At 40.2% G+C, this 54,213-nt stretch overlaps 2 protein-coding genes and 1 pseudogene across 2 annotated transcripts; 2 read left to right on the forward strand and 1 right to left on the reverse strand.

Annotated features, from left to right (window-relative positions):
• Window positions 1-29,050: 29,050 nt before the first annotated feature.
• Window positions 29,051-29,395, reverse strand: LOC131221789 (acid phosphatase 1-like). The gene has a single exon (XM_058217092.1). It carries the CDS (start codon window positions 29,393-29,395, stop codon window positions 29,051-29,053), a length of 345 nt encoding a protein of 114 aa, XP_058073075.1.
• A 1,777-nt stretch (window positions 29,396-31,172) lies between these two features.
• LOC131219900 (probable beta-D-xylosidase 5) lies at window positions 31,173-36,003 on the forward strand (annotated as a pseudogene).
• Window positions 36,004-42,819: 6,816 nt separating this feature from the next.
• Window positions 42,820-47,807, forward strand: LOC131219901 (probable beta-D-xylosidase 5). The gene is made up of 6 exons (XM_058214894.1): window positions 42,820-43,507; window positions 44,271-44,576; window positions 44,824-44,993; window positions 45,493-45,593; window positions 45,700-46,041; window positions 46,478-47,807. Exons 1-6 carry the CDS (start codon window positions 42,893-42,895, stop codon window positions 47,506-47,508), a joined length of 2,565 nt encoding a protein of 854 aa, XP_058070877.1. The 5' UTR covers window positions 42,820-42,892; the 3' UTR covers window positions 47,509-47,807.
• The last annotated feature ends 6,406 nt before the right edge of the window (window positions 47,808-54,213 follow it).

The raw sequence follows: 54,213 nt of genomic DNA on the forward strand, positions 1-54,213 counted from the left end.
GTGTGTTGATGTCACCAAATTTTGTGGGTCCCAACGTGAGGTATGAGCTATATCCAAACCGTCCGTCCACTTGGTGAGCTCGTCGTAAGGAAACGGATTGGCTACTCCCCCTGCCACCGACTAATGGCTGGTGGTCGGTGCTTCGTGAGCCCTACCATGATGTATGTGTTTCATCCATGCTGTTCGTCTATTTTTCTAGATCATTTTATGGTATAAGAACAAAAATGAGGTATATCCCAATCTCAAGTGGACCACATTATAGGAAAAAGCGTTGAATGAATTTCGGCCATTAAAAACTTTTTGGGGGCCATAAAAGTTTTGGATCAAGCTGGTATTTGTTTTTTGCCTTCATATAGCTCTTTATAGAGAAATTTTGCAACTGTACGACCCATTTGCCTTTTTAAGCCCACTTCTTTTTTACCTCTCCAGAATAAGCCCCATAAATACAGATGGCTTCCTAAAGGTTGAAAATGCCCCTGCTTTAACTTCCACAAGAGGATCGGCCAGTGCTCGAAGACGAGTGCTAATGCTCCTCGAACTCCAAGTTGTTCGAATGGTTTAAAAGAGATCAAAGTTACATGAGCCCCACAGTTATGTATTTATTATATCCACAACGTTCATCTATATTTCGAGATCATTTCAGAGCATTATATATATAAACGAATCATATCCAAAGATCAACTGGACCACACCACAAAGAGCAGCAGGAAGATTGATTTTCACCGTTAAAAATTTTGTAGAGCCCACCATAACATTTATTTTCCATCTAATCTATTCATAAGGTCACAAAGACCTGGATGAAGAGGAAAAACAAATTTCATAATGACACAAAACTTTTGTGACCCCTAAAAGGGTTTCAATGGTAGCCGTTCAATCCTCCACTGCCTTTTACAGTGTGGTCCACTTGATAGCTAGATCTGTCTTATTTTTCATCTCAAGCCTTAATACGAGTTGGCCAAATAGATGGACGGTTTGAATATAACACATACCTCATAATAGGACCCACAAAAAGCGGTGGGGATTACAACAGAAAAAAAAAACCAGAAACCTATGGCTACGGGATTTTCTATGGCTACGGATTACAACCGTAGCCATAACTGTAGCCCCAGCTTTTTTGATATGTCCTTTGATATGTATCGAAGGTCTTTCGATATGATCAAAAAAGGTCCAAAACTGTCCAGCGAGTTTGCCTCAAAAATCCTGCAATTTTTTATACATATCGAATATTATTCAATATGTATCGAAGGTGGATTATTCGATATGTATCGAAGGTGGATTTGCCTATGGCTACGGATTATAACTGTAGCTATAACTGTAGTCTGTTACAGTCTGTGCATTTTTTTTAAATATATATTACATGGAGAACTTTATTCTACCTATATTTTTCTCTAATACATATTTATATAAATGTGTATATGCATATAAAAAAAATTTCTCTCTCTGTTTTTTTTTTTTTTCATTTCTTTCTTTATTCATTTAACAAGAATATCTTCTAAACCAAAATTAGTTACTTGACGTACCATATATGATTTTGGGGTAGGAGAAGCTACTTTAGCCAGCCAACTTGGTCATTTTCATAGATTCCATCAGGTCGATGGTTGAAAATCCATTTCATTTACTTTGTGGTAAATTTCAATCAGTTCGTGGTCAATTTCATTCATTTCATTCACTTCGCGATCAATTTCATTCACTTCATGGTCAATTTCAATCAGTTCATGGTGAATTTCATTAACTTTGTGATCAATTTCATTCACCTCGCGATCAATTTCAGTCACTTCACGGTCAGTTCCCTTCATTTCATGGTCAATTCCATGCATTTCACGGTCAATCCCGACAATTCTCCTTCACTTCACGGTCAATTCTATGCATTTCACAGTCAATTCCCTTCATTCATGGCCAATTCCATGCATTTCATGGTCAATTCCGGCGATTCCCATTCACTTCACTGTCAATTCAATTCATTTCACGGTCAATTCCCTTCATTTCACGGTCAATTCAATTCATTTCACGGTCAATTCCGTTCACTTCATGGTCAATTCCATGCATTTCACGGTCAATTCCGGTGATTCTCCTTCACTTCACAGTCAATTCAATTCATTTCATGGTCAATTCCCTTCACTTCACGATTAATTCCATGCATTTCACGGTCAATTCTGGCGATTCCCCTTCACTTCATGGTCAATTCAATTCATTTCGCAGTCAATTCCCTTCACTTCACGATCAATTCCATGCATTTCACTCCATTCACTCCCTTACAATCAAATACACATCCGAACTCATCTCTGCCATCCCCATGGAGATTTAATGAAGAAAATGGGTGAAAAGAAAGAATAAGGATGGTAGAGATGAGTTTGGACGTGTATTGGAGTGAATGGTATGAAATTGATAAAGCACCGACATTTTTTACCTGTGAAAAGCTGTCTGGGAGTGGATGCGTCGCAGAGAAAGAAGGAAATGGAGTGAATGAAGTGAAGTGGACGTGTTGTGCTATAAATACACGCATTTCTTCGACCGTGGAGTAAGGGGAATTGACCGGGTCGACCGGGTCCAGATGGGGTCAATCCCATTCCCCCTCAAAGCTCTTTGGGTCATACCTGAGTTATAGATTTATCCTGTGATTTTGGTTTCCACCCAAACTTGTTGAGGAAACTATAGATTCTTAATATACGGCGATTCCAAGAATTTAACATTAGACATTCCGAAATTATCTCACATACATCTTCTGCATTAACCTTCATGCCAATTGCTTTTAATGGGTCCCGGTATAAAGAAGAAGTGGAGCCAAAATAGCTTTCAGCCAAATAGGGTCGACCCCATCTAGACCCGGTCGACCCCGTGAAATGCATGGAATTGACCATGAAGTGAAGCGAATTGACCGTGAAATGCATTGAAATGACCATGAAGTAAAGGGAATTGACCATGAAATGCATTGAATTGACCGTGAAGTAAAGGGAATTAACTATGAAATGCATGGATTTGACCGTGAAGTGAAGGAGAATCATCGGAATTGACCGTGAAATGCATGGAAATGACCGTGAAGTGAAGGGAATTGACCGTGAAATGCATGGAATTGACCGTAAAGTGAAGGGGAATCACCGGAATTGACTGTGAAATGCATGGAATTGACCGTGAAATGAAGGGAATTGACCGTGAAATGCATGGAATGACCGTGAAGTGAAGCGAATTGACCATGAAATGCATGGAAATGACCGTGAAGTAAAGGGAATTGACTGTAAAGTAAACGGAATTGACTGTGAAATGCATGGAATTGACCATCAAGTGAAGGGGAATCGCCGGAATTGACTGTGAAATGCATGGAAATGACCGCGAAGTCAAGGGAATTGACCGTGAAATGCATGGAATTGACCGTGAAGTGAAGGGAAATCGCCGGAATTGACTGTAAAATGCATGGAATTGACCGTGAATTGAAGGGAATTGACTGTGAAATGCATGGAATTGACTGTGAAGTGAAGGGAATTAACCGTGAAATGCATAAAATGACCATGAAGTAAAGCAAATTGACCGTGAAATGCATGGAAATGATCGTGAAGTGAATCGAATTGACCGTGAAATGCATGGAAATGATCGTGAAGGGAAGCGAATTGACCGCGAAATGCATTGAAATGAGTATGAAGTAAAGGGAATTGACTGTGAAATGCATTGAATTGACTATGAAGTAAAGGGAATTGACCGTGAAGTGAAGGGGAATCATTGAAATTAACCGTGAAATGCATTGCATTAGTTGTGAAGTAAAGGGAATTGACCGTGAAATGCATGGAATTGATCGTGAAGTGAAGGGGAATCGCCGGAATTGACCGTGAAACGCATGGAATTGACCATGAAATGAAGAGAATTGACCGTGTAGTAAAGGGAATTGAACGTGAAATGCATGAAATTGACCGTGAAGTGAAGGGGAATTGCCGGAATTGACCGTGAAATTTATGGAAATGACTATGAAGTGAAGGGAATTGACTGTGAAATGCATTGAATTGATCATGAAGTAAAGGGAATTGACCGTGAAATGAAGAGAATTGACTGTGAAATGCATTGAATTGACCATGAAGTAAAGGGAATTGACTGTGAAATGCATGGAATTGACCGTGAAGTGAAGGGGAATCGCCGGAATTGACCGTGAAATGAATGGAATTGACCGTGAAGTGAAGGGAATTGACCATGAAATGCATGGAATTGACCGTGAATTGAAGGGGAATCATCGGGATTGACCATGAAATGCATAGAATTGATCACAAAGTAAATGAAATGAATGAAATTGACCGCAAAGTGAATGAAATTGATTTTCGACCATCGACTTGATCGAATCGTGGAAAATAACTAGGTTGGTTGGCTAAAGTAGCTTCTCTTACCCCAAAATCATATAGGGTACGTTAAGTAACTAATTTTGGTTTAGAAGATATTCTTATTAAATGAATAAAGAAAGAAATGAAAAAAAGAGAGAAAAAATTTTATATGCTTATATATACATATTTATGTAAATATGTATTAGAGAAAATTGTAGGTAGAATAAAGTTCTCCATGTAAAATTTAAATAATTAAAAAAAGATTTGCACAGACTGTCACGAACTACAGTTATGGCTACGGTTATAATCCATAGCCATAGGGAAAAATACCTTCGATACATATCAATGCTCTTCGATATGTATCGAAAATTGCAGAATTTTTGAGACAAACTCGCTGGACAGTTCTAACCTTTTTCGATCATATTGAAAGACCTTTGATACATATAGAAGGACATATCGAAAAATCAAGGGTTATGATTATAGCTATAGTTATAATCGGTAGCCATAGGCAACCTGACTTTCAGAAATCACATTTCTAAGAAAGTAGGGTCATTTTCAACCTTTGGCAAGTTGTACGTATACATATGGGGGTTATTCTCGCGAGCTAAAAAGAAGTGGGCTTAAAAATGTATATGGGCCATAAATGGGACGTACGGTTGTAAAATTCTCATCTTTATGACCTAATCAACAAATTGGATGTCAAATAAGTAGTTTAGTGAACCTTAGGAGGATTTTAATGGTGGATATCCAATTACTATTATTTTCTTATGGTGTGGTCCACCCGATATTTATATCCCTATAATTTTTGGGAACAATCCCTAAAATGATCTTTAAAAAATGGATGAAGTGCGTGGATGAAACACATACCAAAAATGATCATGGTGGGGCGCACAGAGCAGCGACCAATCCGTTCCCACTCAAGCCTTACGACGAGGAAACGGATTGGCTACTCCCCTGCCACCGGACCCGTGGCTGGTGGTCGGTGCTCTGTGGGCCCCACCATGATGTATGTTTTTCTTCCATTCCGATCATCTAGTTTTACAGATCATTTTAGGACTTACTACCAAAAATCAGAAGGATATAAATCTCAGGTGGACCACACCACAGGAAAACATTAGTGATTGGATATCCACCGTTAAAATCCTCCTAAGGCCCACTGTACTGTTTATTTGACATCCAATCTATTGATTAGGTCGTACAGGCCCAGATGAAGGGAAAAAACAAAGATCAGCTTGATCCAAAACTTTTATGGCCCTCAAAAAGTTTTTAATGGTCGATGCTGATTCAACACTGTTTCCTGTAATGTGGTCCACTTGAGATTCAGATATACCTCGTTTTTGGTCTCATACTATAAAATAATTTGAAAAAATAGATGGACAGCATGGATGAAACACATACATCACAGTCGGTCCCACTGAGCACCGGCTGGTGGCCGGGGAAGTAGCCAATCCGCTCCCGGCTTAAGAAGGAAAATAAGACAAAATTCCAGTATACTACACTGTAAAAAGCAGTGGAGGATTGTACGCCTGCAATTAAAACCCTTCTGGGTCACAGAAATTTTGCATCACTATGATATTTGATTTTTCTATTCATCCATGTCTTATGAACAGATTGTACAGAAAGTAAATGACGTTACGGTGGGCCTACGAATGTTTTAACGGTGAAAATTATAGTCCTATGGCAATTTTTGGTGTGGTCCCTCAAACCTTGAAAATTACTCATTTTTGGTTTCAAGATCTAAAATGATCTCACCAATTGGATGAACGGTGTAGATATGATAAATATATTATCATGGGGCCCATATAACTTTGATCTCCTTTGAATCGTTCGTACAACTCGAGCTCGAGGAGCGTCAGCGCTCGTCTTCGCACGACACGTACTCAGGCCAGCCAGGTTGCTGGTGTATGGTACACCAGCTAATCCGCTTGCGAGCCAGGTACTGGAGGAGTCACTGCGCTCCTGCATTCCGTCAGAGCTCTTTTCCGGCACGTGTATCCGCCGCGACAAACGGCGTTCTCAGTCTGCTGCCACCGTAATAAGAAAAGGACGGAAATGCCCTCCCTTAAAAGACAACGATCTGAATTTCCTCCGCTGTCATATTCACAAGGGCATTTTCGGAATAAAAATGAAAAAGCTGTCGATTGTATCACAGACTCGGTGACAAAGTAATGATGGGAAGAACTTAGGCCTTCATCATTTCATTGGTATCCACCCCCACCTTATACCGCAATTACAGAAGTACCCTCAACTTTATGGACAAAAATACCCTTCTACGGTATGTAAATCTTATTCACACGCAATTTCATTTCGATGAGTTATTTAACACTCTAGCTGCATATGAGACTTGATACGCAGGTGAGCGGTCACTCATGTGAGGGAGCTAAAAACATGTCAGAGATCCAAGCTTACATCATAGATGTTAGAGATCCTGGCCATTCATTAAGTAGCACACACTGAAAACTTTCAATGTGAAAATTATTCCCACTCATCTATGGACGGTTAAACTTTGGTTTCTGACCGCTCATTTTTCTCATACAAGTTTGATCTGCCTGACCCAAGAAGAATATTAGCTTTTGGTCCATGGAGTGTTCCATTTGTAAGTTGCCTAATGAATGGCCTAGATCTCTTAATATATACCCATGCCTTGATGATAATCCGTTCAAGCAGGGCTACATGGGCCCACTGTTATATATGAGTTTTATCCATGGGATTCTTCCGTTTTGAAATAAGCTGATATTACTACAAAGAGGTGGGATGGAAAATAAACATCATCATGTCCCTTATGAACAGGTGGGATGACAAATAAACATAGTCATGACCCTTGGGAAGGTTCCATCGGTGGGTGTCATTCTTACATTGCTTCCTATGGTGTGGTCCACTTAAACTTTTAACCTATCATATTTTTTTACTCATATCTTAAAATGATTTGAAAAGAATGAATAAACAATGTAGATAAAACCCATACATCACAATTGCCCTATAGATGACACCCTGGTCAATAGCTCAAGTGGTTGACTAAGTGAAAGACACCTGGCTTCAAGAGCTAGGTCTTGGTATCGTTCCCTAGTGGGGTGGGCTAATAGTGAAGTGTGAACTAACAGTTTTTTTTTATTTTTTTCTTTTTTATAAACCCACTCACACACGCCGTGGGATTTCACCATTGATGGGTACTCGAACCCTTGACCTGGTATTGAAACTCCTAAGAGTCTACCACCCGAGTAAGAGTAAGGACCTGGGGTTAGCTTGTTAGTACACACCCATGTGTACACACACTCCATGTTAGACACCCCCACTAGGGATCGATGCCATGACCTTGAGTGTTGAAATGAGGTTTCTCCACTCAGTCTGCCAGTTGAGCTATGGATTTGGGTGTAACTGACAGTGTTGTATACTAACAACCTAACAAAAAAAAAAAAAAATTTGCCCTCCATATAAGAAGGTTTCACAGGTGGGTGTCATTATTACCATTGCTTCCTATGGTGTGGTCTACTTAAACTTTTAACCTATCACATTATTTTTACTCATGTCTTAAAATGATTTTAAAAAAAATGAATGAACGATGTGGATAAAACCTATACATTACATAGCTCTGCCCAAACAGATTACCGTTTAAGCAAGGATAAACACCTTCATGTCAAACCACGACCTTTCAATCTCTAAGCCATTAAGTTAGAAATGTAATGTTCCTGATAAATGTGCCTGCACATGTATCACAATTTTATCACACATTCTCGTGCGTATTAGGTAAGGCATTGTCATACTTATTAGGTAAGGTTGTACATCTATAGCGCGCCCTAGGTCAAAAGTAAGGTTGAATGCTGATAAGTTAGGTTGTACTTGCATGAGAAAAGCCAAAAATGAATGGTTCCAAGAAAAGTTCAATGGTCCAAATACAGTGGGTTGTTTGTGTTTGATGAGCATTATTTTTTAATTTAAATATATTATTTATTTATTAGAATTGAATTATTAATTAGGCAGGTCAAACTTATATGAGAAAAAAATAGTTAAAAAAAAAAATAAAATCTTACGCCAATTATTGGTGGATGACATGTTCACCATGCAACTTAGAACCCATTCATTTGATGAATGGCCTGGATCTCTAACACTTCAATATGTGTTATGGCTCACATAAGAAAGGCCCCACTAAGATGGGTAATGAATGCTTGCCAAAAATATGAAGGAGAAAGAAAATGAAGTTCATGGCAAGTCGCCATAAATCATAATTTTACTAAGACTAGTTAAAAGTCAACATAAATTTTTGGCTCTGAGCCTAATGTGGATTATTCATATGTGATTAGAGTGGAATTTACATAAATATTATGATAGGCCCAGCAAAAAATCAAGGGTGGATATCCATATCCCAGCTCTTAGGAAACACAGATTTATATTAGAAAAGGAAAACTTGCTCTTGACTTTTCATGGGGCCTACCACGATGTGTACCAAAGATCCACTCGAACTATTAGATATTAATCCTAACTAGGTTTAAAAAATAGAAGGCTAACCTGTAATTTAGGTGGGGGACACCAAAGGAAATTCTATCCGTGATTTTTACAAAGTCCATCGTGATAGTTATATAAAATTCGTTTTAACTATTAGGTGACACACCAAAATTTAGACATTGGGCTAAAAAATAATACTCCTTGCATGATTCAAATGAGCCACAAATAGTAGCAGTTTGGAAAGTAAGTGCTACCTTTCTTAGGGTTTTTAATTAGTTAATCCACTTAAATCACCCTATGGGGCTAAGTTTTCGATTTCAGGCCTAATACGAGGTGAAGTGCATGATGGTTGGGGTTGATTTCACATAAACATCAAATTAGAGTCTATTTGAACCATAGGATGGGACATTAAAAGACCTAATGGCTTGGATGATAATTACATAGTGAGGCATAGAATGTATATTCCATATTAATTAGGTCTTTTTTATATATAGAATTTTCTTGTTTTTACATTGTGGCGCACTGGATGACTAAATATTCATAGTTTTTTGTTTTGTTTTGTTTTTTTAAAATAAAATTTAATTATCATGTTATGGTTGTTGATAGATGTCTTAAATCTATAATTCAATAATTTGTCGATGACAGGTTCAATGCCATCGAAAAATTTCAAAATAAATCGATTTAGTTGTTGAACACTTTGGTGCCATTTTTGATGCAATTGAAGACTGTTCGAGGTCATCAAGGGTTGTGCGATGCTATTGAAGGCCTAATTGATGTTATCGGTAATATTCGAATTTTCATGCCTAGTTACTAGAACGTTTTGGTATTTTTTCGATGCCATCGAATGTTAAGTTTCGATGACATCGAAGTGTGTTTGATGCCATCGAACGACTCTCTGCAGATTTTCATAGATTTGCGAATTTGCGGAATTTATTTTCAATTTTGATTGAAATTCTCTTATAAGCTATATATATTTAGGTGTAATTAGGATTGTGAGGTATCTAAGGCTTTTTAATTCGTTTCTAGGATTTCAACGGCTTGTAAAAGAAGATTTAAGGCTTGAAATTCTCCTATATACTATATATTTGGGTGTAATTGGAATTGTGAGGTGTCTAAGGCTTTTTAATTCATTTCTAAGGTTTCAAGGGCTCATAAAAGAAAATTTAAGGCTTGTTCGAATCGGATATTCTATATCTCTTATAATTTCTCGCTTTTATAGTGATATTTGTCGTTTTGTGACATAATTTTTTTCCGCAGGTGGTTTTTCACATTAAATTTGAAATATTTGCATAGTACTTGTTTGGTGTTATTGGATTAGCCAACTTGATTCATCTTCATATACTTCCGCGGTTCCCTAGCAGTGGTCACTGATTATATGAATGGATTGATTGAATATCATAGGCATACCAGGTCCTACCACTGAAAAAAAACAAAAGCAAGAAGTCCCACGGTACTCGGCCCTACCACTGAAAAGAAAAAAAAGTGGGTGAGGTGTTTTGGTCTTATTACCCTGGCGTGAAAAACGTGGCATATATTAATTGAATTGACTGGACCAACCGTGGATAAGCCATCAGCTAGAATTTGCATTGATCGAAACGATCTTAACCTCGGATTAATGACCGTTGATTTCTTGAAATTTGAACCATTGACTGTTTTCGTATTCATCAGTCAGACATTAATGACTTCTATAAGTGTAATTTTAGAGCCGTCCAATATGTGGCCTACCAAATGGACCCTCTTTTCGTACTTCCCTGCATGTACCGGCTGGGGTCCTGAGGATCCACCGTGATGTATGCGTTTTATCCACACCGTCTATTCATTTTTTCATAGCATTTTAGGCTATAAGCTCAAAAATTGAACAGATCCAAGTTCAAGTGGACCCACAAAGTGGGGATTAAATTTATACCGTTGAAAACTTCTTGTGGGCTACAAAAGTTTTGGATCATTCTAATATTTGAGTTTTCATTTCATCCAGGTCAATATGAACGTATGAGCATGTTGGATGGAGAATAAACATCATGACGTGCATCATTAGCACATGTACTTCATGTGGTGTGGTCCACTTAAGCTTTGGATCCGCCTCATTTTTTATACTTAAAATGAGAGGAAAAAATGGATGAACGGTGTGGATAATCCCTATGCATTATGATGATCCGTTAGAGCCCTGCACGCACTCTAGGAATTCCTATGGTTAAAACCTAAGCAGGCCCACCACGATCTCTTTGACCAATCCGCACCGTACATTTAGTTTGCTAGCTCATACTAGATTAAGGTGGGGCCCACGAGAAATCCACCCGGAGCATCTATTTTGCCACAGGAAAAAGTGGGGAGGGAAATACATACGGTGGAAATACATACGACTTGAAGTACAAAGAATCCACGCCGTCCATCGTGTCCGCCACCATTTGTTGGGCGTTGATCCCAAAAGGCAAGATGTTTCAAAATTCAAGTGGGCCAAAACAAAAATTTCTACCTGAAACCTCTATCTTCTCATGGCATGGCCCACCGGAGTTTTAAAATACCCTAATGGTGGTGGTTCCATCCCAACCGTTTCTTTTGGTGTGGCCTACCTGACTCTCGGGTGATCTTGAGTTTTGGATTATACGGTTAAAATTAGGCATCATAACCGATGGACGGAGTTGATCTCGTTTAAAGTAATCCCAGTACGTACCTGTGTGTAAATTTTCCAACGGAGGGTGTTATGGTAATTTCGATGGATAGGATGGCTAGTGTCTGAGCGTTTTTCCATTGGGACCAAGGAAAACGAAAGGCACTCGCGCGAGTAAGCCGTAGAGAACGACTCCTCCTAAAAAGCTGAAAAATCGATATTGACGAGAAGATCAGAGCCATCCATCACGATACCACATTATTCCCCAAAAATAATATTTGTTCTCCCATATGGGACTAATATTTTTACGTTGGACGTGGACCGTTCGTCATTTTCTAAACTATCTGGGCTGCTTATAGGAGTGTACCATCCTGATTTTCCGCATAAACTTCGTGAAAATTTGGTCCCATCTTGATGAACGGCTGATCTTGCAAAAATGTGCCACAATGGCATGTGTACGGCGTGATTTCATATCTATCTCAGTCGCGCGAAGAGCATTATTAGGGGCTCAATTGAAGATCTGTTGAGTAACTGCCAGCCGTACGATGAGGACGGGACAGTCCGGCATGTGTTGACGCACTGTCTCCCGATTTCCCGTCCGTTGGATAATTTTTTAAGACGGGGAGCTGTGGTGGGGGGTTTTTGGACCTTTTCGGTTTAGGGGATCGAGGAATTTCTGGTGGGCCCCACATGGTCATTTGGCTGGGAATGGATTAGGTGCGGCCCCGGCCTAACCAAATACGGTACATCCCTTACCGTGGGGCCCACCTGTCTATGTTTATCCTATATCAACGCCGTTCATCCGTTTTTCCAGATCATTTTAGGGCATGAACTAAAAAAATGAATTAGTTCCAAATCTCAGGTGGACAATGCTATGGAAGTAGTGGTTATTGAACTCTACGACATTAAAAGCTTCCTCTGGCAATGTTAAGGTAATGGTTATGTTCCATCCAACCTGTTGAAAAGGTCACGTAAACCTAGATGAAGGGAAAATAATAAATATCAGCTTCATTCAAAACTTTTGTGTCCCACAAAAACTATTTAATGGTCAACCACTACTGTTTTCTATGTTATGGTCCACCTGAGATTTGGATCTGCTTTATTTTTGGGCTCATGTACTAAAATGATCTTAAAAAACAGATCGACGGTGTGGATATAGAATACATACATCAAGGTAGGCCCCACGTTAAGGGCCGCACCTAATCCGCCCCACATTTTGCTGATACGCGTCAGCATGGGGTGCTGTGTACGGCGCGGGGGTGGGCCCCTGGGTTGGCTGTTTGGACGACGCGAATTCCGTTATGGAAAGTCCAGTACACGTCAGCATCTAGGAGTCCGTTTTCCAGAGAATACGTCCAGAGAAGCCGAGTTGATGCATCCGTGACTGTGGGGCCCACCGTGACGTGTATACATGCTGTCCATCCGTTTTACTAGCTCATTCTAGGGCATCAGATTAAAAATAAAGCAGGTCCACATATTAGGTGGACCATACTATCAAAAACAGTGGGTATAACAATGACTTATATCTTTGAAACCTTACTGGGCCCACAATAAGTGGCCCTTAATAAATTTTTAATCGTAGCCGTTGAATTCACATTCTTTCTTATGGTGTGGTTCACTTATCTTTTGATGTGATTCAATTTGGGCTTGTACCCTAAAATAATATGGTAAGATGGATGTACAGGTGGACATGACACATACATCATAGTGGGCCCCACAGAGTTTATGCACTAAGCTCCGCATGTACTTTGATTGGTTACGTTGGCAGTCCACCCGAGTAAAAAAAAGGTCCCATACTCGTGCTAGTTCCACCACTGTACTCTACAGCTAAAAAACATGAGTTTTGAATCTGGTTGATATAATTTAGTTTTTACCTTCACCTTGGTGGGACTCACCTTATCAACGGTTTAGATGGCTTCACAATATTGCGGAGGAGGTTTCAATGCTAGGTGTTCTCATTCCTGCTTTTCTTGTGTTGTGAGTCACTTGGGTTTTGGATGGACTTCTCATTCAAAGCACAAGTGAGAGAGCATATCAATCAGGTTTATTTGGTTTCACCAAATTTTATTAAAGAATTTTGCATCAAGGTCCAAGTTAGATGGGTTAATCATGAAATATAAGGGATTTGGTATAACCATTTGTAGATACATTAAATTTTAGTTGAGCTTTAATAAAATTATTTCTGAGTAATTTGAGGGCAGTTGAAAATTTAATCAGTCAAATATTTAGAACTGTCGGCACATCACAGGAACAATTGATGGATATGATCGGTAGATTTAAAACTTGAAAAATCAAACCCTAGCTAATCCTCCAATTATCTAGGAAATTTTGTTTACGCTTTATTTTGATAAAAATTGTCTCTATCCATCCTGCAAAGCATAAAAAGTCTAAATTAATCACATATCAAAAGTCCATGGCATCTCTCGGAAGCAACCTATGAACCCGATTGACAAAATAAAAAAGTAGACTCACGACAGACGAATAATGATATCTTCATCCCTAATTTCATTTTTCTCTCTCATAGGTGTTAAAGAACCTATTTCGTTGAATAAAATGGTGCCACATAGACTGCTGACATGTACCAAGCCGATGACCACCATGCATGCTTTTGACTTAACTAAGATCTCGACCCCCTCTCCTAAATGCAAAATTCACTAGGAGGGGACAAGTACCCATCGTCGGCCCACCACGAGATGACAGTCCCATTCTATAAATCCAACACCATAAATGTCATTTCAAGAACGGAGGGAGCGAGTGGAGGCCCAAAGATAGAGAATGAGAGGTTAGGGCGGGTCTTGCTCTTCGAAGATTTTAAAGAATTTTTTATTCACACCAATACCTTGTTCGACTCGAGAGGCTAGCTCTGGGGAAAAATAATTTAACTCCGGTGAAATGTAATTTACTAAAGAAGTCAATAATGTTAAGGGCATGGTTAGAATTGGGGATATTTGACATCCCTTTAAGCAAAAAAGATATCTGATCTCCAATTTTCTTTCTTACATCTCAATTGTGTACGGGTTGTATTCCATTCCACACATTCTTGATATATTTACATAATTAACTTACATTTTTATTCTTTTTTTCGCATACTTTTGTTATTATTATTATTATATTTGCCCACTTAGTGTTATTTGACTTTGTGAAACAACATTATGATCCTTTTATTTTTACTTGCCTGACCCCTTATATATTATGTGAAATATTGTTAGATATATAATGCTAAATTTTGTGCATGAACCTACCGTCATATATCAACAACGGGAGTTACTTGAGTTGGAAAATTTTATAATCAATTCCTGAGTTCATAAAGGATTTTATAATTTCTACCCAGTCATAAATTCTAATATTTATTGAACTAGTGACAACTCCAAAATTAAAACACATTTTGTACATTTGAGTCAATTCCACGCTTCATTTATGCAATTAATAAGCAAAAGTTAAAGCGACCACTTAGGTGGCGGTAGCACTCACATCAATTTCACCTTTAATTCATTTAGAGTTGACTAAATGCTCTCTGTGAGTAATATTAGGGAATCCAACTGTTGATCTACACCGTCCATTTGATTAAACAACATTTCATGGGCTACCATGCAAACATCACACCATTCTGGCAAATACTAACCATTTGATCAACCACCTTCGATACAAATGGTCGAGATTGTTTACATAAAAGATTTGATAGGTCTAGCTGTTAGGGAAAATCAATGGCTTAGAAAAGGGAGGGCTATAGATTACAATACCAAATTAAAAATGACTGAACCATCTCATTGGTAAGAAAAATATATGAATTTATTGTATATCCCTAAGCTTACATGGTCCCACCATTTAACCATGATTTGGACAGTTTAATAAAAAAGAGTTGCATGTATGCTACCTGTATAAGATATGGCTTGTGTATGAACCATCACCCTCCGCCAGAGTATCAAATAAGTTCCTATGCATGAGCTTTGGAAGCTTGTGCTGCTTTGCTTAAAGAGGCATTGGAAGATGGGAGTTCAAAGAAAACCATGTTAGTGCAATGATTTCTTTTGGAGCTTTAGAGCTCGTAACAGTCATGTGCAATGCACGTGACATGATATGATGAAAACATGACTGAATAGGTCTCTTTGTCTGTGAGATTTGGTCCATTCGTCAGGTGGGCCAAACCATATATGTTCCTTAGCCAGAAAATCAAGCCAGCTCAGCCCAAAAATGGGCTCACCCAATAATAATGGGGGTCATATCTGGCGGTTGGAAAGGGACCGATGGTCCACATCCAACCTAGGCATGTGCCTACGACCAGGTTGGCAGCTTGGTTTTTTAGGCCATAACCGATTCCTGGGTGGCTGACCTGATGAACGGTCTGGATCGTACACATGCAACATTGGCAAGCGTGACAGGAAGAAACGGTTAGAGTGGGAGGGATTGTCCACATCTAACCTACATGTATGACCATTTGACGACCACACAATAGTGCCTTTATCACTATCTGATGAGTGGACCAGTCGTGGTCGATTAACTGGTGGGCCACTTGATGAACGGTTCAGATCTCACAGCAAACATGATACGTGCCATTGATATGGGTGGCGATACTCTTCACAAAACCCATGTGGACCAAACCATGGAAAGGATGGTTAGATCCTTGGATGGGACTGATAGGCAGGCCCATGATGTGAATGGTCCAGATTGATTATTTGACCTACATTTCATTAAATTATTCTGACCGTTCATTTTGAAGGCCTATAAATCTGATGACTGAAATTATTCAACTGCTGTGATTTTTTTCCAGAATGGATGGACGGTTAGCTAGGGACCTGAATTTTCCTATTGATTGGTTCAATCAGCCAGGGACCCAGATCTTGGGAACCCAAATTCCAAGGGACTTCATTTCAGTGCTTGCACTGGATCATATCTAGGCTATACATATGATGATCTGAACCGTTCAATTGTTGATTGGACAATCCATTTTGTAGGCTATAGATCTACTGATTTGAATCGTCTAATCACTGTAGTTCTTTTGCAGCGTGGCCTTTGAAAGGGACTCAAAATGGACGACCTGTCATCGATGGCTTGAAATTTTCTGTCATTGGTCAAATCAGCCAGAGATCCACGTTTCCAACGGAGCATACGTTGGTCCCAACCCGAATTTTCAACGGTGAACATGTCAACTGATTCAATGAGGTGGGCCATTATAGAAATTAACAATGAAATACAGATAAATCCTCATCCTTGAAAGGTTTTCTGTGAAGAAATACATACAAGGTCACATAGTTAGGACTTTGGGCTGGAGATGGACGGCCAGGATTTGATTAAAGCTGGACTCATCCAGTTAGGTCTATTAAAAAACGAGGAGAGTGGGCCCTAGTTTTCAAATGGCTAAAACCCAATGAATGCAATAAGCAAAAAGAAAGGCAAGTGGGCTATGCATTTCTCACAAAAGAACAAACATCCAATCAATGGAATGATCAGAACCGTTGATTTATGTCAATCAAAACCGTTGATAGTGGATGTTGCTGTATTTTCTTCCTAACCGTCTCTTTGCTGGATACGAATTGAAGGGCTGGAATTTTCCCAAAGATTTCAGGTGCTTGGCTATGCAGGGTGGGGCCCATAATATCAATGGTTGGTTTCTGATCAATTGGCCCCACTTGTTCAAACTTATTTTTGGGCTTCATGACCAGGCTCAATCCAAATCAAATGCCTTTGATTGCAAGTGCAGGGATGGACAGAGAGATCATGAGTACTTCACATGGGTATTTAGCCGCATGTAAAAGAAAATCAGGCGATTTGCAAGGGAAATGGTTCATCCTTTCAATAAATTATTCTTACCTTTAAGCTATTAATTAATTAATTAATTAATTAATTAATTAATTATTATTATTTTTTTACGAAAGATAATCTTTAGCATTTTAGTGAGGTAGATGAGTGAAGATCTTTTTTAATTTAATGAATTGTGCATGGATGAAGGGAATAACGATACAAAGAACAAAGAAAAATGTCTTTCTCATCCAACGACTTGGGCTCATAAACAATTGGAATTACAATGTAAAGTAAAAGAAAGAAAAAAAATGCCATATTTAATTCAACGATTTAGGCATATAGATAAAGGGAATTACAATACAAAAACAATAAAAATAAAAATACATTTCTTAATTCAATGACTTGGGTGAATGGAATTACACTATTTGTAAAGTAAGTCAGTCCAAAAAAGCAGTGTAGACCAACTGGATTACACTACTCTTAGGATAAAGCCGGTCAAATGTATCAGTATAGACCGACTGTATTAGACTAAACTAAGCTAAATCAGTATAGACCGACTGTATTTGAGTGAATCAACTTTAATTCAAAAATACCTATACATGGTATATTTACGGGGGTTTGAATTTAATTACTTAATCAACTTTAATATCCCCAATTAGTGAGATATATAATTTTTGACACTATGGTTGTGATAAGCTCGCTAAAATTAAATTTTCAGAATGGTGGTCATCCCATCTTCCATTTTGACGTCATGCTTTTGATCTTTTTTAACTTGGGATTCCTCTGAATGGTTCAGATCATCGAACCGATCAAGGATGGTGGATCACAACTCCTTGCAACTCCTGGATGCATCCGGACACCATGGGGATTTGAAGCCCCCTCTAATCCTCTCCAATCCCCTCCAATCCAAGGTGCCAAACGACCCCGTATTGTACTTGGTTGATGAGGATTTGGAGCTCTTTGATCTTTCTTCCGTATATAACTTTGAGACAGTAGGTGGAGAGCTATATTAATGGCCATTCTTCACATATATTGGTGTGAAAATAATGTTCAAGCTCATAGTTGATAATTAAATTTATTTTTTTCGAAATACACATGACTTCTTAAATTCTAATTATATTCAATTATTATAATTATCAAAAAGATTTTCCATTTATTTCATATTGAGATCTCACCATCATGTCATGTGACACCATTTAAGTTATTAGATTTGATGTGATCACGTTAGCCTTAAACACCGCCCAAACGGAAGTAAAAGGTGGTTAGACCTAATTATAATCAACCATCACAACCATTGAAGGGATCTTTCATTTATTTCAGACTGAGATCTCACCGTCATGTCATCTGACATCATTTAAGTCGTTAGATTTATTTGACGTGATCACATTAGCATCGAACACCACCAATACTTAAGTAAAAGATGGTTGGACGTGTATCATTGAGAGGTCCCATCAACCAATTACATCCATTGATCGTCCATTTTCTACTTTGGGTATCAAAACATGTGCCACCATGGGTCATGATGACCAGATGGGCCAGTCCCGGTGCCACAAAATATCCTGGATCAGATGATCTAACTTTCCCATAGTTGGAATTATGAACCGTCAGTTTGAAAGCCACCGACTGAACGGCTAGGATATTATATTCTAGAAAGCCTTTTTTGGGGGCATCACCCATCCATAATGGGCCCATTATATCTACGGTTTGGATCATCAAACTATGACCCCGCATGTACGGATCCAGCAGGATTTCTTCAGATTTATAACATTTATTCCATAAATGCCCCTCTTCCCATAATACCCCTACCCATTGGATGGATGGCCACTTTTTATAGGTCTGCTTGAGACTTCATGAGGTGGGCCTTAGCTTTTGGGTCCTATCTCTAAATCTAGGGTTGATGCAATGGTCATGAGGTTGATCCAAACCGTTCATCTGATGGACCCTACCATGGATGGATGATTCCCCGGAAACCTCCGAGACTGGTAGATCCTAGCCCTTCAATCTGAGATCTCTTTTCTGTGACCATATCTTTGGTTATTCTCATAACACTCTATTTGTAGGCAACCGGTTGGATGGTTGAGATCTTCTAAAATCAGAGATTTCATGGGCATCCACCGTTAATTGCGGCGCGCATCAGATGAACGGTTAGGATCTCTGAACCACGTGGCTCAAATGTACCAAATCCCGAGGAGCGACAAACTATAGGTTTGATCATGAGCAGGACCTATGATTCCTCTTCTTTTTATCGGCATCGATGCTGCCTGATACGGTGGGCCCCACATCCATCATCTTACCTTTGCATCACATGCTATTTGTGGTATTTGCATTTTGCAGCTCATGTTTGTGCCATGATTGCTTTCAGCTTTATGCGACCAAGTAATTGGCACGTGATATGCACGTGATTGAAGGTGGCCCACTTGGGTTGAGAAATTTGTGATCTGATCACTGGGGTTTTATAGAATTCAATCTCAACCGTCGGTTAGGTCCAGCCAAATACTAGATGAGCCACCATCCAAAAATCTTTACAAAAAGATGGCTTTGCTACAGTGGACCACTTTCCAAGTTACAATAATAGATGACTGCACCTATGATCTATAAACATCCATGGCCGTTCATTTTATAACCTATTGCTTGAATGGTTAAGATCTCTTGATCAAAATGAGTTTTGGCCAATGACATATAAAATTCAAATAAAATTTAATTTTTCTAATCATTTTAGGTGTGGACGACCTAAAAGATATTATCTTTGTACAGGACATGTGGGCCATGTTGGAATTAGTGGGCTTTAGAAGATGAAAAGGAAAGAAAAGAGAAGACAGAGAATAAAGTTTGGTTGGAAGTGTGGTTGTCAATGTCATGAAAGTAAGTCCTTATGATAGAATTTGGATGCGTGAATGGGGTCCAAAGAGCTAAAAAGCAATAGAAAAGTATATGAAAAGATATAAAGAAGAAAAAAGTGGACCAAAATGTTTAAAAGGGTGTGGAATTCTAAGAGAACTTATCTTCTATAAAGGAAAGGAAAACAAGATATGAAAAAAAAGAAAGAAATCCACTAATGTGACCATCTATGGTTATGGGGGATGTGCATTCAATTACATGAGCATAAGATTTGGTGGATGTAACTTAAATCCACACCGTCCATCTATTTTTACAGATCATTTTGATTCATGGTCCCAAAAATGAAATATATCCACATATTAGGAAGACCACACCATAGGAAACAATGGTTATTGACTATTAAAAACTTCTTGTGGGCCGGAAAAGTTTTGGATCAAGCTGATATTTATTTGGTCCCTTCATCCAGGCCTTTTTGAGCGTATCAATAGGTTGGATGGAAAATAAAAATTCTGGTGGTCTCCAAGAAGATCTTAATGATAGGTAGCCAATCATCACTAGTTCCTGTGGTGTGTCCGCTGAGATGTGAATCTTCTTCTTTTTTCAAACCATATTCTAAAATAATCTTTAAAAACCGATGTACAGTGTGGATTTAAGATAAATACATCCCGGTGGGCCTCACAGTACAGGATCCACCCACCTTGTGGGATCTATGGGGATCCACCGAAGCGGCGCCCAATAAGCACCATGTCGGGGTAGGGCTGTCAACGGGCCGGGCCTGGGGTAGTTTTCAGCCTGGATTTTGAACTGTTTTGGCCGGCAGGTTAGCAAATAGTCATGCCTGCTTACAAGATTATGCATGCTTACTCAAGCATTTCAAAGGTTAATCTTTAAGGCCATTTGATGGAATTAAGGACTACATGGTGTAAAGCTTGCTACATTATTCATTGAGCTGTGGAACCATATATATACAGTAGAATAGGATTAACATACATATTTACAAGATACATTAAGATATTATTTGATTAAGCTATTGTCCAAGAAACCGAAAAAATAAGGTCAGAAAATTAAGTTATTTGTCGAGAAACTAAAGTGTTGAATTGTAGTTTTGGAATAATTTTGGGATATTCTAATCAAACGTGAAAAGAAATTTTAATGCACAACCACTTTTAGCATTCAGCCTTAAACATGATATGAAGGGAGGGGAGCTTAAAAAAACCCATATTTTCAATGAAAATTAATTGAAGTACTTGATAATTTAGATTTGTCAAAGGATCTGTATCATATAAAATCATTAAAAATATTAAATTTTGATGATGAGTGCTGAAAATAAGTTTGATCAAATCACCTTAAGACTATCTTGATCTAATCAAGATTATACTAATATATTCCAACTCAATTCACACAAGATCGATGCATGAAGCGCTACTAAAATGCTTAAAAATTTCCATTCTAGTTAGGGATTTTGGTAAGCCTACATGCCCATGTGAGATTTGAGCTTTTCATTAGGTGGGGCACATTTTTTAGATCTTGTGGCATAAAAATAAGGCTGCCTCACTCTCTAAATGGTTCACAATGTACAAAAGAAATAGATGGCTTTAGAAAGTATGTTAGCTGTCCATTTCTATGGCGCATGTCGGCCTACACGAGGAGTAAAAAGGCCTGATTTTTACAATAGGTGATCTAACCCATAGAGACTAGTTTATGGAGAACTTGGATCTAGTGGACATTTGCAGTATTTGCATATGAGCCTGCATGAGGATGGAAGGCTTTCACAGGTATGTGGGCCTTTGATGGGCCTGAGAGATTGATAAACGCTCTAAGCGAAATCTCACGCCAGTCTGAAGATCGAGCCCAATGAAAACCCAGCCCATGAACAGATGGTTAATGTGGGCGCAGTCTGGGCTCGGGCGAGGATTTTCTGTTACAGGTCGAGTTGTCGAAGCCCATCTTAATTGAAAAATATATAATTTAATATAATATAGTTAATATAATAACATACGTATTGTAAAAATGATCATTGACAGACTTAGAATACTGTTAATGTTGTATATGGACAGCCGAAATTGAAAGTTGACTTGTGGGCCAGTCATCGTGGCCCAGTCTAGCTGGGAGCGGTTTGGAGTGCTCGGCTCAACAAAAATGGAAAATTTTAAGGCCCCAACTCCAATCATGACTGGGAAAAAAGGATTTCAAATTGATCTTAGTATCATGTCTTACCAAAGGTTAAAAAATGACCATTTTTTAACCCTTCAGGGCCGGGTGAAAGCTTGAAATCTAGGCCTTGTGTCCAGGTTGGGCTGGGCCAGGGCTAATGCAGTATATATCCAAAATTGTGACAATGAGTCTATCCGTACTTATCATCTTATTGAAACTAAAACTACTTCAGATTTTGAATTAGTTCATTTTGATGTATGCAGTCCGGCCTTTTTGGTTTATGTTTTTGGTTATATATATTTCATTTCCTCTATAGATGGTTGTTTGAAGCTACTGTTGCTATATTTGATGACAATGTTTTAAGGGTTGGCCTGCTGAAGCGGGCCCCATTATGATGTTTAAGTGAAATTCACCTCGATCACTAGGTGTGTCACCCCATTTGATCCGTAAGGTCCAAAAATTAGCCTAATTTGTGATTTAGGTGGGCCATATGAAGAAAAATAATTGGGAGAGAAACGCCTATCCCTGATTTTTATATGGCATAGTGAGATGTTTAATAGAAATCGACTTTGAGCATTAGATGTGTCATCCTGAATTAGGTCTAGTGCCAACAAATTAGGCTAAAATGTGATTAAGGGCCATGCCAAAGGAAATAGTTGAAGGAGTGATGTCCACCCTTGATTTTTTCACGGCCCACCATGATGATTATCTGAAATCCACTCCAATCATTACATGCTAAACTAATATTTAGGCTCATGGCCGAAAAATCAACCCTATTTTTTTTAGTGAGCCAAAAGAAGGGAGATAGTTTGGAGTGTGGGCGTCCCCCTTCAACACTTTTTTCAGGGAGTGGATTTCAAATAAATATTACGGTGGGGCCCACCTATTCTGATAAATGCACAAGACCTTAAATTGCTTCTTATATACTTACAGTTCGCCGGAGACCGGAAGGCTAAACACACACATGTAGGCCTAAAATGGGGTGACCCATATGTTGGTCGGAGTGAATAATAGATGCACATTAAAGTGGGTCCCACCCGAACTCATTGTTAAGTCCGGGGGGAGAGAGATAAGCTCACACACAACATTGATTCAAGATTCGGGTGGTCATTGATCCCAATCCAATCATTTTCATTATTTCACAATTTGGTCTTTTTTCCAGACACATCCAGAGTAAGAGATCTCTTGTCTAATGCTTCTGTTTGATTTATGAACTTATTTATCAAGTTGTGCCTTTTTCTTTCATTGGTATAAACCCTAGGAGGCTATGATTACTCAATAGTCCAAACAGTATTTTGTAGGGTTTGTATTTATGAAAAATCCTATGTTATGCCTTTCTATCCGTTTCTTGAGGTTGTACTCTACCCAAGTGTTGAATCATTTAAGTTTCCTATCATCTTTCTTCATTCAAGGCTTTCTCTCTTGATAAAGAGTGGCTTAAACATAAAGAGCTATACATGTGCCATGTGGCCCACGCCTCTCTTTGTAGTCTCTGTCTATCTCTCAATCTCCTGAGATGGGTTTTGTGATCATCAGAGATTTGCATGTGATATTGGCTTTATCCATCTTAGTGGGCCATGGGTAGGCTCAAGTCCACCACATGGTGGGAGGTGACCGTGGGTGGGACCCATCTTCCAAAGTTGGTGAATTGGTGGTCTGGGAAGGTCTTCAGGGTTGGAGATCGATGACATCTAGTTCACGTAATTGGCTGCATAGAGGGGATTGCAGAAGTGAAAATCAAGGAGGATTTCGAATCCTGTGACATTAGAAACCCGATAAGGATGTACACGGACGGCTTAGATAGGGTGGCCCTCAACAGCGTAGGGCTGCGCTACTTCACTAGCAGCAGGTCTGATAGCTGCAAGAAGGGTCTGAAATTAGGTGCAACCACAAGCCGGCTTCAATAATCAGACAACAACATCAGCATGGACGACGACCGTGACCTTTCATGCCTTGGTCGCAGGGCCCGCCACCCCATCTGGATCATCCACCGTATCAGTGTTATCAGTGATGATATGGTCTGGGCTAGCTCTTCTATGTTTTATATATGGGATTTGGAAGGGTTTAGAGAAGAGTGCCTGTTAAGCTTCTTAGCTTAGGAATCTTTTTAAAAGTCTTTGATGTTGGTGTGGGAATTGGATGCTTTGATTTAGATATGCTCGCTGCAATGGGTTAGTTGAATTAATGAACACAAATGGTTAGGATGAAAAAAAAATAAAAAATACTATACATGCGTTATGGATTTATGCAATGCAACACTTGTATAAGAGATTCATTCTGTTCATTGTGTAGGTTACATTGTAATAATGTAAAATAGAGTAAAAAGATTATCATATATTAATAAATAATGCTAAACTTTTTATGTGAAAATTTGGCAGTAAGAAAATACATCAATGGTTTAGATTTAATGCACATGTGTTGCTCCCCTAGCTAGTGAGTATGATTTAATGATTTTTTTTCCATAGGACATCTACTTAGTGAGCCCTAGCTAATGAATAGCCTAGGATTTTGAAACTTCTTCTCATGACACAAATAATATATGTTTTAAAATATTTCATACAGGAGTCATTTACATGAGAGAGAGAGAGAGAGAGAGAGAGAGAGAGAGAGAGGGAGAGAGAGATTTTTCACATTAAGTGTACTACTAGTTGGACAAAAATGCTATGTACAAGTAGTGCACCTCGAGATCCAAAAGCTACATACTTTTTATTTATAAAGATATCTCATCTCATTTGGAAGAGTAATCCGAAAAAATCTACGTTCTCTTTGATTTTTCTCAGAGTTGTCTCTAGAGAAGTCAGTTCAAGCTTTTTTGAGGTTATATGGTTATGATTGAGAATACACCAGATCTAAGCCGTTTATCTTGGAGGAAAGCTATTGTATCCTTGTGTAAACTTATTGGGAGCTAATGCATTATGGATTATCTTTCTATGGGGACAAATCTATCTTTAAGATGGCGACAGTAACATGCCTCGCGACTCTCTAAATTCTTCTATTATTATTTCTTATTTATTATATTTTAAAGATTTTTGCTATATCCCTATATTTTAAAGTCAACATTTTCATTCACATTAGTGCCATATTTTAAAATCAACTTTAAACCCATGCATGGGCTAAATCACCCAAGCATGGGTCCTCATGCATACTAATAAAACAAAACATGGTCTGTGTGGTGATTTTAAAACTTAAACTCAAGTGGAGTTGGAGCGTCCCATCAAACGAGATATATATTGGGCCCACCATTATGTCATTTTGATTCTTATGTGGCCCACCATTGCATCATGCCATTCTCATGTGGCCCACGGTTCCATAAAATTTTAATGAGAATTCAGCTGCTGAATAGTACGGGGATATTATTCAAGGTTTGCGCACCATATTCAGGTGAGTTGGATGATGGGACAAGCTAAATTTAAAAAGACACGGACAGTTATAAAACTGTTAGAATAGTATGATCGAGCCATATATTTGGGGCAGACAGGTAATGTTCATGACGGGCCCACTCTAAGAACCGTGCAGATCACGTTTAAGGTGGGTAAGTAGGATTAGCTTAATCAAATAAAGGAAAGACCTCCTCACCCACATGTGTGTACTCGTTCCGCTAAGAGCCACACCCAGATCCATAGCTCAACTGGCAGACTGAGTGGAGATACCTCGTTTCAACACTAGAGGTCTTGGTATCGATCCCTAGTGGGGGTGGCTAACATGGAGCGTGTGTACTGACATCGGTGTGTACTAACAAGCTAATCCAAAAAAGCAAAAAAAAAAGAAAAGAAAAGAAAGAAGAAAAAAGTTCCTTGGTAATGTACTAACAAGCTAACCCAAATTTTATTTTTATTTTTATTTTTTAAAATCTTATAAATAGTATTGATTCATACAAAGACTTATTATAAGATGCTCAATTTTGTCGGACCCACCAATGGCAGATGCAAGACCAACCTTGGTAATGTAAAATGTTGATGCAGTGAGTTTGAAATGTGATAAAATCTTTATTTTTTACTTGGTTGTTCTTAATCTATCCGTCGATCAAGTGGGTCACACATGCACAAAGTAACAGACATCTTAGAGGCATGAAACCAATGCTCTACATTGAAGATGGATCGATTGCCTAAGAATTGGTAACATGTACACATAACGCTAGGTTGGGTTAGGCACAGCCAGGCCATGTTGGGCTAAAATGACTTGAGCCCAAGCCTAATCCAAAAATTGATCGGGTCATGCATCCTTTCATGGAGATTTTCCCCGTCTCCCATCACTTATGAACTGTTTGGATAACTAGAAAGTGGGTCCTACATGTACAGTTTGTTGGGCTGAACAAAAGCTAGATAGAGCACTATATATTTCATGAAATACAAAATAATGAATATTTCCCAAATAAGCTACCGGAGTTCTTATGGTAATGATATTGTTCTTCTTTCCTTGCATATTGAAGGTTGTTTCTACAGAGGTAAGGGCCATGTACAATCTAGGGTTAGCTGGATTGACATTCTGGAGTCCTATAACATCATAGTTGTTAGGGACCCCAGATGGGGTAGGATCACAGAGACCCCAGGTGAAGATCCACTCATTGTGGGCCGCTATGCTGTGAATTACGTTAGGGGCTTACAAGACGTTGAGGGCAGCAAAAATCCCAAGGACTTGAACTCTAGGTCACTCAAAGTTGCTGCATTTAAGTGGGCAACTTGGGCTCGATCCGGTAGATCCGACCCGACCAGACCCCACTCGGTACCGTTCCGAACAGAACCGACGGTCTGATCGATTCTGATCTGCCAGATCCGATTTAATTTTGAGTCAAGTTCGGATAGCATTGTACTCGGATAGATCCGATCTAAATACCCGGATCGAATGGGTTCGCACTGACCCGAACAGACCCGACCCGGAGGGGTATACCTATAAATATCCTTTTTTCCCCAAAACTCTCCCGCCCATAGAGAGAGAGATTTTTTTCCCCAAAACTCTCCCGCCAGAGAGAGAGAGAGAGAGAGAGAGAGAGAGAGAGAGAGAGAGAGATTTCTTAACTGTACTGAGGATTGAACCAAAAAAAAGAAGGGCAGAAGAGCGAGAAAGATTGGGGATTTTGGGGATTCTAGGAAATTCTTCAAAATGCAGGTTAGAAATATTGGCATTTTCCAGATTTGGCTGGAGAGAGAGAGGGTTGAGATTGGGAGAGGGAGATCGAAAGAGAGGGAGATTGAGAGAGTGAGAGGGAGAGGGAGAGGGAGAGGGAGAGGGAGATTAAGAGAGGGAGACGGAAATGGACGCAAAGTAGGGGTTTGGGAGCTTTTGGCGTAAGAAAAGGCTGAAAACGAATCGGTAATCCGCAGCAGATATTTACCAATGTGACTCTCGGGCTTTGTGGGTTCCACTCAGAGGTTCCTATTCGAATCCATTCCATTCATCTGTTTCAAAATCAAATAATAAAACAATAATAAAAAAATAAGAAGATACAACACTCAATTGGGACACACCAACAAAATAGTGGAAATACGGTATAATAGCAAGGAATTTGAGTACGGTTCATTACCGTTTAGAATCAGGAACGACTTAAAACCGTTTCTGAACCAAAATCCTAACCGTTCCAAATAAGCCATTTTGGTGTAGTACATTAGCACTAGCATTGGCGTTGGCGCCTATGAGGGCCCTGACTTCAAAGTTAACGTTTGCGATTGAGCGCTGGGCTGTTGATGTGAGTGGGCCCACTAGATCAGCGGTGCCCAACAAGTGCTGGGCTGCATGGCACACATCATGGCTCAGGAAAGCCATGACAAGGAGCACCCAAAAGAGGAAACGGGCCAATTGAAGCCAGGCTTGAACCAAAATCATGAGAAAGATGTGGAGAGGAGTGGGCTTTTTATTGTGGTGGGATGGTGGGCTTTTTTCAATGCGGCCCACTATGTAATAAATACTGACCTTTCATTTGGCATGCCTTAAACTCAAAAGTCAAACTGGATTGAAGGGGAGTTTCACTACTATGGATATAATCATCTAATTGGTGAGGCTTTTGGCATATGGCCTATCCACGGAAGGGCCCATTAAATAAACGTATATGAAGATTGATTACTTGATAACGTAGCACTGAATGCTTTATCAAACAAAATGATGTTTAAAGAGAACCATTCACACATCCTATATTGCATGGGAAGTCTAGCATAAAGAGCTATTTTTGAAGGTAACGTGCTACTTGTTTATAACATCCAAGCCATGCAGATGGTGGCAAGCTTTATGAAGAGCATCTTGGGCGGAAACCATGATGTTTAACTGTACAGATGGGCTGCACCGTCAAAATCAATGGAAAGCCTACAATCCAACTCAATGTACTTTTGTCGTCTAGATAATCAATAGATTACTCCAATTTTTGCATAAGTGATCTCCATGGTAGGATCCACTACTTTCATGGTTCTGATATTCCAACGAAATGTCAAATTCACAGAAAATAAAAACCTTATACGAGAACACTTTTCATACCCCTACGCATCAGGGAAAGAAAACAAAAAGGCCTGGGTGGGGATTTCTAAAGTGGTCCACTGGTGCAGCATCAAGAAGAGGTATTTGTCTCCTTATTCCATTGCATGTGATGTGATCAATCTAAACCAGCCATCCAGTAGATCCTCGGTGGGGATGCCCGACAGGTGAAAATTACTCCAACTGTTATTCAATTTTCAAAAAATAATAATTCAAATGAAATACTTTTATTATCAATTAAATCATTTGCACCCAAAATGTAAATCATGTGGCATGATCATTAGATTGGTCAGATAGAGCCCGCTAGCTAGGTGGACGGTTCAAATTTATATCGGAATTTTCCTTCTAGCTTGGCATGCTTCCAATTTTATTTTATTTTATTTTCCTTTGTTCCTCACCATGAAAATTAGACACCTTTAGAATTAGCTAGGTTTATCTAACCATCACGTAGTTCACCAGTTGAATTAATAGCTCAAGGATATTGTTTTATGTGTTAGGGTTATAAGATTATTTTTTAGACCATCCCACCATCATCACCATTATCATGGAATAAGGAATTATCGTATGGCTCTGCCCCAAATCCTTGTTGAGCATAGTACAGTACGTTAGAGAGCATGGTTTCATCAACGTCGAATACCCATATCTCCTTTCCATCACCTCCCAGCATAAGATTAACAGCGTAGGTCGCTGGGGTGTCAGCAACCACGTTGGAGTCCCCATGGTATAGATGACCCAACATGTAGTGGCCCACGAAGTCCTTACAAGATTGCGGGACCGTTATCCAATGGCCGATATTGTTAGTCTCCACCGCTAGCCTCCAGCTCGTGCATGAGATCCCATGGACACGGAGATTCCCCATCTGGTGAGTGGACGGTGGAGATGAATTGGGTGGGCTAGTCCACCCCTTCCCACGTCTGAAGCGTGGGAAGTTGCTAGGAAGGTTATTTAAATCCACAATTGGTAGACATTTAATCTACAGTAAAAATTGAAAATAGTCAATCATCCCATTAAAAAATCAATGTTATATTGGATGATCGCCATAGCAATTTGGGTAGTTTAATTTAGGAAACGGATTGGCTACTGCCCTTGCCACAGCCCATGGCTGGTGGTGGGTGCTCCGTGGGCCCCACCATGATGTATGCGTTTCATCCATGCTAATCATATATTTTTCCATATCATTTTATGGTACAAGACCAAAAAGGAGGTGTATTCTAGTCGCATCTGAACCGCATTACAGGAAACACTTTTTAATGAGCGTCAACCATTAAAAACCTTTTGGGGGCCATAAAAGTTTTAGATCAAGCTGATTTTTGTTTTTGCCCTTCATATGGGCCTTTATGACCTAATCAACTGATTGGATGTCAAATAAACAGTACATTGGGCCTTATGAGGTTTTTAATGGTGGATATCCAATAACTATTGTTTTCCTGTGGTGTGGTCCACCTGAGATTTAAATCCCTCTCAATTTTGGGACAAAGCCCTAAAATGATTTTCAATAATGGATGAATGAAATGGATGAAACACATATATCATGTTAGAGCCCACAGAGCACCGACCACTAGCCACTCGGTTGGCAGCATCGGGAGTAGCCAATCTGTTTCCTTTAATTTATACTCATATGTACAATGGGTACAGTTTCCGAGGGGCATGTCTATCAGCATCATGATAAGCCAGTGTATCAAATAACTCACGTGGATTTTTCTCCGCATTTTCATCCACATGGGTTTTGTCATTTTAAAAGGCTAAATCACCCGAGCATGGTTCCCTTGTGCACACCATTAAAACAAAACATGGCCAGCCTGGTGTTATTAAAACTAGAAACTCAAGTGGAAGTGGAACGTTCCATCAAAAGAGATATTGGGGCCCACCATCACGTCATTTTGATTCTTGTGTGGCCCACTGTTGCATCATGCCATTCTCATGGGGCCCACAATTTCAGGAAATTTTAGTGAGAATTCAATGGTATGAGGATATTATTCAAGGATTGCCCATGATATTCAGGTGAGTTGGATGATGAGACAAGCTAAATTTAAAAAGACAGACAGCTAGAAAACCATTAGAATAGAATGTATGATCGAGCCAGATATTTGGGGTAGCCTGAGAATGTTCATGGTGGGCCCACTTTAAGAACCGTGCAGATCGCATTTAAGGTGGGTAATTATGATTAGCTTGATAAAATAAAGGAGACCTCTCCTCACCTGCACGTGCGTACTCGCTCCTGCAAGTGCCAGCATGGTGGCCCACCTATCATGGGTAGTTATTCCCAATGTCATATATGAACCATCCATATTGTTTTGGTTGCATGAGCCAAAAAAAGGTACTTACACCGAGTGCTATTTATGTATAGGATTGAAAAGAAAATTTTCGATGGATCACATTCAACTCCAAAAATCATTGGTCTAAAACATCCCATTGGTTTTAGTGGAGAATCAGACTAATAACATGGGTGGTTCTGATCAACGGACCATCTCTGCTTGTGGGGTTCATTGAGCAGTAAGTGAATTAAGCTTTTGACTGGGATCTGTTGGAGTCGTTTGTTTTGGACCATGTCTACATTAATCTCTTATCACCGTTTTTTTTTTTTTTTAAAGACAGAGGCCGTTTTTCTGGTTTGTGTTCGTATAGTAAATTGTTATTGTAGGTAAGCATGAGATTTATTTTTAGAGAAAAAGCAGGTAGAAAAAGTGGCATGTCCATGCATGCATGCATGCTTATAAATACATGAACTTACTCCTTGTAAAGCCATATCGAATTCTCTCTTTCTCCTCTCACTTGCTCCACATGAAAATGGCAGCCATTACTCTCTTTTCTCTTCTTCTTTCTGTTTTAATCATCTCTACAAATTCTAGAAACATACCTCCAATCCATTCTCATTCTCTAGCACCATCAGATTCTCTTTCTCCTCCACAAGACTGGACGACCACCGAGGCCCATCGTCATCATCATAACCCTCATCGTGACCTTGCTAGCAGTAATTTCACCCATGTTTGTGACTCTTCAAGATTCGCTTCTTTAGGTCTTCACATGGCCGAATTTGCATATTGTGATAAATCACTTCCATATAGTATCAGAGCAAAGGACTTGGTTGATAGCATGACAATTTCGGAGAAGGTGGCTCAACTAGGGAACAAGGCATATGGGGTGGCTAGGCTTGGACTTCCAATGTATGAATGGTGGTCAGAAGCTCTCCATGGTGTGGCCAACACAGGCCCAGGTACCCATTTCGATAATAATAGCATCCCGGGGGCCACGAGCTTTCCAACCGTTATTCTCACGGCGGCGTCATTTAATGAGTCACTATGGAAAACCATAGGGCAGGTAAATATGTTAAGAAAATTTTTTGTTTGTAATCTTAGAAATAATATTGGTTAATACAAAGGTGTATTATAAGATTCTCAATTTCATTGGACCCAGCAATGGTGGGGCCAGGGCTGGCCATGGGCTGATCAGTTTAGCCGCGATTAGCATGAGCCTAGCACAACAAAAGGAGATTGAAAATTAAATAATTGATTGGGCTCGAACCCGACCCAACCAGCTTGAAAAGTGATAAAATCTTTATTTTCCACTTGATTGTTCTTAATATTTCTGTTGATCAAGTAGATCACACATGCACAAAGAAACGGAGAACTTAGAGGTATGGAACCAATGGTCTACATTGAAGATGGATAAGTTTCCTAACCAAGAATTGGAATGGCATATTGATAGGACATAAGACATACATTTTAAGTCAGGTTGGGTCGGGCATGGCCAGGCCATGTCTGCAGACACCCAAGCCAGACCACGGGCCAAGCTAGTAGGACCAAGCCCAGTCCATAAGTTGGCCGGGCTTGTTAGATGAGACCTTAATTTGATGGTCAGCAATATCTGATATCGGGTGTGAGATTTTATGTACGTACCTCCCATCACTTTTGAACTGTTTGGATAACTAGAAAGTGGGTCCCACATGTACAGTTTGTTGGGCTGAACAAATGGAAGATGGAGCACTACATATTTCATGAAATATAAAATAATGAACGTTTCCCAAATAAGCTACTGGAGTTCTTATGCTAATGACTTTGTTCTTCTTTCCTTGCATATTGAAGGTTGTTTCTACAGAGGCAAGGGCCATGTACAATTTAGGTTTAGCTGGATTGACATTCTGGAGTCCTAACATCAATGTTGTTAGGGACCCCAGGTGGGGTAGAATCACAGAGACCCCAGGTGAAGACCCGTTCGTGGTGGGCCGCTATGCTGTGAATTACGTTAGGGGCTTGCAAGACGTCGCGGGGCACAAAAATCCTAAGGACTTGAACTCTAGGCCACTGAAGATTGCTGCATCCTGCAAGCATTACGCTGCTTACGACGTCGACAACTGGTTAGGCATCGACAGATACCACTTCGATGCAAGGGTAATCACTACTCAATCTAAGCTCTTCCCTTCACTAGTTGGTCCATATCATGAAAATAAGGCATGCCGTTCAATAAGTGGGCTGCTGTCGAATGATAAAAGATAGGCAAGAAAAAGAAACCAATTGCCCTAATTCAATGTGGCCCACTGATGAGCTGACTTGGCCTGGGCAAGTTCATGATGTGGTATCCTTGATTAATGTCCCGAATCTTCCTCATACATGTATCTTTTAAATATTTTTTCTGAAGGTGACTGAGCAAGACATGGTGGAGACGTTCCTTCGTCCATTCGAGATGTGTGTGAAGGAAGGAGACGTTAGCAGCGTCATGTGCTCTTACAACCGTGTCAACGGCATCCCCACATGCGCCGACCCAAAACTTCTATCTCAAACGATAAGAGGAGAATGGGATCTTCATGGGTAATGTTGTTTTATTTATTTATTTTTAAACTTAAAAAAAACAAGAAGCTATGTTGGTATTTTCTTATTTCAATCATATAAATGAAAATGGTTTTGAAGTATCTACATACAGCTACGAAAATCAATAATTAATTTTTTTCCACTTAGTTAATTTAACTTGTAAATTTCTACTAGCGATTTTGTTAATCATTTCCCGATATATTTTGCATTTCTTCGCATGATCCAATCATTGTGATTTTTTCAAGAGCATTGCCCATTGTTGTATGGAATGAATGGAAAATCCAGATCGAAGATTGGGTCACCCAAAATGCTCAAATCAACTAGTTGAATCGTGGGTTCAAGCACATTTTACCGTTAAAAAAAATCTGTAAAGGAAAAAAATTAGTTGCATCGGGGATTCGAGCCCAACGCGCACACACACACGCACACACATTTATATAAACTAGTTACACTGTAACCTACCATGCAACTAATATTTAAATCTTAAAAATTTTCACAGGTACATTGTTGCCGATTGTGATTCAATCGAGGTCATTCATCATGGCCATAAATGGCTCAACGACACAGCAGAGGATGCAGTTGCTCAAGTACTCCAAGCTGGCAAGCTCCCAATCTCAATAACTCAAATTGCATTCAAGATCTTTTTTTAATTATATATATTAATTTTCGCTTTTGGTTCTTTGCATTTTTTTTAAAAAAATTTCAGGGATGGATTTGGACTGTGGAACCTACTATACTAACTTCACCGAATCAGCAATCTTGAAAGGAAAGGCCAGAGAGAGTGATGTGGACAAGGCATTGAGGAATCTCTACGTCGTGCTAATGAGGCTTGGATTCTTTGATGGAAGCCCAACATTTGCTTCGCTTGGAAGAGATGATGTGTGTTCAATGGAGAACATGGACTTGGCAGCTGAATCTGCAAGGGAAGGGATTGTTTTGCTCAAGAATGAGGGTGAAACTTTACCTTTGAGATCCAACAAGTACAAAAAGCTTGTCCTGGTGGGCCCACATGCTAATGCAACTGCAGCCATGATTGGAAACTATGCCGGTAATTTTATTTTATTTTTAATTTTTCGTTTCCATGATTTAGATCTTTCCCAACAAGAATTTCCCATGTTCCATGTAGTCCAAACATCAGGAGACTATTTCAGTGAAATTGAACTGTCATGAGCTATCCCTCCAAAAACCCTAGTTCCTTTGGGATTTCCTTCTTGGTCAATGATAACTAATTGGTCAATTACCAATGAAGTGTCCATCACTGTAGGGTTGTGATGGGCCTGATTGGGCTAGTTTAGGTCTATCTTCACTTGGTCCCATTAATTACCATCCAGTCCATTAAAAGCTTGGAAAATTCCCTAGCAAACCATCCGTATTAGGAGGGATATTTTGTTCTTCCCGTACTAACCAACCTTGCTATAATACCATAGTGTGGAATGCACCACTAACGCATCACACATTCATATGTTGGTTTGGTATTACTACAGGCATTCCATGCCACTATGTGACTCCCCTGGACGCCTTCTCTGCACTGGCAACAGTTCATCACGAGATGGGGTGTGTTGATGTGGCATGCAAGAACCAGTCCTTCATCAATCAAGCAGTGGCAGCCTCAAAGGAAGCAGATGCAACCATCATTTTTGCTGGGTTAGATCTATCCATCGAGGCCGAAAGCTTGGACCGGACTAATCTCCTCCTTCCAGGTTACCAGACTCAGCTGATCCTTGATGTTGCCGATGCTGCCGCAGGCCCAGTCGTACTCATCATACTTTCTGCTGGAGGCGTAGACATCACGTTCGCTAAGACCAACCCTAAGATTAATGCCATCATCTGGGCTGGGTACCCTGGCCAAGAAGGCGGTCGGGCAATCGCTGATGTTGTATTTGGGCATTACAATCCAGGGGGGAGGCTACCGATCACCTGGTACACTGCAGACTATGTAACCAAGCTTCCAATGACATCCATGCAAATGAGACCAGTTGATAACTTGGGCTACCCTGGGAGGACCTACAAATTCTTCGATGGTCCGGTGGTCTACCCATTTGGCTATGGGCTCAGTTACACTCAGTTCAAGTACAAGCTCACATCTGCGCCATCATCCGTTACAAAGAAGTTGAAGGCGCACCAACATTGCCATGACATTAGCTTAAAACCCAATGCATTTGTGCCATCATGCCCGTCTGTGTTGGTGGAAGAGACAAGATGTGGCGATGCAATCAACGTTGAGATTGAAGTGAGTAACGTAGGGCATCAAGATGGGTCCCACGTCATCTTGGTCTACTCTAAGCCGCCTGCCGATTTGGTTGGAGGTCCTGTTTAGCAAGTGGTAGAGTTCAAACGGGTGTTCGTACCTACTGGTGTGACCAAGACGGTGAAGTTCTCGATTGACGTCTGTAAGAGCTTGAGTGTGGTGACAGATACAGCTTACCTTGTTTTGCCAGCAGGGGAGCACACGATCATGGTTGGTGATGGAGATGAAGCTGTATCATTCCCAGTCCATGTTAACCTGTACTCTTAGTTATGAAGGGAAATGTGAATATACTCCTCACAAACAACTTCCCCTACCCTAGCATTGCATATGCAAATCTATAGTTGAATATTGTTGAGAGAAAAGGTCTTCTTGTTAGGGTACTAAACAAATAAAGGCCTCTTTTGCTAACATACATCTTCTCCACTTACCTTTATGTGCATCACCTATTGACAACGTGGCTAATGTATAAGACCTCTGATATGAATAGATGATGATTTATTTTTTAACTAACATTAAAGTATTTTGAGTCGATTTTCTTTAAACTCCATCATGGCCACCTCATGATGATCCCAATCTTAGTTATCCACTGTATATTTAAAAAGAACACTCAAATAATTGGTAAAAGCTAAGTAATCAACTTGTTGAAATCATCCTATCTAATAGACTATTTGAAAGCGGTTAATTGTAATCAACCTATGTATCAGCCTAGCACATTCTGTTAGAGGGAGTTTTGTACTCTCATTACGGATTCCTAACTTGGATAAAGGAGGAGGGTTATATCAGATTGGCAATTGGTTTGAAACTTATACTATGGCTTTTACCATGAATCTGAAAACCTGACATTCCCAACTCACGTTAAAGCATTCCCTGTATGCAACGTGCGACAATAAAACCTGGGTGTAGTGACAAATGGGAAAAAGTTGGCTAGAGTGACTGGAAGTGACTCGTCGCAACAATAGCCATTTGTTAAGAAAAACAAACAAGGATTAATTTCCACACCACTCTGGATGCGAGTGGGTAAAGAAGCTAGCCTAGGAGAATTGTATTTATCTTGCTACATGGAATTTAAAAACACTGATGGGTAAGAGACATGTAGTAAGTAGATACAAAGAAATGAAGAGAGTAAACATAGGGGGCCAATCAGGAGAGAAAGTGAAAATGAGTCCGAGAGAAATTGATGGATAAAAACTTTGATATATAGGAGGAGAAAATAATAAAATGGGATAAAGATTGTGGTAGAAAAAATATAAATAAAAAAGTTGTAGATGATAGGAAAGAAAGTGATAGAATTTATTAATAAAATTTGTATTAGGAGAGGAGACGATCAATGTTATTATTATATATGCATATTAGGCCTTATTTCTTTTGTTTCCTTCATCCCGGCCTGCATGGCTGATTTCTCTTGATTTTGCTCCTCTTTTTTTTTTTTTTTTTCAAAAGCATGGCCATGCCCCTAAATCTTTGTTAATAAGAATAGATGATGTACAAGCTACACTTTCGAGTGGGCTCCACACAAAAGAGCAGGCCTCACCTATCATATCGGGAAATCAGAAAAACTAAAAATAGAGAAAAAAACTAAGAAGAAAGCTAAAGCTACCCTTTCTTCGTATCACAACAGGGCTTTCCAGCATGACATTTGATGCCAAGCAGCCACTCAAAAGGTAGAAATAATTTCCAGAACATCGCCGCCTTGCGAACCAGCAGTAAGGGGACATTTCCCAACTCCTCCGCTGCACATGCTACAATCATACCCACAGCCAGATGCTGCCACCCTTCCTGCATTTACAAGCTATTACCTTTACAACAAACCAGTAGCCTTATCCTCTGAAACAACTAGTCCAAATCTGGCCAGCCATTCCACCCAAACGACTGACCTTAGAACAAAATCTGCTATATTCAAACAATTCAGATGACCCACTCTCAATGGCCCACACCTGTATGCAGCCTGCACCGATCGTCACCAACATTATAATTGATGCCAAGCAGCCACACATTAGCCAAATATCACTTCTAAAACATAGCCACCTCACGAACCATCAGCAAGAAGAAAAAACCCGACCCCACAATGCCCAGAGATAGACACCCCTTGGATAGCCTCACTATATATTTTCCAGCATCTGCCCCAGAAAGAAACTACCTTCACTTCACTTTCCATTCCAGAAACCTACTTCTTGTAAAGATCTAAAGCTGAAGCTGATTTGAAGTTGGGGCAGCACAAAAAAATCACAGATTGAACCACGGACAGCAGAGAACGTAGCATCTGCATGCGAGGACAATAGCCATATCATATGATTGCCCTTGACTTGCCATACATCGTAGAGGCACCAACATTCCAATAATGTTATTGTGGTCTTTAGGAGTGATGCGCGCTCGTGCACAGAAAAAGGAAGAAAAGCCCAACAATGTTATTGTGTAGAAATTAAGCCAGCAAGCTTTTAATGTAGCAATCGGGATGGATCAGGCCTTAACAAATTTCAAATCCAAATAATTTAGCACACTTGTTTTATGCAACTACAAAAAAGATCTCAACTTTGTGGGGGTAAATCTATCCGCTCATAAGGAGAAAACATATATGTTAACCATATGTACCAAGTATCAGCCCATGAAAGCTATGATAAGCTAGACCAATGTGATGACATAAAACCATTACGGTGTGGCCTGCTTGATATTTGTCTTAGGGTGATTTTTGTATTTGCACTACATCCTGGTGCATTACATCTAATTAATAAGATAATATCACAACACAAATTCAGTTATTAGAGGTCTCTTTAGATTGAATTGCAATTCAATTGAATTGCATTTCTTATCGACCTTAATCAGTTTCCTCTCGACGATCGGCTACAGCTCTATCACATTGTCGACGGAGAGCACAGGGCACTCCTTCTTGAGCTTCTTCGAGTCCCATACGATATCAACGCCTATGAATGTGATCTTCGGACAATAGAGCTGGCGGACATCGCGCACCCACATCTGGTCATCAATGTCACTTTCGGCGACGGTGGTGAGGATCTGACGGTCGCCAATCTGGATTGTGTAGTCCATCTCGCACGGCCCTAGGAGGGGGCGGATCGAGACCACTATGGCTAATGCTTCTTCAACAGAGAGAGAGAGAGAGAGAGAGAGAGAGAGAGAGAGAGAGAGATTTCTTAGCTGTACTGAGGATTGAAAAAAAAAAGAAGGGGAGAAGGGTGAGAAAGATTGGGGATTTTGGGGATTCCAGGAATTTCTTCAAAATGCATGTTGGAAATATTGGCATTTTCTAGATTTGTCTGGGGAGAGAGAGGGTTGAGATTGGGAGAGGGAGATCGAAAGAGAGGGAGAGGGGGAGGGACAGGGAGAGGGAGATCGAGAGAGGGAGGCGGAAATGGACGCGAAATAGGGTTTGAGAGCTTTTGGCGTAAGAAAAGGCTGAAAACGAATCGGTAATCCGTGGCAGATATTAACCAATGTGCCTCTCGAGCTTTGTGGTGTCCACTCAGAGGTTACTAATCGAATCCATTCTGTTCATCTGTTTCAAAATAAAATAATAAAACAATAATAAAAGAAATAAGAAGATCCAACACTCAATTGGGACACACCAACAAAATAGTGGAAATACTGTATAATAGTAAGGAATTTGAGTACGGTTCATTACCATGTAGAATCAGGAACGGCTTAAAGCCGTTTCTGAACCAAAATCCTAACCGTTCCAGTTAAGCGATTTTGGTGTAGTACATTAGCACTAGCATTGGCGCCGGCGCCAATGAGGGCCCTGGCTTCAAAGTTAATGTTTGCAAGTGAGCACTGGGCTGTTGATGCGAGTGGCCCCACTAGATCAGCGGTGCCCAACAAGTGCTGGGCTGCATGGCACACATCATGGCTTAGGAAAGACATGACAAGGAGCACCCAAAAGAGGAAACGAGCCAATTGGAGCCATGCTTGAACCAAAATCATGAGAAAGATGTGGAGAGGAGTGGGCTTTTTATTGTGGTGGGATGGTGGGCTTTTATCAATGCGGCCCACTATGTAATAAATACTGACCTTTCATTTGGCGTGCCCTAAACTCAAAAGTCAAACTGGATTGAAGGGGAGTTTCACTACTATGGATATAAACATCTAATTGGTGTGGCTTTTGGCATGTGGCCTATCCACAGAAGGGCCCATTAAATAAACGGTAGTGATGTCGTAGTATGCCACGTGTATGAAGATTGATTACTTGATAACATAGCACTGAATACTTTATCATACAAAATGATGTTTAAAGAGAAACGTTCACACATACTATGTTGCATGGGAAGTCTAGCATACAAAGCTATTTTTGAAGGTAACGTGCTACTTGTTTATAACATCCAAGCCGTGCAGATGGTGGCAAGCTTTATGAAGAGCATCTTGGGCAGAAACCATGATGTTTCACCGTACGGATGGGCTGCACCGTCAAAATCAATGGAAAGCCTACAATCCAACTCAATGTACTTTTGTTGTCTAGATAATCAATAGATTACTCCAATTTCTGCATAGGTGATCTCTATGGTAGGATCCAATGCTTTCACGGTTCTGACATTCCAACGAAATGACGAATTCATAGAAAATAAAAACCTTATACGAGAGCACTTTTCATACCCCTACGCTTCAGGAAAAAAAAGAGAGGCCTGGGTGGGGATTTCTAAAGTGGTCCACTGGTGCAGCATCAAGAAGGGGTATTTGTCTCCTAATTCATGACACATTGCATGTGATGTGATCAATCTAAACCAGCCATCCAGTAGATCCTCGGTGGGGATGCCCGACTGGTGAAAATTACTCCAACTGTTATTCAATTTTCAAAAAATAATAATTCAAATGAAATACTTTTGTTATGAATTAAATCACTTGCACCGAAAATGTAAATCATGTGGCATGATCATTGGATTGGTCAGATAGAGCCCGCTAGCTAGGTGGACGGTTCAAATTTATATGAGAATTTTCCTTCTAGCTTGGCATGCTTCCAATTTTATTTTATTTTATTTTGCCTTGTTCCCCACCACGAAAACTAGACACCTTTAGAATTAGCTAGGTTTATCTAACCATCACGTAGTTCACTAGTTGAATTAACAACTCATGGATATTGTTTTATGTGCTAGGGTTATAAGATTATTTTTTAGACCATCCCACCATCATCACCATTATCATGGAATAAGGAATTATCGTACAGCTCAGCCCCAAATCCTTGTTGAGCATAGTACAGTATGTTGGAGAGCACGGTTTCATCAACGTCAAACACCCATATCTCCTTTCCATCACGTACCTCCTAACATAAGATTAGCGGCGTAGGTCGCTGCGGTGCCAGCAACCACGTTGGAGTCCTCACGGTATAGATGACCCAACATGTAGTGGCCCACGTAGTCCTTGTAAGATTGCGGGGCCGTTATCCATTCGCCGATATTGTTAGTCTCCCCCGCTAGCCTCCAGCTCGTGCATGAGATCCCATGGACACAGAGATTCCACATCCGGTGAGTGGACGGTGGAGATGAATTGGGAGGGCTAGTCCACCCCTTCCCACGTCTGAAGCGTGGGAAGTTGCTAGGAAGGTTATTTAAATCCACAATTGGTAGACATTTAATCTACGGTCAAAAATGAAAATAGTCAATCATCCCATTAAAAAATCAATGTTATATTGGATGATCGCTCCAGCAATTTGCGTAGTTTAATTTAGGAAACGGATGGGCTACTCCCCTGCCACAACCCATGGCTGGTGGTCTGTGCTCTGTGGGCCCTACCATGATGTATGTGTCTCATCCATGCCATTCATATATTTTTCCATATCATTTTATGTTACAAGACCAAAAAGGAGGAGTATTCCAATCGCATCTGAACCGCATTACAGGAAACACTGTTTAATGAGCGTCAACCATTAAAAACCTTTTGGGGGCCATAAAAGTTTTAGATCAAGCTGATTTTTGTTTTTGCCCTTCATCTGGCCCTGTATGACCTAATCAATTGATTGGATGTCAAATAAACAGTACAGTGGGTCTTATGAGGTTTTTGATGGTGGATATCCAATAACTATTGTTTTCCTGTGGTGTGGTCCACCTGAGATTTATATCCCTCTCAATTTTGGGATCAAGCCCTAAAATGATCTTTAATAATGGATGAACGGAATGGATGAAACACATACATCATGTTAGAGCCCACAGAGCATCGACCATCAGCCACCGGGCTGGTGGCCGGGGGAGTAGCCAATCCATTTCCGTTAATTTATGCTCATATGTACAATGGGTACAGTTTTCGAGGGGCATGTCTATCAACATCATGATAAGCCAGTGTATCAAATAACTCACGTGGATTTTTCTCCGCATTTTCATCCACATGGGTTTTGTCATTTTAAAAGGCTAAATCACCCGAGCATGGTTTCCTTGTGCACACCATTAAAACAAAACATGGCCAGCCTGGTGTTATTAAAACTAGAAACTCAAGTGGAAGTGGAACGTTGCATCAAAGAGATATTGGGGCCCACCATTACGTCATTTTGATTCTTGTGTGGCCCACTGTTGCATCATGCCATTCTCATGGGGCCCACAATTCCATGAAATTTTAGTGAGAATTCAATGGTATGAGGATATTATTCAAGGATTGCCCATGATATTCAGGTGAGTTGGATGATGAGACAAGCTAAATTTAAAAAGACAGATAACTAGAAAACCATTAGAATAGAATGTATGATCGAGCCAGATATTTGGGGTAGCCTGAGAATGTTCATGGTGGGCCCACTTTAAGAACCGTGCAGATCACATTTAAGGTGGGTACTTATGATTAGCTTGATAAAATAAAGGAGACCTCTCCTCACCTGCACGTGCGTACTCGCTCCTGCAAGTGCCAGCATGGTGGCCCACCTATCATGGGTAGTTATTCCCAATGTCATATATGAACCATCCATATTGTTTTGGTTGCATGAGCCAAAAAAAGGTACTTACACCGAGTGCTATTTATGTATAGGATTGAAAAGAAAATTTTCGATGGATCACATTCAACTCCAAAAATCATTGGTCTAAAACATCCCATTGGTTTTAGTGGAGAATCAGACTAATGACATGGGTGGTTCTGATCAACGGACCATCTCTGCTTGTGGGGTTCATTGAGCAGTAAGTGAATTAAGCTTTTGACTGGGATCTGTTGGAGTCGTTTGTTTTGGACCATGTCTACATTAATCTCTTATCACCGTTTTTTTTTTTTTTAAAGACAGAGGCCGTTTTTCTGGTTTGTGTTCGTATAGTAAATTGTTATTGTAGGTAAGCATGAGATTTATTTTTAGAGAAAAAGCAGGTAGAAAAAGTGGCATGTCCATGCATGCATGCATGCTTATAAATACATGAACTTACTCCTTGTAAAGCCATATCGAATTCTCTCTTTCTCCTCTCACTTGCTCCACATGAAAATGGCAGCCATTACTCTCTTTTCTCTTCTTCTTTCTGTTTTAATCATCTCTACAAATTCTAGAAACATACCTCCAATCCATTCTCATTCTCTAGCACCATCAGATTCTCTTTCTCCTCCACAAGACTGGACGACCACCGAGGCCCATCGTCATCATCATAACCCTCATCGTGACCTTGCTAGCAGTAATTTCACCCATGTTTGTGACTCTTCAAGATTCGCTTCTTTAGGTCTTCACATGGCCGAATTTGCATATTGTGATAAATCACTTCCATATAGTATCAGAGCAAAGGACTTGGTTGATAGCATGACAATTTCGGAGAAGGTGGCTCAACTAGGGAACAAGGCATATGGGGTGGCTAGGCTTGGACTTCCAATGTATGAATGGTGGTCAGAAGCTCTCCATGGTGTGGCCAACACAGGCCCAGGTACCCATTTCGATAATAATAGCATCCCGGGGGCCACGAGCTTTCCAACCGTTATTCTCACGGCGGCGTCATTTAATGAGTCACTATGGAAAACCATAGGGCAGGTAAATATGTTAAGAAAATTTTTTGTTTGTAATCTTAGAAATAATATTGGTTAATACAAAGGTGTATTATAAGATTCTCAATTTCATTGGACCCAGCAATGGTGGGGCCAGGGCTGGCCATGGGCTGATCAGTTTAGCCGCGATTAGCATGAGCCTAGCACAACAAAAGGAGATTGAAAATTAAATAATTGATTGGGCTCGAACCCGACCCAACCAGCTTGAAAAGTGATAAAATCTTTATTTTCCACTTGATTGTTCTTAATATTTCTATTGATCAAGTAGATCACACATGCACAAAGAAACGGAGAACTTAGAGGTATGGAACCAATGGTCTACATTGAAGATGGATAAGTTTCCTAACCAAGAATTGGAATGGCATATTGATAGGACATAAGACATACATTTTAAGTCAGGTTGGGTCGGGCATGGCCAGGCCATGTCTGCAGACACCCAAGCCAGACCACGGGCCAAGCTAGTAGGACCAAGCCCAGTCCATAAGTTGGCGGGCTTGTTAGATGAGACCTTAATTTGATGGTCAGCAATATCTGATATCGGGTGTGAGATTTTATGTACGTACCTCCCATCACTTTTGAACTGTTTGGATAACTAGAAAGTGGGTCCCACATGTACAGTTTGTTGGGCTGAACAAATGGAAGATGGAGCACTACATATTTCATGAAATATAAAATAATGAACATTTCCCAAATAAGCTACTGGAGTTCTTATGCTAATGACTTTGTTCTTCTTTCCTTGCATATTGAAGGTTGTTTCTACAGAGGCAAGGGCCATGTACAATTTAGGTTTAGCTGGATTGACATTTTGGAGTCCTAACATCAATGTTGTTAGGGACCCCAGGTGGGGTAGAATCACAGAGACCCCAGGTGAAGACCCGTTCGTGGTGGGCCGCTATGCTGTGAATTACGTTAGGGGCTTGCAAGATGTCGCGGGGCACAAAAATCCTAAGGACTTGAACTCTAGGCCACTGAAGGTTGCTGCATCCTGCAAGCATTATGCTGCTTACGACGTCGACAACTGGTTAGGCATCGATAGATACCACTTCGATGCAAGGGTAATCACTACTCAATCTAAGCTCTTCCCTTCACTAGTTGGTCCATATCATGAAAATAAGGCATGCCGTTCAATATGTGGGCTGCTATCGAATGATAAAAGATAGGCAAGAAAAAGAAACCAATTGCCCTAATTCAATGTGGCCCACTGATGAGCTGACTTGGCCTGGGCAAGTTCATGATGTGGTATCCTTGATTAATGTCCCGAATCTTCCTCATACATGTATCTTTTAAATATTTTTTCTGAAGGTGACTGAGCAAGACATGGTGGAGACGTTCCTTCGTCCATTCGAGATGTGTGTGAAGGAAGGAGACGTTAGCAGCGTCATGTGCTCTTACAACCGTGTCAACGGCATCCCCACATGCGCCGACCCAAAACTTCTATCTCAAACGATAAGAGGAGAATGGGATCTTCATGGGTAATGTTGTTTTATTTATTTATTTTTAAACTTAAAAAAAACAAGAAGCTATGTTGGTATTTTCTTATTTCAATCATATAAATGAAAATGGTTTTGAAGTATCTACATACAGCTACGAAAATCAATAATTAATTTTTTTCCACTTAGTTAATTTAACTTGTAAATTTCTACTAGCGATTTTGTTAATCATTTCCCGATATATTTTGCATTTCTTCGCATGATCCAATCATTGTGATTTTTTCAAGAGCATTGCCCATTGTTGTATGGAATGAATGGAAAATCCAGATCGAAGATTGGGTCACCCAAAATGCTCAAATCAACTAGTTGAATCGTGGGTTCAAGCACATTTTACCGTTAAAAAAAATCTGTAAAGGAAAAAAATTAGTTGCATCGGGGATTCGAGCCCAACGCGCACACACACACGCACACACATTTATATAAACTAGTTACACTGTAACCTACCATGCAACTAATATTTAAATCTTAAAAATTTTCACAGGTACATTGTTGCCGATTGTGATTCAATCGAGGTCATTCATCATGGCCATAAATGGCTCAACGACACAGCAGAGGATGCAGTTGCTCAAGTACTCCAAGCTGGCAAGCTCCCAATCTCAATAACTCAAATTGCATTCAAGATCTTTTTTTAATTATATATATTAATTTTCGCTTTTGGTTCTTTGCATTTTTTTTAAAAAAATTTCAGGGATGGATTTGGACTGTGGAACCTACTATACTAACTTCACCGAATCAGCAATCTTGAAAGGAAAGGCCAGAGAGAGTGATGTGGACAAGGCATTGAGGAATCTCTACGTCGTGCTAATGAGGCTTGGATTCTTTGATGGAAGCCCAACATTTGCTTCGCTTGGAAGAGATGATGTGTGTTCAATGGAGAACATGGACTTGGCAGCTGAATCTGCAAGGGAAGGGATTGTTTTGCTCAAGAATGAGGGTGAAACTTTACCTTTGAGATCCAACAAGTACAAAAAGCTTGTCCTGGTGGGCCCACATGCTAATGCAACTGCAGCCATGATTGGAAACTATGCCGGTAATTTTATTTTATTTTTAATTTTTCGTTTCCATGATTTAGATCTTTCCCAACAAGAATTTCCCATGTTCCATGTAGTCCAAACATCAGGAGACTATTTCAGTGAAATTGAACTGTCATGAGCTATCCCTCCAAAAACCCTAGTTCCTTTGGGATTTCCTTCTTGGTCAATGATAACTAATTGGTCAATTACCAATGAAGTGTCCATCACTGTAGGGTTGTGATGGGCCTGATTGGGCTAGTTTAGGTCTATCTTCACTTGGTCCCATTAATTACCATCCAGTCCATTAAAAGCTTGGAAAATTCCCTAGCAAACCATCCGTATTAGGAGGGATATTTTGTTCTTCCCGTACTAACCAACCTTGCTATAATACCATAGTGTGGAATGCACCACTAACGCATCACACATTCATATGTTGGTTTGGTATTACTACAGGCATTCCATGCCACTATGTGACTCCCCTGGACGCCTTCTCTGCACTGGCAACAGTTCATCACGAGATGGGGTGTGTTGATGTGGCATGCAAGAACCAGTCCTTCATCAATCAAGCAGTGGCAGCCTCAAAGGAAGCAGATGCAACCATCATTTTTGCTGGGTTAGATCTATCCATCGAGGCCGAAAGCTTGGACCGGACTAATCTCCTCCTTCCAGGTTACCAGACTCAGCTGATCCTTGATGTTGCCGATGCTGCCGCAGGCCCAGTCGTACTCATCATACTTTCTGCTGGAGGCGTAGACATCACGTTCGCTAAGACCAACCCTAAGATTAATGCCATCATCTGGGCTGGGTACCCTGGCCAAGAAGGCGGTCGGGCAATCGCTGATGTTGTATTTGGGCATTACAATCCAGGGGGGAGGCTACCGATCACCTGGTACACTGCAGACTATGTAACCAAGCTTCCAATGACATCCATGCAAATGAGACCAGTTGATAACTTGGGCTACCCTGGGAGGACCTACAAATTCTTCGATGGTCCGGTGGTCTACCCATTTGGCTATGGGCTCAGTTACACTCAGTTCAAGTACAAGCTCACATCTGCGCCATCATCCGTTACAAAGAAGTTGAAGGCGCACCAACATTGCCATGACATTAGCTTAAAACCCAATGCATTTGTGCCATCATGCCCGTCTGTGTTGGTGGAAGAGACAAGATGTGGCGATGCAATCAACGTTGAGATTGAAGTGAGTAACGTAGGGCATCAAGATGGGTCCCACGTCATCTTGGTCTACTCTAAGCCGCCTGCCGATTTGGTTGGAGGCCCTGCTAAGCAAGTGGTAGAGTTCAAACGGGTGTTCGTACCTACTGGTGTGACCAAGACGGTGAAGTTCTCGATTGACGTCTGTAAGAGCTTGAGTGTGGTGACAGATACAGCTTACCTTGTTTTGCCAGCAGGGGAGCACACGATCATGGTTGGTGATGGAGATGAAGCTGTATCATTCCCAGTCCATGTTAACCTGTACTCTTAGTTATGAAGGGAAATGTGAATATACTCCTCACAAACAACTTCCCCTACCCTAGCATTGCATATGCAAATCTATAGTTGAATATTGTTGAGAGAAAAGGTCTTCTTGTTAGGGTACTAAACAAATAAAGGCCTCTTTTGCTAACATACATCTTCTCCACTTACCTTTATGTGCATCACCTATTGACAACGTGGCTAATGTATAAGACCTCTGATATGAATAGATGATGATTTATTTTTTAACTAACATTAAAGTATTTTGAGTCGATTTTCTTTAAACTCCATCATGGCCACCTCATGATGATCCCAATCTTAGTTATCCACTGTATATTTAAAAAGAACACTCAAATAATTGGTAAAAGCTAAGTAATCAACTTGTTGAAATCATCCTATCTAATAGACTATTTGAAAGCGGTTAATTGTAATCAACCTATGTATCAGCCTAGCACATTCTGTTAGAGGGAGTTTTGTACTCTCATTACGGATTCCTAACTTGGATAAAGGAGGAGGGTTATATCAGATTGGCAATTGGTTTGAAACTTATACTATGGCTTTTACCATGAATCTGAAAACCTGACATTCCCAACTCACGTTAAAGCATTCCCTGTATGCAACGTGCGACAATAAAACCTGGGTGTAGTGACAAATGGGAAAAAGTTGGCTAGAGTGACTGGAAGTGACTCGTCGCAACAATAGCCATTTGTTAAGAAAAACAAACAAGGATTAATTTCCACACCACTCTGGATGCGAGTGGGTAAAGAAGCTAGCCTAGGAGAATTGTATTTATCTTGCTACATGGAATTTAAAAACACTGATGGGTAAGAGACATGTAGTAAGTAGATACAAAGAAATGAAGAGAGTAAACATAGGGGGCCAATCAGGAGAGAAAGTGAAAATGAGTCCGAGAGAAATTGATGGATAAAAACTTTGATATATAGGAGGAGAAAATAATAAAATGGGATAAAGATTGTGGTAGAAAAAATATAAATAAAAAAGTTGTAGATGATAGGAAAGAAAGTGATAGAATTTATTAATAAAATTTGTATTAGGAGAGGAGACGATCAATGTTATTATTATATATGCATATTAGGCCTTATTTCTTTTGTTTCCTTCATCCCGGCCTGCATGGCTGATTTCTCTTGATTTTGCTCCTCTTTTTTTTTTTTTTTTCAAAAGCATGGCCATGCCCCTAAATCTTTGTTAATAAGAATAGATGATGTACAAGCTACACTTTCGAGTGGGCTCCACACAAAAGAGCAGGCCTCACCTATCATATCGGGAAATCAGAAAAACTAAAAATAGAGAAAAAAACTAAGAAGAAAGCTAAAGCTACCCTTTCTTCGTATCACAACAGGGCTTTCCAGCATGACATTTGATGCCAAGCAGCCACTCAAAAGGTAGAAATAATTTCCAGAACATCGCCGCCTTGCGAACCAGCAGCAAGGGGACATTTCCCAACTCCTCCGCTGCACATGCTACAATCATACCCACAGCCAGATGCTGCCACCCTTCCTGCATTTACAAGCTATTACCTTTACAACAAACCAGTAGCCTTATCCGCTGTAACACCTAGTCCAAATCTGTCCAGCAATTCCACCCACACGACTGACCTTAGAACAAAATCTCCTATATTCAAACAATTCAGATGACCCACTCTCAATGGCCCACACCTGTATGCAGCCTGCACCGATCGTCACCAACATTATAATTGATGCCAAGCAGCCACACATTAGCCAAATATCACTTCTAAAACATAGCCACCTCACGAACCATCAACAAGAAGAAAAAACCCGACCCCACAATGCCCAGAGATAGACACCCCTGGATAGCCTCACTATATATTTTCCAGCATCTGCCCCAAAAAGAAACTACCTTCACTTCACTCTCCATTCCAGAAACCTACTTCTTGTGAAGATCTAAAGCTGAAGCTGATTTGAACTTAAGGCAGCACAAAAAAATCACAGATTGAACCACGGACATCAGAGAACGTAGCATCTGCATGCGAGGACAATAGCCATATCATATGATTGCCCTTGACTTGCCATACATCGTAGAGGCACCAACATTCCAATAATGTTATTGTGGTCTTTAGGAGTGATGCGCGCTCGTGCACAGAAATAAAGGAAGAAAAGCCCAACAATGTTATTGTGTAGAAATTAAGCCAACAAGCTTTTAATGTAGCAATCGGGATGGATCAGGCCTTAACAAATTTCAAATCCAAATAATTTAGCACACTTGTTTTATGCAACTACAAAAAAGATCTCAACTTTGTGGGGGTAAATCTATCCGCTCATAAGGAGAAAACATATATGTTAACCATATGTACCAAGTATCAGCCCATGAAAGCTATGATAAGCTAGACCAATGTGATGACATAAAACCATTACGGTGTGGCCTGCTTGATATTTGTCTTAGGGTGATTTTTGTATTTGCACTACATCCTGGTGCATTACATCTAATTAATAAGATAATATCACAACACAAATTCAGTTATTAGAGGTCTCTTTAGATTGAATTGCAATTCAATTGAATTGCATTTCTTATCGACCTTAATCAGTTTCCTCTCGACGATCGGCTACAGCTCTATCACATTGTCGACGGAGAGCACAGGGCACTCCTTCTTGAGCTTCTTCGAGTCCCATACGATATCAACGCCTATGAATGTGATCTTCGGACAATAGAGCTGGCGGACATCGCGCACCCACATCTGGTCATCAATGTCACTTTCGGCGACGGTGGTGAGGATCTGACGGTCGCCAATCTGGATTGTGTAGTCCATCTCGCACGGCCCTAGGAGGGGGCGGATCGAGACCACTATGGCTAATGCTTCTTCAACAGAGAGAGAGAGAGAGAGAGAGAGAGAGAGAGATTTCTTAGCTGTACTGAGGATTGAAAAAAAAAAGAAGGGGAGAAGGGTGAGAAAGATTGGGGATTTTGGGGATTCCAGGAATTTCTTCAAAATGCATGTTGGAAATATTGGCATTTTCTAGATTTGGCTGGGGAGAGAGAGGGTTGAGATTGGGAGAGGGAGATCGAAAGAGAGGGAGAGGGGGAGGGACAGGGAGAGGGAGATCGAGAGAGGGAGACGGAAATGGACGCGAAATAGGGTTTGAGAGCTTTTGGCGTAAGAAAAGGCTGAAAACGAATCGGTAATCCGTGGCAGATATTAACCAATGTGCCTCTCGAGCTTTGTGGTGTCCACTCAGAGGTTACTAATCGAATCCATTATGTTCATCTGTTTCAAAATAAAATAATAAAACAATAATAAAAGAAATAAGAAGATCCAACACTCAATTGGGACACACCAACAAAATAGTGGAAATACTGTATAATAGTAAGGAATTTGAGTACGGTTCATTACCATGTAGAATCAGGAACGGCTTAAAGCCGTTTCTGAACCAAAATCCTAACCGTTCCAGTTAAGCGATTTTGGTGTAGTACATTAGCACTAGCATTGGCGCCGGCGCCAATGAGGGCCCTGGCTTCAAAGTTAATGTTTGCGAGTGAGCACTGGGCTGTTGATGCGAGTGGCCCCACTAGATCATCGGTGCCCAACAAGTGCTGGGCTGCATGGCACACATCATGGCTTAGGAAAGACATGACAAGGAGCACCCAAAAGAGGAAACGAGCCAATTGGAGCCATGCTTGAACCAAAATCATGAGAAAGATGTGGAGAGGAGTGGGCTTTTTATTGTGGTGGGATGGTGGGCTTTTATCAATGCGGCCCACTATGTAATAAATACTGACCTTTCATTTGGCGTGCCCTAAACTCAAAAGTCAAACTGGATTGAAGGGGAGTTTCACTACTATGGATATAAACATCTAATTGGTGTGGCTTTTGGCATGTGGCCTATCCACAGAAGGGCCCATTAAATAAACGGTAGTGATGTCGTAGTATGCCACGTGTATGAAGATTGATTACTTTATAACGTAGCACTGAATACTTTATCATACAAAATGATGTTTAAAGAGAAACGTTCACACATACTATGTTGCATGGGAAGTCTAGCATACAAAGCTATTTTTGAAGGTAACGTGCTACTTGTTTATAACATCCAAGCCGTGCAGATGGTGGCAAGCTTTATGAAGAGCATCTTGGGCAGAAACCATGATGTTTCACTGTACAGATGGGCTGCACCGTCAAAATCAATGGAAAGCCTACAATCTAACTCAATGTACTTTTGTTGTCTAGATAATCAATAGATTACTCCAATTTCTGCATAGGTGATCTCTATGGTAGGATCCAAAGCTTTCACGGTTCTGGCATTCCAACGAAATGACGAATTCATAGAAAATAAAAACCTTATACGAGAACACTTTTCATACCCCTACGCTTCAGGAAAAAAAAGAGAGGCCTGGGTGGGGATTTTTAAAGTGGTCCACTCGTGCAGCATCAAGAAGGGGTATTTGTCTCCTAATTCATGACACATTGCATGTGATGTGATCAATCTAAACCAGCCATCCAGTAGATCCTCGGTGGGGATGCCCGACTGGTGAAAATTACTCCAACTGTTATTCAATTTTCAAAAAATAATAATTCAAATGAAATACTTTTGTTATGAATTAAATCACTTGCACCGAAATTGTAAATCATGTGGCATGATCATTGGATTGGTCAGATAGAGCCCACTAGCTAGGTGGACGGTTCAAATTTATATGAGAATTTTCCTTCTAGCTTGGCATGCTTCCAGTTTTATTTTATTTTATTTTGCCTTGTTCCTCACCACGAAAACTAGACACCTTTCGAATTAGCTAGGTTTATCTAACCATCACGTAGTTCCCTAGTTGAATTAACAACTCATGGATATTGTTTTATGTGCTAGGGTTATAAGATTAATTTTTAGACCATCCCACCATCATCACCATTATCATGGAATAAGGAATTATCATACGGCTCAGCCCCAAATCCTTGTTGAGCATAGTACAGTACGTTAGAGAGCACGGTTTCATCAACGTCAAACACCCATATCTCCTTTCCATCACATACCTCCTAACATAAGATTAGCGGCGTAGGTCGCTGCGGTGCCAGCAACCACGTTGGAGTCCTCACGGTATAGATGACCCAACATGTAGTGGCCCACGTAGTCCTTGTAAGATTGCGGGGCCGTTATCCATTCGCCGATATTGTTAGTCTCCCCCGCTAGCCTCCAGCTCGTGCATGAGATCCCATGGACACAGAGATTCCACATCCGGTGAGTGGACGGTGGAGATGAATTGGGAGGGCTAGTCCACCCCTTCCCACGTCTGAAGCGTGGGAAGTTGCTAGGAAGGTTATTTAAATCCACAATTGGTAGACATTTAATCTACGGTAAAAAATGAAAATAGTCAATCATCCCATTAAAAAATCAATGTTATATTGGATGATCGCTCCAGCAATTTGGGTAGTTTAATTTAGGAAACGGATGGGCTACTCCCCTGCCACAACCCATGGCTGGTGGTCTGTGCTCTGTGGGCCCTACCATGATGTATGTGTCTCATCCATGCCATTCATATATTTTTCCATATCATTTTATGTTACAAGACCAAAAAGGAGGTGTATTCCAATCGCATCTGAACCGCATTACAGGAAACACTGTTTAATGAGCGTCAACCATTAAAAACCTTTTGGGGGCCATAAAAGTTTTAGATCAAGCTGATTTTTGTTTTTGCCCTTCATCTGGCCCTGTATGACCTAATCAATTGATTGGATGTCAAATAAACAGTACAGTGGGTCTTATGAGGTTTTTGATGGTGGATATCCAATAACTATAGTTTTCCTGTGGTGTGGTCCACCTGAGATTTATATCCCTCTCAATTTTGGGATCAAGCCCTAAAATGATCTTTAATAATGGATGAACGGAATGGATGAAACACATACATCATGTTAGAGCCCACAGAGCATCGACCACTAGCACCCGGCTGGTGGCAAGGGGAATAGCCAATACGTTTCCTTTAATTTATGCTCATATGGGCATGTTTATTAGCATCATGATAAGCCAGTGTATCAAATAACTCACGTGGATTTTTCTCCGCATTTTCATCCACATGGGTTTTGTCATTTTAAAAGGCTAAATCACCCGAGCATGGTTTCCTTGTGCACACCATTAAAACAAAACATGGCCAGCCTGGTGTTATTAAAACTAGAAACTCAAGTGGAAGTGGAACGTTGCATCAAAGAGATATTGGGGCCCACCATTACGTCATTTTGATTCTTGTGTGGCCCACTGTTGCATCATGCCATTCTCATGGGGCCCACAATTCCATGAAATTTTAGTGAGAATTCAATGGTATGAGGATATTATTCAAGGATTGCCCATGATATTCAGGTGAGTTGGATGATGAGACAAGCTAAATTTAAAAAGACAGATAACTAGAAAACCATTAGAATAGAATGTATGATCGAGCCAGATATTTGGGGTAGCCTGAGAATGTTCATGGTGGGCCCACTTTAAGAACCGTGCAGATCACATTTAAGGTGGGTACTTATGATTAGCTTGATAAAATAAAGGAGACCTCTCCTCACCTGCACGTGCGTACTCGCTCCTGCAAGTGCCAGCATGGTGGCCCACCTATCATGGGTAGTTATTCCCAATGTCATATATGAACCATCCATATTGTTTTGGTTGCATGAGCCAAAAAAAGGTACTTACACCGAGTGCTATTTATGTATAGGATTGAAAAGAAAATTTTCGATGGATCACATTCAACTCCAAAAATCATTGGTCTAAAA

This window comes from Magnolia sinica, chromosome 12, assembly GCF_029962835.1.
Source record: "Magnolia sinica isolate HGM2019 chromosome 12, MsV1, whole genome shotgun sequence".
NCBI classification, from domain to species: domain Eukaryota; kingdom Viridiplantae; phylum Streptophyta; class Magnoliopsida; order Magnoliales; family Magnoliaceae; genus Magnolia; species Magnolia sinica.

Coding starts and splice junctions, on each gene's coding strand:
- LOC131219901 (XM_058214894.1), top strand. CDS start 42,893: ATGCATGCTTATAAATACATGAACTTACTCCTTGTAAAGCCATATCGA. Junction 44,994..45,492: donor GGAGAATGGGATCTTCATGG/GTAATGTTGTTT, acceptor AAATTTTCACAG/GTACATTGTTGCCGATTGTG. Junction 45,594..45,699: donor TGCTCAAGTACTCCAAGCTG/GCAAGCTCCCAA, acceptor AAAAAATTTCAG/GGATGGATTTGGACTGTGGA.
- LOC131221789 (XM_058217092.1), bottom strand. CDS start 29,395: ATGGGGAATCTCCGTGTCCATGGGATCTCATGCACGAGCTGGAGGCTA.